The 72089-nt window shown below is 30.6% G+C and overlaps 5 protein-coding genes across 5 annotated transcripts in view; 2 read left to right on the top strand and 3 right to left on the bottom strand.

Annotated features, from left to right (window-relative positions):
* LOC125842351 (BAG-associated GRAM protein 1-like) overlaps positions 1-5001 on the top strand; it is a 274321-nt gene extending 269320 nt beyond the window's left edge. The window contains exon 18 of the mRNA XM_049521627.1: positions 4981-5001. Within this exon, the coding sequence (XP_049377584.1) occupies positions 4981-5001 (21 nt within the window). The remainder of the gene's footprint in view (positions 1-4980) is intronic.
* LOC125842356 (uncharacterized) lies at positions 4979-11891 on the bottom strand. The gene is made up of 5 exons (XM_049521636.1): positions 11546-11891; positions 7494-7636; positions 6993-7174; positions 5307-5420; positions 4979-5228 (listed from the first exon to the last, which is right to left on the bottom strand). The coding sequence occupies exons 1-5, from the start codon at positions 11831-11833 to the stop codon at positions 5089-5091; spliced, it is 867 nt and encodes a 288-aa protein (XP_049377593.1). The 5' UTR covers positions 11834-11891; the 3' UTR covers positions 4979-5088.
* A 13803-nt stretch (positions 11892-25694) lies between these two features.
* LOC125842631 (protein SHORT-ROOT-like) lies at positions 25695-27607 on the bottom strand. Its single transcript, XM_049521952.1, has one exon. It carries the CDS (start codon positions 27404-27406, stop codon positions 26147-26149), a length of 1260 nt encoding a protein of 419 aa, XP_049377909.1. The 5' UTR covers positions 27407-27607; the 3' UTR covers positions 25695-26146.
* Positions 27608-34519: 6912 nt separating this feature from the next.
* LOC125841799 (uncharacterized) lies at positions 34520-43324 on the top strand. Its single transcript, XM_049520970.1, has 3 exons — positions 34520-34695; positions 34780-34860; positions 43057-43324. Exons 1-3 carry the CDS (start codon positions 34582-34584, stop codon positions 43069-43071), a joined length of 210 nt encoding a protein of 69 aa, XP_049376927.1. The 5' UTR covers positions 34520-34581; the 3' UTR covers positions 43072-43324.
* Positions 43325-44048: 724 nt separating this feature from the next.
* LOC125842677 (uncharacterized) lies at positions 44049-52272 on the bottom strand. Its single transcript, XM_049522004.1, has 11 exons — positions 52072-52272; positions 50596-50708; positions 50014-50135; positions 49326-49531; positions 47879-48160; positions 47464-47522; positions 47260-47296; positions 46027-46098; positions 45767-45917; positions 44952-45083; positions 44049-44839 (listed from the first exon to the last, which is right to left on the bottom strand). Exons 2-11 carry the CDS (start codon positions 50696-50698, stop codon positions 44426-44428), a joined length of 1578 nt encoding a protein of 525 aa, XP_049377961.1. The 5' UTR covers positions 50699-50708; positions 52072-52272; the 3' UTR covers positions 44049-44425.
* Between the last annotated feature and the right edge of the window lie 19817 nt (positions 52273-72089).

The following is a 72089-nucleotide window of genomic DNA, read 5'->3' as shown; positions in this document are numbered from 1 at the left end:
TTGCTACTAAAATAAAAAATAAAAAAATAAAAAAACAAATGTAGAAGTTGGAGCATCTTCAAAACCATCAACAAGAAGAACAACAAAAAGTTACTTTTTTTTTAACTTTTGGACAATTTTTTTGTGTTTAAGTATTTGATGATATATAATATCATATGTTTTCTTTCAGGCAGATACCGTTTACATATGAATTACTGATTGCCTATTACAATTTCAAGATACTATTTTGAAAATATCAGTGTGTTTTCAAACTGTACATTTATTGGATGAAATCTGTATGAAATCTAATTAATATGTGTATGACTACGCTTAAATGTTTTGATTTTGAAATTTTTATGAATTGTGATATAATAATGGTATACAAATGGTATGAATTGCGTTTTAACATTAGTGTGATTGCCTATTAACTGTGTTTATGGTATAAATTATTAAATTGGTATGAAAATGGTATGATTTGTCAAACTATTGATTTTTTCTAAAAAAAATTACATTATGCTTACTTTATATTCTAAACATGTTTTTGGATGAAACGTGTATGAAATTTGATTAATACGTGTATGCCTATGAGTTTAATGTTTTATTGTTGGATATTGTATGAATTGTGATATAATATTGATAAACAAATGGTATAAATTGTGTGATTATATGAATTTATCAATTTTTATACATGTTGTTTGGATAAAACGTGTATGAAATTTTGATTAATATGTGTATGACACTAACTGAAGTTAGTGTGGGAATGAAACACTAACTGCAATTTGTTTTAAATTTATTTATAGTAGGACACTAGTTGAAAACCAAATTAATATTTATGTAAACTTACATTAAATTAAATACTCATGATACACTAATTACCTTTTATAATTATCACTAATATTTACACTATCTTATGTATTAAGCTGAAATTTATTTTTAACAGTATGCAATTTGTATGATTAATGAATGAACAGTGTATAAAGAATGAACGGTATATTAAACACTAAGTTTATAATGCACTTCAAACCAATTATGTTTCATATCAAAACAAAACATTAATCTAAACGACAAAATAAAATAAAAATTATATATAGTCTAAACAAATAAACAGTCATTAGTTTTGTACAAGATAATTTGAACACGATTCATGTTGTGGCCAATTTGACAACATCTACTGCAACTAACTCTGGACCTTTTGAATTTCACATCAGCAACCCTCTTTCATATATAATTCATTTCATTTAAAAATCAACATAATTTTCTGTTTCATTAAAAAAAATAACAATTAGTCTAACATTATACAAATCAATTAGAAATATGTTAAATAATATTAAATTTTCATTCCAAAGACAATACAAATTTCATCCATAAAAATCATTATATAACAACAAAATTATACACACTCGTCATTATTTTTTCATACAAATATCATTCAGACAGTACATTACAAAATAAATTTCATACAAAACATAATATTTCACATTTAATACTCACTTAATACACATTTCATACTCATTTAATATACATTTCATACAAAACGATTATTCATTCAAACTATATACATTTCTCGTCCCAAATAATTAATTATTGTCACCCAACTTTATACAGAAATAACAAAACTAATATAAACTCAACAATTTCATATTTAATACCAATTTAAAACACTTGTAATACACTTCGTCAATAATTCCAATTATTTTTTTTACATATTTCTTAACACACTTTTCATACATAATTCATTCTATTTATACTATCAAATTCATTATCAAATAAAATAAATTTTCATAAATTCGTCAACATTATAATTAAATTATTTTTACAGAATAATTAGCACACTTTCATACAAATTTCATTTAATTTATTCTATCAAATTTCTTCATAAAATCACATTAAATTTATAATTTCACAAAACAACAACCGTATACAAAATAAACAAATAAACAAAAAAAAAACACTAAACTTTTTACATTTCACAACAGTAAACAAAATATGACTCCACCTTCAATTAATCGATAGTTTGATCATTTTTGTTTCATTTCGCTATCATTCTAAAAGAAACGTTAAACAATAATAAACGCTAACCCGAAGGATCCCATCTTTCACCATGTTTGATTAAAACTGATACGTAGTTGTCCATCACAACAAAATCAAGAATTTTCAAAGATGAAAAAAACTTCAATTACTCGAATGTGGGATTTTTTTTGTTGAAAATTGAAGAGAGAAACATTGAACTTTTTTTGTTGCAAACTGAAGAGAGAGAAACGTTGAAAAAAGAAGAAGATAAAATCTGAATTTTTATTTGATTTTAACTGATTTGAGTGAATTAAGGATACTAAATAATCTTAATTAGTTTAAATCCCTTAATTCGTGCTATTTATTAATTATCTACAAAAAAAATGATATGATCTGATTTTTTAGTTTATCTTAACTGATTTTGAGTGAATTAAGGATAAAAAATATTGTTAATTTGTTTGAATCCCTTATTTTAATGCTAATCATTAATTATCTACAATAAATTTCAAATTAAATTACAAGCCACACTTTCAATTTTTTACTTTATTATCTATAATTCTGTTTTTTTTTTTAATTTTCGTTTATCTTTTTTTAAAAAACTTTTTTCGAATTAATAAAAACATTTCTTTTATTTGTGAATTTGTTATAACCTAAAATTTTTAATGTTATAGCTTGAAAGTCTAAATCTACTGCTATAGCCTGAAAATAGTACTATAATATATGTCATATATGAAATTTACACTTAAATCACTGATATATTGATTAAAGACTTGTTCATATATCATCAACTCGTCCCACCCCACATTGGTTTAGAAAAAAAATTATTTCAATTCGCCTTGCATGCCCCGCACCCATATAGCCTAAAATCCATCCCGCCCCGTATTCGTTTCGTCTCATTGTCATTCCTAAGGGTCAACAATGTAAACTAAAGAATTTTAACATATAATTTGTATAAGATCTGTTAGGCGAAGTCCGAGCGCTAGGTGTTGGGCTACAGTTGGGCGCTTAGGACATAAATCTTACAGAACTAAGCTTCCATACATGAGTCTCAAAGCGTTGTGCTAGAGCCTAGATCCCCGCCCGGGGCGAGTCCCAACAAAGTCTTTTAAAACACTGAACTTATTATTATATCCGGGTTTTTTTAGTTGTCATAGTTTTCTTTTTGAGAGTCGAACAATATGAATTTTGACTAACCTTTTACGATGTATTTTTCAGCATATTGATGCGGAAAAAATTGCAATTTATATTACTTTCCGTATAGATTTTGAATATCTAAAATTTTATTTTAAAATATAGAATTAATGTAATCTAATTTAACTTTGAAAATTCGTTAAATTGACTTTCGAAAATCGAAACATACAACTGAAAGGAATCGAGTGAGTATTTTATTATAGCTAAGAGCATATGATAGGAAAGATGAATTTGGTTAGAAATTTTTTGAAACCAGAAAAGTGATAATCGATAGCTAAATTTATAGCCTTATCTAAAATTGTGTGAGTGGCATGCAAACTTTTTTTCTAAAAAAAAAAAATCACTATAAATCGCTCAATAGTAAGTGAGAACGTAAAAGAAATAGATGGTCGTTTAAATCACTCAATATTGAGCGATATGTTTGTTTTGGTTAACTCCAAAAATAAGTGGTCTTTTGTGCATTTTAGAGGGGGAAAATGGTCATTTTGTCTCCGGATTCATAAATATGGCCTTTTTTAGAGTACAAGGACAAATATGATCCTAAAGTTGGATAAAAAAAGACAAGTACGTTGAAAAAGTATAACTAAAGACAAATACAACTTATTCGTGAGAGTACAATGACAAATATGTCCCTTTTCCAGTTCTTAAATGACTATAGTTGGAAATCTTGTTAAAGAGTAATTAGTATGGTGAAATTGCATTATTGGTTTTTGTACAATTCCTAATGATTAATTAGATTGGTTGTTGTAAGTAGAGGTGTCAAAAGAAAATGAAAAATCAAACAAACCTATGTCATTTTTTCAATAAATTTGTGGACTTCTATTTAAGTGTATAATCATCTTGAACCATTGGGATGGTCTTTTTAATTTATGAAAAAATCAAAAAAATTCCGAACCGAACGAAATAATCGTACATGTGTATGTAAATATTTTATTTATTAACAATATGTTAAATCTAATATATAAATATATTTTATACATTTTTCAAATATAAATATAAGCCAAGTCCTAGGCATCTGGTGATTGAACGACTTCTGGTCTTTGCTGTTTAACTAGCCTTTAATTAATAAAGTTTAAAATTTAAAAATACTATAATAGATACTCTATCAAACAATACAACAAAACATATGCAAACACTCCTATTAAATGTTTAAGATCAAACAATATGGTAACAAGATTTTACATTCTTGACTTCTTGGTGAAGATTTGAAGTGATTCTTCAAGAACATATTTGTGAAAGAATTTTTTAATAATAGTATATTTGTAGATGATATTTCAAAAGTAAAAAATATAAAATATCCGAAAAATTGGGATAGTACCAATACCGAAGAGATACCAATATGATTGAGATGGTTTTAAAAAATCTAATTTTGGTTATACATGGTAAAATATCCGAAAAATTGGGACGGTATAAATTTTTTAAAATAACCGATCGTACAGTCTCATTGAGACCCTAGTCGTAAGAATGCAATGACCCTAAAAAACCTAATGGTAGGTTAACTTGAATTCTTAGGCTTCTAGCAAGCTACTATTTTGTTAGTGTGATGGGCTCTAACAATCTACTATTTTGTTATAGTGTTCCTTCACATGATATGTCACTAATTATTCATTCCAAGCAAATATACTCCATTGTTGAGAGATTACACCTCTAATCTGCCTCTTCTGAGAAAAGTTCTGTATCAACTAGTTGTTGAAGATTATTAAACATGCATTATCCTTTTACATAACTGAAAATCGCCTAATAGTCGATGAGGAAAAACGTTTAGGATATTGGTTTATCCACAAAATGGTACACTGGATTTACAAGAAAGAAAGCCAGTAGAACACTTATAGCAAATTATATGTGAAGCACAGGCATTAATGTTGGTATCATTTTGAGAATTGAGTGTACAATGTTATGAGCGCGGACTTACAATTTTTTTTGCTTCTTCACCAGAACATATATTACCACTCGAGGACTGCAACAATCAGGATGCCACTGTGTTTGATCTACACGGCCAATAGTGAAATCCTCTGCAGCAGCTTGTAAGAAGTATTCAAGGATTGCATCTGCCACAAGAAAATCACATGAAATGTAATAACTATCTCCAGGCTATTTGAAATTTAAATAATATATAAAGTCTATACCATTCCGAAGTTCTCCAGCTAAAATAACTGTTGTCTGAGTACCAGAGAGGTCCAGAAGTGTAGCTATCAAATCCACGACAGCTCCCTCACTATATATCACGTCTGATCCAAGAACTGAAATACAAATACATATCAGAACGTGAAATACAACAACAACAACAACAACCCAGTGAAATCCCACTAGGTGGGGTATATCAGAACGTGAAATAATAAACTAAAATCATGGATAGATAAACTGGACAAGTGATCAGAGACCATCCACCTAGACTTACAAACATAGAAGAAGGGAGAGGAGGGAATGTGAGATGTCAAGCTGAGTGATTCTTTCTAGTAACCGAGAAATCTTCTAGGGCCAACTGGTTCATTTATTCAATAGTGTATAATTGGATAGTATGTCTACCCTTCTCCACTTAAATACCAGCCTTTCATCCATGACTTGGCTCAAACACTTGACGTGCACCTAACCCACAAATTACATGCTGCACTCTTACCCCGGAACCAATTCCCTGAGGGCTAGCTGATCTGTGATTAGTGCATTCAGACAATGAAATCCTAGAAAATGTTTTGGCATGTTAACGTGTATAGCATGGCATCCCAAGTTTTGTTATGGGTAGAAGGAAGCTTGAGAGGACGCAAATTGCTATAGGAAAAATACACCATTTTCTTTGTAGGATTATGCAGAACCATTGTTTCATAAATGGGTAAAATCTAATCAGACCTAAGTTAACTCTGCAGTATCTAGGACAAGTCTAAACTAAAAGTTGAACTAGTCTAAAACTTATATCATAGCCCATACATGTCCACAGCAACTTTTCAACTGAGAGAGAAGGTCAGACATACTGATTCATTCAGGACTATTATATGATATCCTCTACACTGAAGATGGATTTTCTCCACATTGCTTCTATTGACTGCATACATAGAGCTACCACCAATGGTCAACAGACACAGCTTTTAAAAGGGAAGATGTTACCTCTTTCTTAATCATTAAGGGAAGATGTTACTCCTTTATCACCTTTTAAGATTGCTTTTCAAGATTAGAGTCTTCATGGATGATTGGGGCGGCCTGACCTCTCATCAGTTACAACTATAAACCCAAAGTATGCCTCAACTGGTAGTATCAGATTTATAGACAGCAAGATCACAAGTTTTGCAAACCCTTCATGCTAAGGCTTATACTCAATAAAGGAAAATGAGAATACAGAATACATTTTCTCCGAAACATTGCTGGAAGTTTTAACTGAATTTACCACTTCTGTTATATAATTCTATTTCACATCCTCCCCAAAGAAACTAATAATAATATAAGGACACGAGAAGGAAGAAAAGAAAATTTCAATTTGAAATGCCCCATGATAAATGAAGGACGGGGATGTGTTGTAAGTACACACTACAAGTTTGAACCCTTCTGCTAGCTGAATCTTGATTTTAAGTCAGCTGAGGGTAGAAGGGCAGACTGTACTCCCTTGAGTTTTAAACCTGTGCACCAAGCCACCAACTGTGGTCAGGCCAGCTTATACACGTGATATCTTGGTTATCAGAAAGAGAGAAGAAAATATCATTTTGAAATATGCATGTGACAACATTGTGAAGGGGAATTATACAACCTCAGACAGATGCATATGGAATTCGATTATGTATTGTAAAGCAACTGCTATATGGAATGAGACCATCTCAGATTGTTACCATAATCTGGCAAAGGATTCCTCATATCATTATCCAACTCATCTCCCCATGTGAGCTCATTTACTGTTGCAGAGCCTCTTACATCTCCATATAAATTTGCTTCTACGTTTTTCTTCAGTAGCCTCAGTCTATCTGGGAGGTCAGTGAGAATAACTTGAGCACCCAAAAGAGCTGCAACACAGCTGGAAACATAGAATGAGATATTTAAGATAAATGAACAATCTTACAGCAGTAAATTTATGACATGCACGGTAAGTGGGTTCAACATTTAATGACTACTACTAGGCAAAAACATAATTTTATGAGCAAGTAATTTATTTTATGGACATGATATCCCCTGTTTTTCGTGCGCACTGAGACAAGAATCTACAATAGGAACTAATCCAACATAATTTTGTTGGAACATGCATCTATTTCAAACATCCACTAGCTTAAACCAGTAATGACAACAAATGATTTGACAAAATCAGAAATCGAAGGTGCAAAAGATAACAGTATTACCCAACTAATCCACAGCCAGAGCCCAATTCAATGACTTTCTTGCCTTGAAGATGAATTCTTTCTGATTCTACAGCGTGCTCCAAGAATTTCCCAAGGACCACTCCACTATCCCACATTACAGAACCAGTTACTCCAGGAGTGCCCTAAAGTAAATATAGCTTGATTACTAGAAATTGATGAAAGAGAGAGACAGCAACGGTGAATAATGTCAATGAGATGCTTTGTGTGTGCTAAGAGATCAAAATGTCTCCCAAACATTTCTTCTTTCAGCAGATATAAGCAACATTTCCAGAAAACAAGTAGCAACTAATCCCATTTGTCTTTGGATCATGTCATTGCCAAAGCTTATTAGTCATCTCAAAAGCCACACTATGAAGTGACTTACTAACTCAAAACTTTTCTAGTTCATAATTTTCAAGAGTTAAAGCAGAATAAACAGCTTAAATCCATGTACAGAAAGTATGATCCTGGATATAAAACATCAGTGGAGATAGCGAGTCTGATCTTTCCCTAAATCTGTTTGAGAGGTCCGTGGTAGCAAGAAGGCAAGCCAAACTACTGGGTAAAGAAGAGTCCAGGGTGTTTGAAGTAATGAGGATCTGATCCATTAGCAATTAGTAATAATACCAGTCCCTCTTATTCCCTGTATAAGGAAGATACCTCAAGGAGATGGGAAGACTATATTACTTACAACAAGATGACCTTGAAAGAAAACTGACAAGGTAAAGATAACTGTAACAGAGTTGCGTTAATATTCTGATTGATTTACCAACTAATGGTTCCAAAATGAATATATGATGATTAATGTTAAGGAGAAGACCTTGTCGACTATGAATTCTCATGCTTATTTCTGTTGATGTCCTAGTAACGAGTCTTGTGTTGAAATAGGACCATACTAATGCTAGTCATATTAATTTAAGAAGAAGACATGTAAGAAACCTTATAAAAATAAGTTGTAAAGAAAAAATTAAAAGAGCTGAAATGAGTAAGGCAGGTAAGTGTGCAGACATTTTGATAGATTGAATGATATCTATTGTACAAAAAGTAGTTGGCCATATTGTAGAATTTTAAAATGATACACAAGCTTTCCTAACTAGCTGGTCACATCCTTCTGGACTTGCTCCTCAAGTTTCTTAGAACAATTCAGCAGCTATCTCGGAAGAACAAAGAGTAGGAGCAGCTATAAAAATCCCACGCTATGAGAATCTGTCTATGACAACTATTTTGATGCCTTCCCATCAACTTTTGAGCTTCTTCTGAGAAGAAACTCATGCCATTGGGCATGCTTCAAACCCAGCTTCCGTTAAGTTTTGAAGTATGTATTGGCCACGTTGTCCGTTCAGACCACAACTTTTGTTCCAAGTAGGTAGACTTAAGGCTGGGCACCGGAACGGGTTGTACCGGTACCATTCCGGTCCGTTCCGGTCCGGTAGTATTTGGGATGGGATGGGATATATTGAACCGGTACACGGAACGGAACGGTACCATGATTTGGTACCGGTATACCGGTACCGGTTCATTCCGGTTCCGGTCCGGTCCGGTCCCGGTAAATCATTTTTAATTAAAATAAAAAATAATATTTTTGTCATTATTTACTTTTATTAGCATTTCTTTTTTGTTTATTTAATTTTTTAAAAATTACAAACTTAAGTTATTTAACTTACAAGTTATAAGTATAACTTAATAACTTATAAACTTTCAAAGATTCAAATCTTTAAAACTTATAACATAACTACATAAGCTCAAAAACTAAAAAAAAAACTTTATTAAACTTAACTTACAAACTTATATACGTAAAAATTAAAAAAAATATCTTTAAAATAAACTTAAGTAAAATTATTATAAATTTTAAAACTTAAATACTATAAACTAATATAACTTAAAAAAATAAAAAAAACATTCGTATTTTCGTAATTCAAAATAACTCAAAAAAAATAATTATTTTTTGAAATAGCTATATGTGTCGTCCCGTTTATCCCATCCCGTTCCGTTCCGGTCCATTCCGGTCCGTCCCGGTTCTATCCCGGTATATAGTGAGACGGGACGGAACTGAGCTTCCATCCCGGTAGTTCCGGTCCGGTTCATCCCGGTACCGGTCAACAACCCGGTCAAACCGTCCCGTTCCGGTCCGGTACCGGTTCGTTCCGGTCCGGTGGTCCCATTCCGGTCCGGTGCCCAGCCTTAGGTAGACTCGCCATACCAAATACAATTGAGTACCGCCACCATCTCTTTCTCATGAGTAGAATAACGATTTTCCGTAGCATTCAACTTTCAGCTCTCAAATGCAACAGGATGATCCTGCAGAATCAACTCACTATACTGCATAATATGATGCATCACTGTGTACTTCAAATGATAAATCAAAATCTGGCAACCGCAATATAAATGGCCTTCTTCAATGCATTGAAACTCGCGTCACTTGCATCTGACATTACCCATTTGACATCCTTCTTCAACAAGTTAAAAGAGCAGCCCATTTTGAATAGCCCGCTATAAACTTCCTTTTTGAATGCCTTCTCACATTTAGGACAAACTAACAACCATTTGTCAGTTTTTTTTCTGTTGAGTAGAAGTCCTAGGTGCTAACTAAGCATAAAGAAACTAACTGGTTCCTTTTTCGTGCATTTCTTTTGTGTAAGTCATAGCTCTAGAGTCGTTGTTGATATCCTTTTTTTTAATTCAACGGGAATTGCTTGAAAGCACAATTACAGGACCAAAGGGATTCAGAACACTGTTCTCCAGCTATATACGAAATTTAGTCAAGAGAGCCAATAATGCCTTCTGCATTCCTATTGTATTTCTACACACAATTGTAATCAACTACTTCAGGTTAACCCAAGCAATTTATACACTGTTCATGCTTTAGTAACTGCTATGCCAAGGCCCATCATGATACCTTACACTTGTCTTTTATTTTACGACTTTACATCTTTTCTACTTTACAATAAGTCTAGAAACAAACAACTTTACATGACTTTTGTGTTTACAAACAAACAACTTAACTATTTCTACTTTACACCTTGCAAAATGCTATTCCTACATTACACCTTGCAAAGTGCATGAAAATCTTAAGTTTTCCCTTCAGAACCTCCCAAGATATTAGGGAAAACATGAAAACTTCAGAAGTTAGTATAATTCTTCCTTGAATTTGAAAGGAAAATCACTTTGATCATTTTAAGTTTAGAAAAAGTCTAGATAAATATTTCTAAATTACAAGAGTTGAGCTGTTAGCTATTGCATAGGAGCAGGGATAACCTGTGCGCACCCAAAGGGTAGCGGTTGCGGGTTTCCCTTGTCATCAAAAAAAAAAAAAATACAAGAGTTGAGCACCAAAACTAACCAAAGAGCCATTATTTAATGCCATTGCTAACGAATATTTACTACTGAAAAAGTAGCTATTCTCAAAGTCAAAAGCATGATGGACGATTCACTCTATAAACTGCAATCAAATCAATAGAAGATAAAAAACGAAAAGAACGCCTTTCTAATCCTCATAACACAGTATTAGGACAGAAATACATTGTTTTATCGAATGTGCTCAAAGGGACTTGGACAGAAATACAATCACCAATGCAATTGTGCAGCTCCTACTTGGGTGAATGGAATTTATATTCTTTTAGTTATGAATTCTTACTTTCATCAATTTTCTAATATGAAATGAATATAGGTCATCCTGTCTATCCCGATCTTTTATCTGTTCATCTCGACAGGTATCTGAATCATACGATTCTGAGGATTCTGCTTTTCAAGTTCAAGTCACCTCGGATACCTCCCAATAAACAAAGCATCTCTTCAAAAATATAACTAATTGATTTATATAACCAAAACAATCAAACATTATTTCAAAACCCCCATAAAAACATAATATATTGATCCAAATTCATCCATTAACAACTTTGTTAAAAATACAAAAGGTTCCTCTACAATTTAATTGCATGAGTTAATTTTTAGCTTCATTAACCAAAAAAAAATGAAAATTCTTAGTTCAAATTGACCAACTCGTACTTAGGGTTAACTCAATTAGTTTTAACAAGTTCAAATTACGCACAAACCAGGTTAGAAGGAGACTGTAGAATGGAGAGAGTTCGTCCACATGCATCAACACGGAGCTGGAGAGAAGTTTGGCGTGCGAAGGCATTGGGTTTTGAAAACGTAGGCTGTTGAATTCCCCACAGTAACATTGTCTCCTCTGTTGGCTCTTCACTATTCACTAATCTCACCTTCCCTTTGTACATCCCTAGCTCTTCTAGCATCCTCTGTTCCTCTTCGTACTCGTATTCATTCTCCTCAGGTTTTCCGGCGACCTTTCTTTCATCTTTAACGACGCCGTCACCGTTCATGGCTCCGGTGTTCTTTTAACGCTTACGTTTAATCTACAATAGTACTTGGGGAATGCTATTTCAAGTAAGTTATTAACTCAATATTAATAAATCGAGGATATAATAATAAAAAATAAATTGTCTTTTTCAAAAATAACAAGTACAAAGGGACATCAAATTAGAAAATATTTGACAAATAAATAGAAAAGCAGGGAGTAATAAAATATATAGAAGTATTAAAAATACTCTTAAACTTGACACAAATTATTAGTTTCACTCTCAAATAATTGACAGTCTTAGAAACACTTATCTACTTGACTAACTAAACTTAGATATAACTTCACCCGATAAGCCACATGACATATCAAGTGGTCTCAAACTCTTATACGAGTATTAGGGATGAAGCTATAGTCAAGGTGTCCAATTCTACATTTGAAGAATATATATTTAAAGTGGGACACTCTGACAAAAAACTATGATTTTGGTTCATTGATAATGGTGTCCATTTGAATGAAGGAGTTCTAGGTTTGAACCCCAAATAGCACAATATTTTATTTTTTTTTTATTTTGACAGCCACAAATTATTATTTTTGAACTATGGTGCTCTTAATAAAAAAAAAATCATGTTTTATTTTGACAAGCAACAAATCATTATTAAGAACAATGGTGCTCTTAATAAAAAAATATATTTTATTTTGATAGCTACAAACCATTATTCTTGAACTATGATGCTCTTAATGAAAATCCAAAAAAAATATTGAAAATACATCTAAATTAAATAAATCAATAGAGATAAATATATTCATATTGATTTGTAACTAATCCTACTGAATTAAGAATTAAAATTTATCATTACTTATCACGTCCAGTGGTACAAACTATTTTTCATACTCGATTCTACAACTTGAAAAATCCAACAAAAATTAGTATATGCGTAAAGCAGAAAATTCAATATTTTTAATACTGAGAATGAATTTTATATGATAATTTTTTAACAACTATTAAATTTTTTTTGCTCATAATCCTAGAAGTGTGATAAGATCAATGACCAAAACCTTAAATATCGATGGAGAACATCAAATTAAAATCTCAACTCACTGCTAGTTATATTCTTAAGTAGTTTCAGTCTTTTTAACTTTGATAAAAATAGACACTTTTAACCTCCTTTAAATATAACTCATTCTACTTGTTATAATAACCAGGGATAAGGGTTTGAAAAATACATCAACTTTGGTCGAATTTGCTATTGCAATATTAAACTTTCATGAGGACCTATTACCTCCCTAAACTATTTAATACCGTATTTTAAACATATATATTTGTCCACGTGAACATAAAAAATAATGCAAAATTATAAATAGTAATGTGTCCACGTGGGCACATATATACCTTTAAAATACAATATTAAATAGCTCAGAAGGTAATAGATCATCATGAAAGTTTAGTATAACAACAGCAAATTCAACCAAAGTTGGAATATTTTTTAAACCCTTATCCCTAATAACTATGAATAAAGATAAAAATTTAACTAAAATATCTAGGAACTTTCATCAAATCTTGGACGATACACACAAAATAATATCACACCAATCAAACACTTCATCTTCATTTTACTAAATACTTAATTTTTCTATTATGGTAGAAGTGTGAGTTAAAAGTATGGATATCAACGTGTCTACTAGGTGTTCTTTTATTTTTGCATAAAGATATTTTAGTCTCTTTAAAATATTACTCATAATACCACTTTTTAATAATTATACCTTATGTTTAAAAAAGTTAAATCAAATAAACAAATTTCATAAATATGGTATTGAATAATTATTTTAAAATTTAAACTCCTTAATAAAAAGTATATTAACAATTCAACATCCCTCAATCTCCTCCGCCAACTATATCTCTTCCCCCACCCCATGTCCTCCATCATTTTTTTCTCTCTTCCTTCATCTTCTCAACACATAATATACATCAAAAACTATTTTGATTCATTAGCAATATATTTAGAGGCTTGTTACTATTCAACCATCATTCTTTCATTATTGTATATTAGTGTATCTATCACATATATCAAAGTTTTTTTTTTTAAATCTAGTAATTTTCCTCTCGCCCGAAGATGATCATGAAAGAGATTTTATGGTGGAGGCGTCAAAGGACAAGTCAAGTTAGATGAAGGTGAAGGACCAAAATCACTGGTAGAGAAGTGATCACATCAATGCTAGATTTCAATTACGAACTTGGTGAAATTTTGAAAGATCTATAGAGATACAGAGTTTTTTAGACGGGACTCCAAAGAAAAAAGTGAAAGAAATTATTTGAATTCCATGCGTATCTACATGTCCTATGTATCTATCATTCTTCCATGTATGTGATGTTTGTCAGACGTATCTAAATGTCTTATATATCTGCCCTTCATCTATGTATCTACCTTTCTTCTCTTTATTTTAAGTATTTATTTATTTGAGATAAATAAGTATTTATGTATTTACTATTAAGTATATATGAGTTTTTTTTTGTCATGTATCTGAGATAAAGTTCATATTGCTCTAAAGTTCGATTTTATAAACTTTTACAAATTGTATTTTACATTGTTTGCGTTTGTTGTTTCTCAACTATTTTAATGGATGACCATTCACAAAATCGGATGATTCCTATTGAGGTATATCTCGATAACAGTTCTATACCAATTCAATCTTTTTTTGTTTGTTTGTTTTTCATTAACAATTTTGCTGTGTATTTTGTCATTGCATCCGCCAACATTCAAATCGAAAATAGATCTAAGTTTAAGAATGACCTAATCAAAATGGAAAAATTATGTCAAGCTTTAATTAACAGTACATATACACAATTAAACCGTTTAAAATTGTTGGATACACGTATATCGCCTTTAATTTCAAATTAGTAACTCGTGTATCCCGGCTTTTAAAACTGATGGATATATATATCTCGTCTTTAATGATACATGTATCTTGCCTTTACTACCAAAGAAGAAACTGATAAAGAAGATGAAGTTTAGGATTACAGAATTACTTTGGTTTATGATTTCGTTATTTTAGGAAAATTTGTTAGAGTTGCTATACAAGGATCCTGTAAATCAATTTGGATTGTTAATTTGTCATCAACTAATCATTTAATTAAGGAAATAAGTTACACTCCCTTTAATTCAAATTAATAACTCATGTATTTCGGTTTTTAAAGTTGCTAAATACACATATCTCGCTTTCAATGATACATGTATCTCACGGCCAAAATATGGTATAAAAAGTAATATTACAGTGAGTCCTAGTAATTAGGATCTAAAGTAATGGAATTTATGTAGTTTGCCCTTTATAAAATTAAGAAAATTTTATTATATCTTTTTTTTCTATTTTAGTATGAAATAATTATATAAAGTAATAATAGTCAAAATAAGAATTCGTATTATTAATAAATGTAAGTTTAGAAAAAAATCATTTATAATTAAAGCTTTTTAAAAAGAGGTGTCAAGTTAATAAGGTTCATGTAATATAAAATGGAACACATAAAATATACATGTTCCATTCTTTAGTATTTAAGAGAAACATGGTATTGAAAGGCACAAAAATTGGGCATGTGCTATACACGGGCAATCTCCCTCTAGTTCATAAAATATAAATGAATATGGAATATTTGATAATTTTTAAAAAATTAATGAAAAAATAACATGACTTTATTTATTACTATATTAGACACCTTTTCGTCCTGCTTCAAGTCGAGATATTTATATATTTGTGTACTTTCTATGTCTTAGTTTATTTATCTTATTCTCTTTAGTTTATTTTATATATTTGAAAATTACTTCTAAAAAATATCATAAATTATGATAATTGACAAGTTAACATATTTAAAAGATAAGTTTATGTGCATGTCCATATTATAAGTTGATTTTTTTCATTTAAGGGAATGCCCTTAACTAAAAATAAAAAAATCAACTTACAATTAAATCATTCATGAACAAATCAAAGTAGAAATAAATTTACAATTTAATAATTAGCTTCAAATATTAATTCTCAAGTGGAACTCAAACATATTTTTATCAATGCACGTTATGTAAGGGAATCCGTCTTCATCCTTGTTTTACTCGAGAATCGTAGGCACAATATATTTAACAAAGACAAATATAGTCTTTTAGTTAGCACAATAATTATTCCAAAGCGAGACACATCATCCTTTAACATAGTATTAAATTTTTAAGTACCTTATACTTTAATTTTGTTCTCATTTTATTTTTCATTCGCACCGAAAAACTATTTTAAAAACACCAAATTAAATCGAATCGAACCAAACCAAATTAGTTTGGTTTGGTATTTAGTGCACACTTTCCTAAAACCAAATCGAAGTTTGATAAAATCAAACCGAAGAATCGAACGTCCACCTCTACCTTTAATATTGTGTCGCCATAAATACGTCTATGTGAAAAGTTAGAAGTATAGAATTACCAAAAAAAAATAAATGAGACATTATTTTTGAAACGAACTAAAAAAATAATTCAAAACAAACTGAGATTTGACTGAGGGATAAGTGTTGAAACCTATGTTTTGTGCGTTAAAGTAAGCTTCAAGGACTTAAACTAGGTTTTGTACGTTAATGTAGGCTTCAAGGATGCATCTTCAGAAGAAGGAACAATACATTTATTACATGAATGACTTTAACTATGAAAAAAATTGTTGCAGTACGAACAATTATTGCATGTATGACTTTAACACTTTGTCAAAATATACTTTCTAACTAGGAAGAATATTACATGGATAGCTTTAACTAGGAAAAAAATTGTTGCAATGTTTTAACACTTTCTCGAGATATACAAAATTTCACTAGCCTTATATGTCCTTCATAGTTCTACCAAACCTTCTTCCTTGAGACCGTTCTCTTTGACAAGAAAACGTCAAGACATATCAGAATTATAGACTTTCAAATCCATTTTGCATTACTCCTCAAGACGATCCTCACATTCACAATTCATTTTCAGTTGCTGCTGTTCTAATTCACTCAGAAAGCCATTTAGAAAAAAAAATCATATTTAGCATTGTAAACCTGGTCTTACTAAGCATAATATCATACTTAAGAAGAGGCGTAATAATAAGTTCAAATTGAGTGTCGACAGAAATGGAAACAATTTTTGGGGGAACTTGCATACCATTATGATAAATTGTTGCATCAAAAGGAGCATGTTGAAGCGGGAGTGGGACAAGTTGAGGTAGGATAGGTTGAGGAGAGACAGGTTGAGGGGTATGAAGAGGAAGATCTTGAGGGGTATGAAGAGAATCATTTATGAACTGCCCTTCCATATGATAAGTCTAAAGAGAACTCGAAACATCAATTAATAGACTATCATCTCCAACATCATAATTAACTACTTGATTGTTCACATCCCAAAAAGAGTCGAAACCTCAATATGTTTATTTGTCTTCTTCTCTTGCAAAGAAGGATCACCTAAGAGAAGACATGAAGAATATGAAAACCTATGCAGCCAGCCAAATACAAAGTCTCAAAAACTATTATTTAAAATATAATAGAGAAAAATATGTTTATCTCTTGATTCACACCTCGAAGAGGAGTCGGAACCTCAACATGTTCATCTGTCTTCTTCACTTGCAGAGAAGCAGTCGGAACCTCAATATGTTCATCTACCTTATTGACCTGCAGAAAAGGACCACTTGGGAGAAAATACATAAATATCAAAACCTATGCAGCCAAATACAAAGACTCAACAACTATCATTTAAACCAGAAACAGAAAAAAGCTGCTTACCTCCATTCAAATCTTTGACACCCTCTGCATTCACACTCATAAAAGGAGTCGAAATATCAATATGTTCATTTGTCTTCCTTTCTGGCAAAGAAGGATCACCTAAGAAAAAAAATGTGAATCAAAATCAAAGTAGCCAAATAAAAAGGACTAAATAACTATCCTTTAAAAAGAAACATGAAAACTGCTTGCCTTAATTCGAATCTTTGACCCCTCCGAATTCACACCCAAAAGAGGAGTTGAAAAATCAAGTTCGGAGCAAAAGGACCATTTTTTCCTCCAAAATACATAAAAGGACCAATTTTTATTTTTTTTTAAAAAAGGTCAATTCGCTCCCTTAGCAGCGAGATCCTTCTTGATTTTAATGGTCACTAATGGCGTAATAAATTAAGATAATCTTGCTGCTCATGTAGCGAGTTCTCCAAATTCTTTTCGAGAAAATCATTGCTTTGATAGAGAAAATGTTGTGCAACTAGTTTGTATATTTTTTATTTATTTTTCAAAACGTAAATTGTTGCGAGTTTTTTTAAAAAAAATTGGTTGAAAAATGCAGCATAGTTTAGTGTTTTTTTTTTCAATTTATCAGCATTCACTATATTATCATTATGTTTTTATAACTTATCTAAACAGAATAAGGACAATACAATATTGTTTTAGCTTTTTTCATGTCTATTAAAAAAAACAATGATCTGTTTGACATTTCTCGATGTCAAAGCAGTGATTTGTTTGAAATATTTTTTGGTAAACTCGCTAGGTAGCGAAATTGTTTTAATTTCTTACACTGTTAACAACAATTAAAATCAAGAAGAATCTTGCTACTGAAGGAGTGAATTGTCCCTTTTATTTTTTATTTTCAAAGAGTAAGGGCCCTTTAAGCATTTTGAGAGAAAAAAATGATTTCTTTACTCCAAATTTTTCAAATATCAATATGTTTCTACATTTTTGTCTTGCAAAAGAAGGATTATCTGGGAGGAAACACATGAATATCAAAACCTATGCACCCACATACAAAGACTCAACAACTATCCATTAAAATAGAAATATGAAAAAGTTGTTACCTCCATTCAAATCTTTTGACCCCCTCTAGATTCACATCTGGAAGAGGAGTTGGAACATCAATATGTTTACATGTCTTCCTGTCTTGCACACAAGGATCACTTGGGAGAATCTATGAATGAACTCAACATATATTCTCTTAAAATAGCTCTAAAACATAAACGATAAAAGAAAGGAGTAAAAGAACAGAAACAAAAAGTATGAAAGAAATTTGTAAAGAAATTTCAATTTCCTTTCTTGCAGAGAAGGATAACCTGGAAAAGATATAATGGACTCAACATCTATTCTCTGAAACATAAAGGAAAGAAAGAAGCAAAGGAATAGAAACAGAAACAAAAGTAGGAAAGTAATCAATAAAGAAATTCAATCAAGAATCTCTGAAGGGATTGTATGATATTGATTGTCCATAATCCAGAAAATAAGCAGAGCAAAGTAGACTAAAGATTCAAAAAATGAGCCACAAGTGAGCAAATGAATTGAGCCACACAGAAAAAAGCAAAGTAGATTAGAAGATTTGTTACTTTGCGAAATCAAGAATTTGTTGTAAATTTGATCTTTGATGTCAAAGCGGGAAAAGCTATATAAGTGTATAATAGGCGGAAAAAGATATATAGAGAGAATTTGGTGACACACTATCAATTTGCCAATTAGTAAAGTAATATTTTATGTTCAACTAAAAGAAACTCATTTTAATCTAAACATAATAATATCAAATCCTATTTTAATTAAGTAAAGCTTAAATTTGAACTCAAAAGAAAATTTAACAAATAATTTGAAATTCGTACCAAGTGGTTTTATGAATAAACTGACATAGGATTTAATATTCAATGCAATGTTAATTATCAATAGCATATTAATACATTTCGTGAGTAACTATCAATATTAATCAGAAATTAAATGAAAAATCGACGGACCTTTGAGAGCTCTGAGACATCTTCATCACAGATCTACACTCTAACTAGAGCTCTGGGGCATCTTCATTGCAGATTTACACTCTAACTTAAGCTCTAACATTCTCATAGTAGATCTACACTCAAGTTAAGCTCGAAAGATTCATAATAACAAGATTTAAGGGACAATAAGACATCTTCATCACATATCTACACTCTAACTAGAGCTCTGGGACATCTTCATTGCAGATTTACACTCTATCTTAAGCTCCAAAACATTCTCATCGTAGATCTACACTTAAGTTGAGCTCGAAAGATTCATAATAACAAGCTTTAAGGGACAAAAATGGACATATTGTATTTATAGGGGTAACCTCTAATATTATGTTAGAGTTCCACATGTTCTAGTCGTTTGAAATTTCAAAATAAAATAAAAACTCAGAGTTGATGATTCTCCCTTATAGATAGGGATTTAAAAAATGTTGGCAAATCCAAATTAGACCATTGAATCTTTTCAGAACAAAATGAAGGAGTTTTCGCTAGAAGAAGAAAAGGGAGAAGAAGAGAAAAAAATGGTTGTTCATCAAAAGGAGAAAGAGAATAAGAGTTCCAAATCCTAACTTACTAGAAACATATTCGGGTCAGGTCATTTTTAGTGGCTCTTTTTGGACTAAATTATTTGAGTTACTCTAATTTTTTGGGAGTTTTCCCTTATTCTTTTTTGTCACAATCCAAAAATGGACGTGATAACTCCTGTCTTTTTCACTAAGACAAGTCAGCCTCAACCCAACAAAAACAAAAGAAAAGCGAAAAACAGTAAAAATAAGAACAAGATAATGTGGAAATTTATTCTTCAATTAAAACCCCCAAAATTTGGCTCACGTGTACAAGCCACTATTTACATAAGTGCAGAATTAAGAAATAAATACATGTCTCAATCTTTGTTTCTCAAATAGAACAAAGTATAAGAAAAGGAAAAAGAGGGTCCGCACAATGACAAGCAACTACCTCTTCAAGTCCTTTACGAGCCTCGAGATCAGGAGAAGGAGAAAGAAATCACACGGGTCCGATCTCGGGACCTACGCACGTGTAAAAGCAACGGATGAGTGCCAATAACACGGTACCCAACAAGCAACCTATTAAACAAAGCAACTAGCTAGAAAACAAATACCCCTTAGACTCCAATAGAATCTCCTTCAACTACAACCTGCACAGAAACCAGTCTAACCTAGCAATTCCACAATACACGGCTCACAGGCCCAACATTCACAATTCAATAATCAAACAAATGAAATAAGTTAATCTCAATGACAAGTAGTTCAGTAACACATAACAAGTATATCAATAACATTCCATAAGTAAGTCACGCATAAGCATCAAGTGCATTAAGTCGCAATGATCATCACTAGTCGGAACCATTTCCCATCGATTTTATAACACTCTCCAGTGAAGACCTCGGCATAATAACACTCACCAGCAAAGACCTCGACATAATAATACTCACCGACAATGACCTCGACATAATAACTCATCGCATGTCTTATTACAACGTTCACAATCAATGCAAACAAGCAAATATCACACCACATGGAAGAAGCAACAAAATCATACAATTTAAGTCCACAATCATGCTTTCAAGCATTTCATCAATCAATCATCAAGGGTCACAATAAGACAAGTCACATTATCATGTTCATCACATAGCCTTTTCATTTCAATTCTTTTTTATTCATTTAGATATAACAAGTGGACAGTTTAAACCCTTCACCTCATTCCCATTACTTTCAATATGCATCAACAAAGGAAGCATACAAATTCAACTAGAGTACAAGGTTTAGGAAGCCACTTGCCTTAAATCAATCAACAATCACTCCAATAGTTGAGTCTTCCCCTTCTGGATCACTTTCAATGCCACACAATCTATGCACAAACAAGTATTCACAATAAATTTTTGGAAACAACAATACTTTCATCAATTTATCTTGAAAAGTGAGCCAGTCAACATAAACACAATTCCAAAAATAAGGTTTGAATTCGAAAATTAATACTTAAACACATTACTCAAGGTTTTAGGAACTCATTAAAGAAAATCATTTCAAAAAGGGACTTAAAATCAGTTCACAAACTCCATTTTAGTAAATTTTTGGGTTCTTGAAGAAAATTACCAAATTTCTCATTTCAAAAGCTTGATTAGAACACAAAAATTCAGCAATAATAATAGTTAATTGAAGATTTAGAGTTAAGAATCGTTACCCAAAAGATTTTACTCAAAACCTGGTCCAAATCACCTCCCAAAGCTCCCAAAACTCAAAATTGATCAAATGGGGTTGAAACCCTGACTTTAGAAAACATTCTGTCGATGTCACATAAGCTCATCGTGATCGCGACCCAGGATCACGTGATGAGTAAGGCAATCAACTCATTAAAATTGATCATTGAGATCGCGACAAGACCCGCGCGATCGTGATGCACTCCAAGATGATACTACATGATCGCGATGACCAAGATGGTCATGCACCAGAACCAGAAACCAACCAAACTCAAAATCATCGAAATTACCCTCGGGATTCGTTCGGAACTCCATACACACAAATCAGATATGCAAATCAATCAAACTCGACGTTCCGGACTCAATGAAATCGTCAAAAAACGAATATGAGATTTTCTTGACTCGACATCCGTGAAAACCACAAGAAACTAACTCAAGTCTAACAAGGTTAAAACGCTCTCGGGCCTCTCAAAAATCAACCAAGACCTTAAATAAGCCTAAAATCATCCCTGAATCTAACAGAACTCTCAAAATTCTGATCCAAGCATCCGAACCCCAAATGTTGACCAAAGTCAACCCAAATGCTAAAATTCCACAATTCCATAACTTAGGACCTCAAATCCTCAAAAAGACTCGAAAACTGAAACCGACAACTCTCACGAATCAGGTTTCACATTTCTGGATGGAATCGACGAAATTCCATTCTGACACTCAAAACTTCAAAAGACACCGAAAATCACTTTCTTAACAACTTAGCTTTTTAAACTCAAAACTTGCCAAAAATCCGAACTTTTAACTCAAAGTTCAAAACCAACTTTATAAATTTAATCATGAAAAACTCGGGGTCACTATCGAGAGGGCAAAATGGTAATTTTCATGGAAAAATAAAAAATGATCGACCGGGTCAATACATTTTCTTCCTTTAATTATCAATGATTTAGCATAAATATTGATATAACGTATCAAATTATGATTAATTTAATTTATATAAAAGTTGAAATATAATTATTTAAAAAATGACACTTTAGTAATAATAGTGAAATGAGGTAATAGATCTATTATTAGTATAGAAGTTCAGTGATGAATATCAACATACTCTAATTTTACAGGTTCAATACTCGAGGTCAGATCTCAGGTTCCGGATTGAAAATCGAACCAAGATCTGAATCTTTTGAACTTATTGATCATTTTCTAATCCCCCCCGCCTCCGATCTCTTTGAGATATATGTCTTTCACTTATGTTGATACATAATTTTTCGTTTTAGCTTTTTAAAATGTTATTATTTGAGTTTTGGTTTCAAATTTATTATGAATGTGATTATTTACTTCTGTGATGTGTGATCTTGTTGATTTTAATATTTTATATGACTAAAATAGAATAACATCCTTCACTTTATTAACTTTTGAAAAAGTCAATTAACAAGGTCGATACAATTACATATATCACGAAAGAGAATGATTTCTTGCCTTTGTTATAGATTTTTAATCCATGCTCAAATTAAAACTCTACGAATAATAGAAATTAACTATGACTTTTTCAATATGTAATTAAATTTATTTTATTATTATTTAAATAGAATTAGCTACGTACTTTCATTCTGTCTCTATATTTTTCCCTTTATTTAATTACTTTTTCGGTTTTTTATCAATCGATTTTCTTCATTGTAACATTTTTTTTATAAGAAAGTTTAGCTAAATGTCAAATCTAAAAAGTGAGTCATTAAAAGGTGTTATTAACCCAAAGATTATATTAATTTTGTGTTATTAACTTAAGATTACTTATTCTTTACCTATTTTTTCTTAACATTCAAAGGAAAAGACTCAACAAGAATAGGATTGAGTAAACAAGAAAAGGACTTGACGCGACACGAGTCAAAATTTGCTTTTATAATAAAAAATGCTACATAAAAATTTTATCTTCACCCAAAACTTATATTAATTTAGCCTTATTAACTTAAGAAATTATTTAACATTAACCCATTTTTCTTTAACATTAGAAAAAAAAAAAAAAAAAAACTCAACAAGAGTGAACAGAAAGTAGAAAAACAAATTAAGCTCAACAGACAAATAATTTTGAGTTGATAACATAGTGTGAAACCATTTTATTTAAAGATTTAAATGATTAAATTTTTATTTATTTATTTATTTAATCATGTCTTCGACAAAATGATTTACTGGAAGAAACTAGCATTGAAAATTTATATTCACGGCTAAACAATAAAAAAAAATTTGATGGACAGAAAATCAACGAACAAGGGACGTCGGTCCAAAAAATCAAGGGAATACCCATCCTATCCATTTAATAGAAAACCAACGAACTTAATTAAAGAAAATTGACACAAGTCTTTTTGATTTTTAAATTATTTTTTTACAAAAATAGACAGACGTGATCGATTTTTGAAATGCAAAAAATTAAAGTTGAAGACTAAAAACAAAGGATGAAAATATTTTTATTAAAGAGCATGCGTGGCCAAGTGATAGAATTGTCCACAATCATAGAAAATATATGAGTTCGATTTCAAATAGCTACAAAATATTTATGTATATTTCTGAAAAAATGATTGTATTCATTTGTACTATCCCTCGATTTTAACTAACAATGTATGTCAATTTCTCGAGAGCAATGAAAACTAAATCAACTATATTTTATCCGCAATTTGGAAAATCGACCTTATCCATTGATTTTGATCCTTTTTTTTTAGTATGATTACTAACTTAACTAGCTCCGAATCGAGACATAGTAGGAGAGATGGAGGAAAAAAAAGTAAAGGGTAAAATGAATAAAAATGAGCAAAGTTAAGTATCAGTCTTATCTAAATCAAAATAAAAGTGGTTTGCCACTAACTGATGTTGGCATGAGGCTATTGTACGTAATGTGAAAAAACAATCAAATTTATGCTATTCATATCAATAGACATAAAGGCAATTATGGGATCAAGTTGGTATGTTTATGCTTGCCACCAATTTCACCTCATGCCTCATGGGTCCTTTTCTATTTTCCTCTTTTTATGTCCTCCTTTATTCACTATCTTCTTCTTTATCTTTATCTTTATCTTAAACTTATATGATATTTATTTTCCTTTAATTAAAAAATGCAAAAAAAATAATAAAAAATCAATAGGTAGATCTTCCTAGAAAAACCATTCATTGAGGTTTGCATACATCTTCTCTTTTTTCTTTGTGGGGTAGGTCAGTTGACTGACTATCTGAAATTTCATATTGTTAGTGAGGATTCGATCCTCCATCTTGTAGTATCTATCTGTCCCTATTTTCCCTCCCTCTACCCCCATTTTTTTTTAAAAAAAGAAAAACATATTTATTTTTCCAATTTATTAGAATTTATAAGTTCAAGTGTATGATTTTTGGCTTATAAGTCATAAGTTAGAAATTATAATTAATGACTTTAGCATATTTTTATTATTATTAGATTAAAATTAAGTGCTTATAAGCATTTCTTTAATTTAACCAAATAATACAAGGTATTTAAAAACTATTTTAACTTAAAAACGTACGCTTAAAATAAGTCAATCCAAACGGGCTCTCATGATCTTTGAAAAAAGGAGGAATAGTTAGATTTTTTTTCTTCTTCTTGTTTCCATCTAATATATTCTAGTCTTAAAAAGGGGAATCTAAATCTATTTTGTAATAACAAGTAGTGCCAATAAGAAAAGGGAAAAACAACATCCAATTTTATTACTATATTAATAGTGGGAGAGGTCCCCCACCAAGGCTAATTGTAAAGGATTGGTATGCAAAATGGCAAACACTTTTTTCTAATTAGCAAAAAGATCCAGAGAAAAAAGAAACTCATAATTTGAAAAAGTGTACACATGCAAACACTTTCAAACAATTAGAAGAAATTGAGAAAAAAAAAAACAATACAAACTCCCAAACACAAAGCATTATAAATGCAAATTAAATTAACAATATAATCTAGTAATACTAGTCCTATATGTTTGCAAGATCCACTAGAAAAGAAAACTTGAAAAGGAAAAAAAAAACAAATTAAAGCAAAAAAAAGATCAACCTCTTGCTTATCTATGGTGTTGGCTCCAAAATACAGAAAAAAAAACTAAATGCTATCAAGCTTTAGGTTGTTGTAAGCTAAATAAAGCATATGACAATATATGATTACTATGCTTTAATCCCATGCACGTCCAGATCATCTATATGAATCTTCATTGATCATCACACATGTTCAGTCCAACTATATGAATCTTCAGTAATCATCACACACGTTCAGTTCAGCTATATGAATCTTCAGTAATATAATCATCACACACGTCCAGTTCAACTATATGAATCTTCAGTAATATAATCATCACACACGTCCAATTCAGCTATATGAATCTTCGTTGATCATGTCTCTACCTCCATTGATTTTTCCTGGGGTTTCCATGAGGAAGCCCATACCACTTGTTCTTCTCTCCATGTCAAGTAAATTCCAGGTGACTCTTGATTTGCTTGTGGTAGCACAAGTGACCATCCAGCTTTATACCTCTTAAGCAAAGCCTTAACATCATCAACAGCATCATCATTTAGTGTAAACGGGGTAAAACATTCCTTAAGTCTTGTACACCATTGGTTTCCTCTTTCTCTTCTTTCACTATCTCCTTGATCATCACCAATCTCATTATTATCACAAGCCAGAACCTTAACTATGCATTTAGAACATTCCCTTTCGATCACTAGCCTTTCGTTGCTTGTTGTTGGAAAGCTTTCATCAAGCATCTCAAAATACAATGTGTAGAACCTAAGACATTCTTCAAAGCACTTAACAAAGTCATTCCTTGTGCTAGAAAAATCAGCCTCATGTTCTACTATTGTCACAACTTTAGGGTTAAGTGATTGAAGCATTGTTATAAAAGCTCCCCTTTCATCTACTTCAACTCTTCTCAATGCTCCAATGCAATTCACAGCCAATGCTTCCTCTTCTTGTATATTCAAACTCTCTTTTGTGAGTTCTTTCAAATGGTTCAATCCACTTATAACATTAAACTCAAAAGGCACTCCCATTAACCTAGCAAATTTCTCCATCCTTTGTGCTACTTCTTTCATAACATGAGACTTCACTAGGGTGCTCTCCATGACCACAACCGTGAGCTTAAGATGTGGCGTTTCATCGTTTCGTGTAGCTAAAGCTTCAAGCAAAGTAGGCCATTGAGTACAAAAAGTGTTACTTATATCAATTATATGAAGCTTATTCTCTCCATCTAATGCTTCTAATATTGCACCATTTGATGCAACATGACCAAAAGTTGTCCATGGACTTACCTCTTGAAACTTTAAGATCAATTTCCTAGATGAATCAAATGATTTGCTTTTTTCAGCTGCTGAAGTTAGGGTTTTGTAACACCTCAAGCCAGTATCCGTGGCCTTACAAAAAAGTGCTTGTAAGAAATAAAATGCCAATTTTTGATTGCAATCACCATAGGGAGAAGCAAGTTCATTCAACATCCATAACAAGTGATGGATCTTTGTTGAATCCTTATTAGAAATCGCGGTAGCACACTCACGGAGAAGCCTAGGAGCCCACTTGGAATTGGAAACAGCCTCAACATCTTCCGGTGATTGACTTCTTGATGATGATGAGTTATCATGATGATTAGGGTTTTGCATGTTTATCAAATGAATATGATGATGAACATACTTGTTTGCTATGAAATAATTTTTATAATTTGTAGGTTTGGAAAAAAAAAAAAAGACTTTTCTCCATGTGTTATGGAGCCCTCTTGGTAGAGGCTCTAAGAAAGCACTTTTGCAGGTTTAAAGCTAAAGCCATAAGAAATAATCAAAGTAGAAAGAAACTTTTACAAGGCCTTAATATATAAACTTCTACAAACATAATTGGTCATATATATCCTCACAATATATATGGCCTTAATTATTGTTTGATTTTATTAAACTCAAATCACTATATATATGTATACTCTACTTTAAGAAAAGCTATGGTCATCAAACTATATTGACAAATGTAGGTGTATACTCTATAAAAGCATAAATAAATTTAAAAAAAATTGTAAGTATGTGATAAAAGGAAATGATCTCTTATAACCACATAGTTACAAATTGAATAAAAGAAAATGATATTCTCAGATCTGTTATATAAAAAAATGAAATTCTTTTATAAAAAAAAAAAACTAAAAGAACATGTGAAGAATTATATATAAAATCAAATTCCTTGAAAAAAACTCGATAAACTCTTTATATCTCTATTGACAAATCAAAATAACAAAAAAAACATGGGGTGGGGGGTGGGTGAGGGGGGAATGCATGACTATGATCTCTTCTAAATGCAGCCGGTTGAGGGGTTCATGTCAACATTATAGGAAAACAAGAATTTAGAAGCAAAGTTGGAGGGTCCAGGTCAGCATTATTATTTTTATTATTATAAAACAGTTTTTCCTAGGAATTAATAAACTATATATTAAAAAAGTGATCTCCATTAATTAATTGCAGACCGTCTATGTGTGTATATATAGAGATATTTGCCCTTGTTAATAAGAACAAATAGATGATGATAAAAGCAAGGTATATAACGACAGGTTAATTATGACTTACTAAATTCTCAACAAAAGAAAACGGAATAGAATAGAATAGAAATTAATGGAAATTTCTACTTGACCATGTGAATTATTATTTTTTTGCAAAAAATCTACAAATTAAAATGATTGAGAAAATTGTTAACGAAATGCAAACTAATTAATCTCTACAAAAAAAAACATCTTCTGTTTTTCTCAAGTTCTGTTGATCAAAAAAGATTTAAAAAATATTTCCTCCAAAAAAACAAAATGAGAAAAATGACTTTTCAGTCACATTCACTATCGATTATATCCGCTCACTCCATTGTATTTATCTAAATTATGTACTAATACGGTTAGAATAATATTTTTTTGCTTATGAATACAAAAAAAAAATTGACTTATTTTTCAAAAGAATATTTTCCACCGTAAATATTTAATTTCGTACCGAACACACCCTCTATATGAGACTAGTAACACGGAAGTTAGAACATCACATCTAGGAAAAAATATAATAATATTTATAATACAAATTCCTGAGTTGATTTGATTTATTTTAATTTTTGGTCATGCTTTTTAGTTAAAACAATTATTATTTATTAGCAAATAAAAGATTAATTAGATAATATCAACTTCAATGACTGGTAATAATAGTTTTAATATTAGATTTCCAGTCAGCTTTATTTCTTTTCGGTTTGAATTTCTTAAATATTAAGAAGAAGAGGGCAACAAATTGTCTTTATTCTTGTCTTGATATTCAGAAGTTGTAGCACTATAACAAATAAATGATTTTGCAGTAATTATTTAGCGAGAATAATAAATATAGTAGTATTTATAGTTATCACTTTGTATAATATCGCCAAATAAAGAATTTAGCTATTCTAAATATAATAACATTAATTCAATTGTTGGTAAATATTTTTGCGATAGTAAATAGTGTCGCTATATAAAAAATATATTGTTACTAAATGTTTTATTTTATTTTATTTAAAGTAAGAGTACATCAAATCAAAATTCACAGTAACTAGGAACTAGTCTGTAAAACGAATAGTTTTTGTGCAGGCCTTTTTTTTTCTTTTCTTCTTAAAAGTACCTTAAAATAATAGGAACACCTCCTTGGAGAAAACATTATTGTTTACCTAGATTGTTCAGTCTGAAAAGATAGTTAAGATCTAGAGCAAGACATTGCATAAGAATAAGGTATTGTCTGCGCTCTAGGTCTATGTCCGTACAAATTTGTTCCTTGAGTTTTAATCTAAAATACGTCTTAATAGTTGATTTTGAATTCATTCTTATAAGATTTCTAACTTTTTTTCTCATGTCTGCTTAAATTTGTCCCTTAAATTTTTATTTAGACAACGTCTCAACAATTGATTTAAAACTCATTCTTATTAGGTCCCTAACTTTTTTCTCTCTAATTCCAATGTGGATTTCCACTTATGATTTGATTTATATTTGGAGTGAGCATTTTTTTATTAGCGTAGACCAGTAATTTGTATGGTTAAAATTAATAAATATGGGATTTACATGGACTTGTTGTACCAATTATACATATGATGTAGTTATTATTGAAATGTGAACTTTGTTTTGGAAGAAGATAGAGTTTTAATTTGTGTGATACACAAATTTTTGTTAGTTTTAATGTATTTAGAATTTAATGAAAGCATATATGTATTTGAGAAAAAAGAGGAATGAGTAAAATGAAATGATGATACATATACTAAACTAGGTATACGGCTATACGCTAGGATAATCTTATATATGTTTAGGTATTATAGTCCTTTTCGATAAGTCAAAATGTAAGTCAAGTTGATAGAAATTCACTTGTTTTTAAAGAGAATCGTTGATTAAAAAATATAAATAAAATGAAGTAAAGAAAAATCATTTCCTTCATTTGTCTTCCTGAGAGAAAAAAAGTGATTTGAAAGTATTTATTGTGTTCCTTTGTACCCACCCCTTGTACATGGGTAATGTCTTTACATAAATAAATCATTTCAAGTAACAATAACAGTGAGATAAAACTAATCGAAACAGCCAAATACTATTTTTATTAACTATATATGGAAGCAAAAAGTATAATATTATATATTAGTATTAGAACTTAAAAGGCATGTGATGTTAGGTGCATCCATTTGTCAAAAAAGAGTGTATCATTTATATTAGCCCAATCACTAGGAAATAATTGGTAGGAAAAGAAGAAAGGATCTAAATATTAAAGGTATAAAGATTTTGCTTTTGCAATTTTGTCAATGCTTAAAGGAAAAGCACTTTTATTTTTTAAGTGTACAACAACATTGACAGCTTTTTTTAATATTTATAATTGTAGTATATTATTATCAGCTTTTTGACTCAAGTTAAGTGGAACCATCCATTAGGCCATTTTAAACATGCATAATGAAATTAGAACTCAAGTAGGAAGAAAAATCCCTCTTGAGAAAACCATTAATTTACTAACCAAGTAAGATGAATACATAATGGCTTTTGAAGAAGAGTTGTCTAATTACCCTTCTTTAATAGCTTAGCTCAGGTATGTTCTTACCGTTCAAAAATTAAATTATTTATATTCAGATTTTTAGAAATTAATGATTTTTTAGCTTTGGTTATTACACAAATACAAGTAAAAAAGAAATGTTAAATACGTTCTTTTAACATTAAACTATCAATGAAGGACATATTTACTCAATTTATATACTTTAAAGGCTTACTTAGTCCTTTTCACTTATTAATTAAATTAGCTTAATTGATTGCTCCTGTTAAATTAAGGACATATTAGCTAAATTCATAACGAAGGACAAATTTATTCAATTTCATATACTTTATATAAAGACAACATATTTGACCTTTTTCATTTTTCAAAATAAAGAGGTCCAAATTTTTTTCATTTTTCTTTAATATAGATTGCAATATGCTATAAGAATCTTTAGACAAGATGGACACTCAAAATCTTAACAACATGGACATTAATTGAATGTGTCACATATCTTGTTAAGTCATACTGTTGATCAAAGCTGATTCTTAAGGGAAATATTGCACATGGGTACTTAAACATGAGATTGTTATCATTTTGCAATGGGTTTGTCATTATCAAAAGTTAGGGGGATTTGTTGAGCTAGGTTAAATGTGCAGTTTTGATGATCGATAAATATAATAAAGTAGTAAACCTTATATAAAAATAAGTTTTTAAGTATATATGTCTTAAATAAGGAGTTGATAGTGTTCATGACATATAAACAATTGCTCAATAGGCTCTTATTATGTCTTTTTAGAAGGTCAAAATACTTATGAAAATCAAGTCCAATTGTGATTAATTTTCTTCACCAAATTCTAATGGATTTCGGAGCATGAAATTATAACTAGAGGATTTCGATCATAACCTCTCATATTTTACCTACCCTATATAAAACACCATTGTAATTCCTTGAAGATAAATGTTATTCACTCAAACAAGATTTATACAATTTGCAACTAGGAAGAGTGAAGTATTGTAAGAAGTAATTAGTCCCTTTAATTATATACAATTTTAACCTAAAATTGTTTGAGTTTTAGAAGAGATTTGAAGCAAATCCCTAGGAGAGTAGGTCATGTTTTTTTTACTATTGAGCAAGAAGTTCTTCGTGATAAAAATTTTTGTGTTGATTATAATCCATACTTTACTTCTTGATTAGCTTATTGAAGAACCTGATTCCACTAGCAGGGTCAACTCGACTATAATATCACTAAAACAACTGTCTCAATTTTTTTTCTTAAGATGTATTACGCGCGCGCACACAATTTTAGAAATGAAATAAGTTTTAGGTAATTGTAGTATTCTTTTTTATGTGACTATCTATTTTGTTGCCTCATCTATATCTTGATGATTTACCTAAAACCACATTATTATTTTATGTTTATCCTTTTTATTCCCCTTTCACTATTTTTATTCTCTTATTATTAAATATTCTACTGTCTCCCAAGCGGTCAAACCTTCAACATATTTGCAAAATCTATTTGTATGTTTAGAAAAATATCAAATTCTTTTTTAATGTTTTCTTCAAATTTCAAGCACTACAAAAAGTCAACACTATTTCAATATCATTATATCAATTTTTCAAGTGTAGTGCAACATTATTTCGATATAATTATATCAACTTCTCAAATTCTTGAACCAAATTTTATTATTCTAACTTTATATTATATCTTTCCATTGAAAAATTGCACTATTTACATTCTTACTTTATAAGGTTGTGTGCATCCAACCCTCTTCAGACTTGACTTGTAGGAATACACTGAGTATTCATTTATATATGTCAACTGAAAAAATTTGAAGCTCCTTATGATGAAGTTTGACTTTAGGTCTCCAATCTTGTTGAGATGACCTCGTCTACTAGCTCAACCAAAAAATAATTTCAGAAAATGAGAGGAATAAGTCAATACATTCGATGGAGAAATTAGTTTACAATAAATATAGCTATGTTTTGATTTACACAAAAAATAGCCAAAAATCATAAAAAGTATACATACACTATACATTATGATACACTTAAAAAGTTGAATATAACTTACATATACATGAATTATACACTAACTATACATTATGATACAATCAAAAACTGAATATAACTCAACTATCTATACACTAATCAATCCCGACCAATTCAAAATCACCTCTAAACAGTCTCAAATTTTAGATATAAAATTCTTTCGATATTTTAAGTCTTTTAATATATAATTCACTCGAAATAATATACTTTTGTAGTATATCGATTTTTTTTTATAAAAAAAATGGAAGCAACAAGGAGGACGATGAAGAAGAAAAAAAATGACAAAAAAAGGACAAAGAAGACGCAAAAGAAGAAAGAAAGGTCACGTCAGCCATTTTTAATAAATAATATGGTCGAATAACCATTTTTTCTATGGACAAATTTTAGGAATAGCAAATATAAAAATCATATTAACACTCTATAACTATATTTTTGCTATTTGCGTGCATCTGATTTGTATAAATCACATGATCTGATTTGCAGACATCTGATTTGTATAAAATCGAGTGATTGTATATGTATATCAATTAGATAATTGTATATATGTAACTATTATGTATATATATCAATGTTTGTGTTTGTATATCTGCATAAAATTTGAATTTGTATACAATGAATCGAATTAAAAATTTTGTATTTGTATATCAAATCTCTCTCTCGCTTTATACAAATACAAATTATACATTGTATTTTGTATAATTTGTATTTGTATAAGACGAGAAAGAGAGAAAGACAAAAGAGAACTGAACAGAAGAAAATTTGTATTTGTATAATTATAAGTGTATATGACGAAGAGATATGTATTTGTATTTGTATATGCATTTCTCTCTTGCGTTATACAAACGACAAGCACAATTAATACAATTGTGTTTGTATAAAGTGAGAGAGGCGAGCAGTAGGGGTGTGCATTATTTGGATTAAACCGAAAAACCAAACCAAACCAAATTGAATTCTAATTTGGATTTATTTTTTGGATTTTTGGTTTGGTTTTGGATTTATAATTTACTTTGTTTGGTTTTTTGGTTTGGTTTCGGATTTAGAAAAATGAAAATCGAAAAACCGAAAAAACTGAATTATATTATGTATATATATATGTTTAGAATTAAGTTGGAGTTAACGTAACCACTTTTGTCCCTTTTTAGTTATTTTCATTATGATTTAGTTTATTTTTTATGTTTGGACATCTATAATTGATATACTTTTAACTATTGTGATTTACGTTTTACGTGTGATTTATATTAAAAAGTATATTTAAGAAATTTAATATTATATATATATAATTTTTTTCAAATTGCAAATATTACTTTGTTATGTTTCTAATTATTGACATAACCGATTAACTGAACCGAAAAAACCTAAACCAAACCAAATTTATTTTGGTTCGGATTGGGTTACACTTCTTCAAAATCAAAAATCAAAAAACTCAAACTGAATAATATAAAATCAAACCGAAAAATCAAATGCACACCCCTAACTAGCAGAGAGAGGCGAGCGAGATTAAGGGAAGAGAGGCGAATAACAAAATATTTGCTACGAATTAAAATTAAATAAAACTGTGATTATAACATTTATTTTGAATTGATAGATTGCTATGATAAACAATTTTCCCTTTTTCTGTGATAAGTAAAATTTATGAGCTCACATTTTACATAATTATCCCAAAATGAAAAAATAAATAAATCAAAGCTACTAAATTGAAAGGGCAAATCTATATTTTAAAAAACTCATATTGTAGAAGAATCGAAGGAGGAAGATGATGCGAATAAGATTGGTATGGTTTACACTAGGTTTCACTTCAGCTTCAGCTGCAATGTCTCAATTCATAATCAGAGATCTATGGGCTCATCAGCTCTCTCTTTCTTCCCAAGTATTTTTCTCTACCTTTATTATTATTATTATTGTGAAAAAATTAATGTTGATTTAGGTTTTCAATTTTTCTTCATTTTTTTAGTTGGAGGAGAAATTCGGCGTATTGGGGACTAGGGTTTCAAATCTTGAATTAGCGCTTCATGATACTCCCAATACTCAGCAGGTAAGCTAATTTTTGGGTATTATATAGAAATAATGGAAATCGTTGTTAATTTATGTTTTAAGTATGGTTGGTTATTGATTTGATAAGCACATTTCACTGGAATTAAGCTTTGTTTAGTTCTAGTCATAGAGGAAAAGACGGGCGAAAAGAATGCTCTGCAAAATAAAAATGAATTGATCTTTCTGAGAAGGATATTGACAGTTTGTGCACACCAAAACATTGAACTTGAATGTGTATAGTGAAATGTATTTTTCTGATATCAGCATACTCATATCTAGAGATATTTGGATTATGATTGTGGTGTGACCTCTTGCTAGAATTTTCCAATGTTGGCTTGCTCCAATGTTATCCTCGTTTAGTTGAGGTATGTGTAAGTTGACCAAAATACCACCACCACCACCAATAACAATTACGCCTCAGTATCAAACAAGTTGGGCCAACTATATGAATCCTCACTTCTTCATTGAAGATTGTTTCACATCATCACAATACAAAATAAATAAAAGTGAAAAATAAGTTAATTATATAAACAACAACAATACATACCCAGTGTAATTCCATGAAGTGGGGTCTGGACAGGGTTGAACTTACACACACTTTACCCCTAACTTGCGGCTAGAGAGACTATTTCCGATAGACAGTCAAGAGAAAAATAGTCCAAAGCAGTATGTAGAAGGAAATAGCGGAAGGGAAGAAGTCGGTAAAATACTATATAAAGCATGACAAATCATTTAGTACATTATTAAAAACTAAATAATACGATAAATGAAGTACAAGGTACAACAAATAGTAACATAAGTTATATATCTAATATTAGTAATAGTGTAATACTATATCAAAAATAACAATAATAATAATAATAATAATAATATTAGAAATTCTCATACAAGTCTAAAATTCACACCTTCACTTACCATAGTTTCACACCTAATGATCAGTGCATCAGTAGGTCGACACAGAACATGTCCAAACCATCTCAAGCGACCTTCTCACATTCTACTTGCATCTTCTAGCGAATGTGGTCATTTTTAATGTTATGTAATCTGGTAAGACCACACATGCATCATAACATCCATATTTCTGCAACATTTTATGGATATGCTGGATCTTAGTAGCCAATCATTCACACCATATAACATTATCGGTCTTATAGATGCTCTATAGAATTTACCTTCCTCTTTGATAGGCATCCTTTTATCACATAACACCCCAAAATCACATTTCCATTTCAACCATCCGGTGTTGATCCCATGAGCAACATCTTTATCTATCATTTCATTCTCTTAAAATAATGAGCTTAGATATCTAAATTGCTTACATTTTGGCACCACAACCCCGTCCAGTCTGACCTCTACTTTCTCTTTTCATGTGATTAAAGTTGCTCTACAAGTATTAAGTCTTACTTTTACTTATCCTAAAACCCTTACTCTCTTAAAGTATTTCCTCATTAGTTCAAGCTTTTGGTTGGCACCCTCGCTAGTTTCGTTTGTTAACACAATATCATCAGCAAATAGCATACACCATGTGACCTTATCTTATATTGTGTTGGTTAGCTCGTCCATAACTAGGGTAAACAAGTAGGGGCTCAATGTCATCCCTAGTGTAAAACCCTGATATGCTTTTAGTCAAACGTAACGGTTCGTGATTTTCATACCTCTATTACGCTAAGATATAAATTTTCTATCACTGAGGTGCAAAATTATGGACAATATTCTTGCCTAAAGAAAGAAACGTGAAAGCTTGCAGTTTCATAGTTGGAACCACTGATGCAGTTTTCTTGTGAAATAAAAGCCCTCTAATGGCTGATGTTTTCACAAACTTAGCCATCATTTCTCTTAGATGATATAAGATTGTATTTTATGGCCTATATAAGAATTGACCTAACAGTAGCTGTGGCCTAAGTTCTGTAAGAACTCAAAAAGGTTTAGCTGAAAATCGAAGAATGAATATACCAGTTGGTCACATGGTTAAAGCTTTTGGGAGTTGAAATTTAAAAGTTCTAAGGGGTCATTTGGTTGAGGGATAAAAATAAATAGTGACGGGATAAAATTTTTGTATCTTGTTTGGTTGCCATCTCTTGGAAACAGCCTCTCTACCTCCACGAGATAGTGGCAAGGTCTGCGTACTATTTACCCTCCCCAGACCCCACCTAGTGGGATTTCACTGGGTTGTTGTTGTTGTTGTTGTTGTTTGGTTGCCATGTTTGGGATAACTTATCCCACCATTTATATCATAGTGGCGGGATAAGTTATCCCATATACATGGTGGGATAAGTTATCCCAGGATAACTAATCGTGGGATAACTTGTTCCCAACCAAACGACCCCTAATGGTTTTGAGCTTTTAAGATATTAAAGTGCAAACCTTGTGGCCTTTACAATTGATATGTCTGTATGACCATGTGAGAGCTACATGGATAATACATGGTTGTTGTAAGTTAAAACCATACCATTTTTTAGTTCACTTAAATATTGAACATACATTGCCCACACATTGGTAAAATGTTTATTTTTGTCTTCTCTTCTCAATAACTAAATCCAATTCTAGTTCTCTCTCTCGATGTTTACCTCCTCCCCTTTTTAAGTCTGTACAGGCAATGGAATGGGTTAGAGATTCTACCCGTTCACTCTTGTTGAAAACCATATAGGTTACAAACTTCGCTGACAATTGAGTATTGACAATAATCAACCATGAGCCCTTGTACAAACTATAATTTGAAGGTGAGGCTTTCAACAATTTTTTTTTTGTGCTCTCCATAGTAATAAGATAATGTAGTAGGTATATATAATACACTCTCTGTATATACATGCGCACACACATCTGTCTAGTTGGGTTGCAAACGATGAACTCACATTTTATTTGTTCAAGGTCCATTGGATGTCATCTTATCCTATAGTTTCAAATTTTACATGGTGTTCCATGATTAAAAAAAGGAGCCAATGAGATTGTGCCATTTGTGTATATATATACACATATCCATCTAGTTGGGTTGCAAATGACTAACCCACTTTATTTTTCAAGGTCCATTGGAATCTTATCCTAGAGTCCCAAATTTGTGTCATGTGCCAAGTGATATGGCACGCTAAGATAAATAAAGGAACCAATGAGATCGTGCCAAGTGTACAAGTAACATGTTCCGACATGCCAATACGAACATGTCAAGTGTTCAAGTAACATGTTCTGACCAGACAAATGTGATTTTATCATTGCTTTAATTTGATCGGTAGGTGAGTCGAGTCAACCAATCAAGTGAAAGCAATGGAGTTTGTCCTCACCACAATAAGAACATGCCAAGTACACTAGTGAAATGTTCTGACCAAGCACATATGAACATTGCTTTAGCCTGATTGGTTGATGACTAAAGTCAATCAATCAAATCAAGCAGATGTGTTTGTCCGCACCATAACTCCTCTTTTTTATGACAATAGATAGGGGTACTCCCTACGCCAAAAGGGGGGGGGGGGGAGTATCAAGGAGCTACAAGAGTGTTGTGAAGAACAAGCACTTAAACAAGTCAATTCCAAAGATCTTAGTTTCATCTCAAGAATGAAGTACAATTTTAAGATTGAACGTGTTTGAACTCAAATTTTCTGTTTGTGCCAATTGAATTCAAGATCATTGTTTGTGCCTTGTGGTGATCATTGAAGTTCCGCATCAACCATAAAAATTCAAGATCAAAATTCCATAGACCTTGACTCAAGCTCAAGATTGTAATCAAGATGTTAAATGATATTTGAAGAGAAGATTAGAGGATACATTTGAATTTTAGTAATTGTAATCTCCGCTAACGGTAAACAGTCCAATTATTTAATAATCAGGTTTGTCACATCCTCTAGACCAATAAATATTTGTCTCCAATGAGCGGTGGACCTATCACTTCCATGTCTGTAATTGTAATGTAAGTGGAGAAGTCATTCATTAGATTTAGGGATGGCAATTGGGGTAGGGCAAAGGCATAACAAGGCAGGACAGTGCAATACTTAAATGAAACAGGGCAGGGAAGGACGGGTTAAAATTTATATTTTTTAGTATATTAAATGCGGCAGGGCAGGGGGCACCTGTTTTGGACCTTTGGCCCATTCTTTTTTCTGAACTTTGTTGGTAGCTTACTGAGTACATAATCATACAAGTTCACGAAGGAGTTGGTCAGTTCTGTGAGTTTCAAGGGTGTAGTGAACTTGTTAATACTAATTTATTTCAGTGGGATTCATCCATATATTTAACAACATACCCAGTGAAAGTAGGCAAAAAGAAAATGAACAATATTTTCTTTTCTTCCAAGGTAACTAGAAGGGTCAATTTGGTTCACTCAAAATATAAATAGAAATTGGAAAACCCATAAAATAATAGTATGAAAACAAAAATATTAGTGATGAATACTTTATATTTAATGTGCATATATAGAATGACATACATATTAGATATAAGTTTTAAAAAGGAGCTGGTCTCCAGCATATCCTTAATGCTGATGATTACAACATTATCTTTATCAAAAAAAAAAAAAAAGTTTTAAAAAGGAGTACAGGTGCAACTAAAAAAACTGTTAACTTCAAAAAAGGAGTACAGATGCAACTAGGACGTGAGTATTAATTGGTTGTTCTCATTGCGAGCAACTAAAACCATTATTATTTTCTATCCCAAATGTTGTTTGGCCTGTAAACTCACTTGAAAAGCCTTGTGAAATTAGTTGACCTATAAAAATAGTAAGATTGGAACAAGTTCTTCCTTCTTTTCTTTGTCTGATGTCTATTTCACCTTTGCTATTTGACTCTACTCAATCGATGACATGTTTTTGCAAATTCTTTTAGCTAATTCAGCAATCCATCATTCAATTTTGTATCTTGGAGAAATAAAATCAGTGTTCCATTACTTACTGAGAACTTTCGCACTGTAAGTTCTCCCTGTCCGTCGAACTTCTTATATTCCATCTAATGGTTTTTACTTTTATTTTACAACTACAAACAACTTGTGTGTGAGTGAAGAATAATATTAATTGGCAATTCAAACCATTCGTTTCCTTGCTTCTTCGGGATCTTTCCCCATAAGAATCCCAAAATTTAATTCTTTGAACTCTCTGACCCTTCTGTTTTGAGCTTTCTACACTTTTCATTCTGTTCCTGGGACTAGAGTGTCTTTTTTCTCGTTTACTTTGTTTCTCATGTTTAAAGCTTGAGCTTCCTCTTCAGAATTTTCGAACTCACTTCAAGTTTGGCCAGATCCATGATCCAGCCTTTCTAGTCCATGAGGAGGAGGAGGTACTTGATTTCATATTCTCTCTCTTCCTCTACCTTTGGCTGATTCTACATTCTCTCTTGCCTAAATCCTTGGCTGATTCTGGCATTCTCTCTTTCGTATATCCTTGATGTTGTTATTCATGGATGAAGCAACATCAGCTACTTCAAGTTCAGCTAGATCTGTGATCCATTCAGCCTTTTCTGGGAGGATGGTTGGTTGGGGGGGAGCGGGGGGAGAGAGAGAAGAGGTACTTGATTTTGCACTCTCTCTTCCTCTATACTTGGCTTCTACCTCCATTGACTGTTGTCATTTATGGACATAGATTCTGTCTTTTGAAGTGGCAGTAGCTACTTTATGTTTTTTTTTTTTTGAACATTGGTAAAGTTGTATTCTTCAGCATTAAGGACATGCTGGCCACCTTCAAAATTTACAGCCCTAAGCGAAATTACAAGCTCCCTATTAATTCTATAATTTGATCTACATCTTCTATGCAAAGTTGTTTACACCAAAAAAGTAAAGCTACCAAACAATACCATTTTACTTTGTGAATGACATTAGATCTATCTTCAAAACATTTCCCATTTCTTTCCTTCCACACTGACCACCATATGCATGATGGTATTAGCTTCCACCACTTCTTTTGAGTCTTGCTACCCCCCCTTCTGATCCAACATTTAAAAAGATCAGAGGTGTGTTCTGGCATAGTCCAGCTATAGCATGTGATGTTGAGAAACAGCTCCCTGATCTGTGCAGTGAATTTGCAATGTAAAGATAGGTGATTGTTTGTTTCCCCAGTCAAATTGCATAGGAAACACCTAGGGACTAGTTGCTTTCCTTTCTTCTGCAGCACTTCTTGAGTTAAACAGGCTCTTTTGATGACTAACCAGCTACTTTATGTGTCTAGACCTTGGGGAAGAGGTACTTGATTGTGTGGTCTTTCTCTTCCTCTATCCTTGGCTGATTCTGCATTCTCCCTCTTCCTTCATTCATGGATTTGACCTACATTGCTTGTCGCCATTTATGGAGAGATTTTATCTTTTGAAGTGACAACAACTACTTCAAGTTCAGGCAAATTCATGACCTCCAGCCTTTCTAGACCCTGGGCCTTTTTTTTATGAAGTAAATGTTTCATTAAAGGCATCAAGAAGATGCAAATTAGTTACAGAAGTAGAAGCAAAAATAGTTGGGAATCTACCGTGCACATACTGACCCAATTGTACAGACAGATGAGGCATCCAGTGAGAGAATGTAAAGGAATTGATACACCATCAAAACATCTTCTATTCCTTTCCCTCCAAATACTCCAAAAACTTTCTACAGGTATCATCTTCCAAGTCTGTTTGATGGTGCTGTCAACTTTCCAGCACATGTATGAATTTGATGAAGTATTACTTCTAGGAGTGTCACAAACTGTACAGCTTTCTGGCTCATGGGATTTATTTGGCACTCATAAATTATCCGCTTTTCCTATCTGCTAATGGTGGTGCGAACTCAAAGCTCTTTTGATGACGAGTCTTGGCTTGTCCTGTAACTGTTCTGCTCCAGCCCTGGTTGTTTTTTTTTTGTTTTGAGAAAGGTAACATTTACTTCTATATATCCACAAGTATACTACACCAAAGTGTAGCCCACCTCCAAAAAGTTTTACTTACATCATTTCTAAGATCTTTGATAACTTACTGTAGAAATTGGTTCATTTATCCGATTTAAATTTGAAATCAATCTGTCCTCGTGTATGTGCCCATGTGGTCCATCAACATGACCACCATTACCATTCTGCACTTAGCGTATGAATTCCTTCTCCTGTCCTTGTTGGGAATTAGATCTTCTCAAGCAAAAATTGTTTGAGGTTTCTGCGTCCTCCTTTCTCTAGCATGCTAGCTCTAATACTGTTCTTTATTGAATATATTGCTTCCATCGATGCACTAATGGCAGATATCTTTTTACATGGGAAAGCAAATTTGTTAAGAATTGTTGTTGCAGGGGGGGGGGGGNTATATTTACTCCATTAAGCAGGTGAAAGTGTGTTGAGCGACTAATGTTTGCGTCACAGTCACTAAATAGATGAACAGTATTTTTCCAAATGGACCAGAAGAATTCGTTGTGTCCCCGCCTTCCCTTTCCTTTTACTTGTTTCATGAAAACTAATGAATGCAGCCATTTGTAAAATGGGGGTGTTTTTACACGCCAAGGATTAGGGTAAGGGGCAAAGTGATGCGTGAAAAAAAATTGAAGCAGCTCTGTGGCACTTCACTTGGTCCTTCTCTCTTTTATTCCACCCACCAATTTCACATATTCAAAATGTCTTTTTTGTTTCACCAAGTGTTTCTTGTACTTGAAGTACTTTGCTGTTACAATTGACGTGGCAATTATAGTTCTGGTTGTTACTGTATTGCTAACTCATTTAGACCCATGGGCAGAGGAGGGACAATGATGAAAAAGATATCACGCACTGATACTATTAGCATAGCTTCTTTCTTGGTGTATGTCGCTCTGTTGTTTTCAAGGCATCACATTTGGAACAGTTTGGTCATCATTGTTGGCAGGATACGTACAATGCTCCATTCTTTGGGTTTGTGCCTGAAGGCACTAAATGGGGACCGAGGCTTGGTTGATTTATTGCTTGATTGACTTTGCTGCTGAAAGCACCATATCACCTTTTTAGAACCAAAAAGAAAAGGAAGAATCTTTCACATTGCTTGAGGATGAGTTGTTATCTCAATTTGTAGGCAAGTTAGCTTTGGGGTCAAGTTAGACCCAAGGTCCCTTTATAACATATAGTCCAATTTAGAGTATGGATTTGTTTTGGATGAGAGCATCAAATCTGATGGTTTTTCGCTCTTGATTTGAGATCATCGTCGTCCATTGCTGCTCTTTTACTTGGTGTTATGCTCAGCTTTACTAAGTTTTGCTTAGATTGTTATACTTAATGATCTTACAGCTCTTCTGCCTTTTTCTTATGTAGGATGAAGGAAACTGAAGTGTAGCACCATCATCAGATCGTGTTCTTCAGCATGGGTGGATACTGTTTCTTGATTATGTATCTTGGTGATCTCTGATATGAACGGACAATATGCAAATAAGGAAATTAATTTTTTTATATTTTCCTTTGGTGGTGCAAATTTATAACCCAGTTGTGATTGGGGGTTCTCCCTTAAGTTTAAACAAGATTGTTATACATTTTTATTTGGATGTCTGTGGTTTTCAACATGATATTTTCTGACAATGCAACATTGTTCTGACCTCATACTCACTTCGTGTGGATCGTCTCATCTGGTTTAAGTTGTCTCGTAAACACCTCAACTTTGAAAATGCACATAAAAAATGTCTCTTTAAAGGTGTCTCGATGTGCATTTTCAAAGTTAAAAGTGTTTGCGAGACGCACCTGTGCCAAGTTGAAGTGTCTAGATTGTCTCAATAAAAAGTAGGGTGCTCAATTGCTAATGGATGTCGATTTAAAGTGTGTATACTTGTTAAAAAATACACTGAGGATTGATCCCTCTCCACAAAAACACAAGCCAGAACATCACATAGTAGAACTTATATAAACATTCTGGGGAAACCCCTCATCCAACATAGCTTTCTATCAATATCTTTTGTAAATTGTGTTTAGGTTATCACACTATTTTATGATTGTTGCTATTCTCTTATTAGTTGTTATCTTTCTTCATTGTTGTTTACCTTCTTCATACCTACTTTGATTTGTTGTACTCAAGTTGAAGATCTTTCGAAAACAACCTTTCTTTACCTCCACAACGTAGGATTAAGGTACGTATACTCTACTCTCCCCAAATTTCACTTGTAGGATTTTGCTGCTACATGTTATTATTAATGTAATAACTATTGTATTTACTCCTCTCCCCTACCCGGAACTTTATTAGCGGTTAGTTATACCGTTGTACCACTACCATACTGATGCATACTAAGTTTTACTAATATAATATTTTTTGTTTACCAAACAAAAAAAACCATATAGTATATACCCAGACAGAATAACCATGATGAAATTTACCAAGCAGACCTTTTCTTGCTTTATAAAATTTAATACATGCCACTTGAGGGGTTCATCCCCATAGCTGGCTTCTTTAACTTTATGAAGAAACAACAATTTTCTATACAGTATATATGGTCCTATAACTCTACCACATTTTCTTCCACAAGGAGAAAAAAAGGGCATTATTTGGTCCCCTAAAAGAATGAAAGGCCGCTTTGTGTTGGATGCTCTCTAACCTCGTGACAGTGATGACACTGTTGTCTGGGAGAGCGTTGAATCTTTGCTTCTTCTAATAAAATGCCTATGTTCTTTCCTATTACCTAACTAAATATTGTATTATTTACATGTCTGAAGCAGAATTTGTGCCAGTATTGGTTTCTTTCCGCGTACCTAATTCCATCATATCTGCTTCTACAGAATGAGGCTTGATAGAACTATCTAAGTTGTTATGATTCTCTTCATGGTGTGCTTCAAATGACCACACGAGGACCAACGTTACCATTACTACCGAGAGGAAAACAAGTCCTCCCCATACCAAATGCGCGCTTTTCTTCAATGGTTTGCAGTGATTGTCAATGATATCGTCAAATGCATTAAACACCGTGTCACATTGAGTTAGATTCTCCATTCCAGGGTACACATCGAGGATTTTCTGGACCGCGGTTGTGTAAGCATCGACTGTGTTGAAATCTCGAGGAGAGATCATGACTCCTCCAGTGCAAGTTGGATCAGTGCAGGTTAACATCTTGAATATCTTCATGACAAGAAAATAGAGGTTTCAGATCAAACACACTACTACTACTGTTTGTCACATTAAAGTAACTGAACGTTAATGATGACCATACGTGAAATTAACTCCTACTTACCCGAGGAAGGTCTCCTACGCGAATCGTTGTAGAGGAACAGTTCCCTGGCTCGTAGTTATATTGTGGTGGACCAGAGAAAGGATTACAAATTTGTGCAACATTTCCATATTCTGTAGATAACTTTTGGTTCACCTGCACTTTTCAAATCTTACTTGAGTCATAAGAAATTCCAAAAGATTACTTGTGAGAAATCCGAAAAAAAATCATTTTTTCCTGTTCAAAGATTATAAGTGGTCATAGGAAATCATTTCATCGTAAATAGCGGAGGAAGGGAATGGTAATCAAAGGTAGTTAGTAATTAGTTCTTCATATTTCATGTATGTTTTATTTGGTGACCTTCACAGCTATAAACAAAAGGGTTTTTCTATCGCGAATCAATGAGAAATTTGTGTTATAAAACACGAGTTTTCATGGAACTGGCTTACTAGGAAAATATATTCTTACAGAAAGGGTGAGAAATTTTCTGTTTATTCCGTATAAAAAAATTACTATTTTATTTCTCATTGATTCAATCAAAATATCTATAGTTAAAATAGTCATTGTACATTTTTATTGAGAAATTACTTTGGGAAAATAGTATTTTTTTAGTAGTGACTTGGACAAGGTACATTAGCCTCTTTAGATAAATTTAAGTGTTATATGTATTGATTTTTGTCATCATGATATAGGAAATATGGTACGAAATAGATTCTTTATTCTTTTCTCAGTATTCTTTTCTCAGTAATTCAATCAAATTAACTGTGGAAATAGTTACTAAGCTTTTTTCGGTGAAAAATTTCTAACGAAAAATAGTGATTTTTTAATAGTGAGCTTACCTCGTTGACTATTTGATGTACCCCTTGACTGACATCAAGAAGGACTGATTCAGCTGAAACCAATTCATCACAGGGAAGAATTGAACTCAAACTGCTATTATAGGGATCTGATTGAAAACTTTCTAGTGCAGTGCATGTATCTCCAGCAAAACTGCAAAAATTATATGCCACAATTATATTATTATTATTATTATTAGAATCTAAAGTATATTATAAAGTTTTGAAATAAGAAATTATTTGAGAATGTTTAGTTTTCATACTTGTCTAAGAAAAAATAAATTCCAAAAAGGAACCAGCACAGAGCTGTAAAGATCCAGCATAATGCAATGAACCTGCATTCAATTAAAAAAAAAGTGAATGTGTTAGAAGCTTGATCAATGTAATTTAATTAATCGTACGTTTTGTTCTTCAAATAGACCAGTCTTTAATTAGTTTTTGCGCCTAGAAATCAAAGGGCACGAAACATAACTTGTGGAATATTATGATGCAATTTACGCCATGCGAAAAACTTATTTGTTGAGGTAAAAGAAAATTAAAGACCAACACAAAATAGAGACACAAGTGCAAATGACCCATTTATTAATTGTAATTTTAATGGACTATATATGGCCATATTAAATAGGGAAAATTATGCGGTTAAGCAAACTTATACTACTTAATTACTCATCATAGCTATAGTTTGCTATAATTACCACTTGCGCTAACATTATACATTAATTACGTGGGTTGACTTCGATTTTATATAATTAGCCACGTTTGTATATGTATAATAGGCCAGAATATACAAATACATATGTATAATATACAATTATCTAACCGATATACATATACAATTCACCTCTCTCCCACTCTCTGCCCTCTCTCGCTCACCTCTCTCCTCCCTCTCCCAATCTCGCTCTCCTTTCTCCTCCTTCTCCCAATCTCGCTCTCCTTTCTCCTCCTTCTCCCAACCTCGTTTGCCATATATACAAATGCATATGTATAATATACAATTATCTAACCGATATACATATACAATTCACCTCTCTGCCTCTCTCGCTCACCTCTCTCCCCCCTCTCCCAATATCACTTGCCTTTCTCCTCCCTCTCCCAATCTTTCTTTCCATATATTCAAATGCATATGTATAATATACAATTATCTAACCGATATACATATACAATTCACCACTCTCCCACTCTCTGCCCTCTCTCGCTCGCCTCTCTCCTCCCTCTCCCAATCTCGCTGCCATATATACAATTACATATGTATAATATACAATTATCTAACCGATATACATATACAATTCACCTTTCTCCCACTCTTTACCCTTTCTCTCCCAGTCTTGCTCTCCTCTCTATAACATGTAGCTACGAATTGTAATTATCAAACTATAGCTATGGAGAGTAATTAGGCTATTTTTGATTGGCTATATGTGAAAGTTCCTCATAAATTAATATAAAGTGTTTAGTTATTCTCAGATTAATTGTGACATATATAATAAATATATACTTACAATTTAAGGGTTCTTCTAAATTTGAGTATCCCAAATACTGCAATTAAAAAGATTACACTGTTAGACAATGTATTACATCTAAGTTTGTAATTTTTATTGGACATCTATAGTTAGACAAGATTAATTATAACTAAACATTATAGTAAATTAATATGGATTTGGTCTAAGCAAAAACATAAATAAAAAATAGATAGTGTGTTTTACCTGATAGAGCAATTACAGCAACCAAGTTAAGAGAAATAATCACTATAGTCACTATGTACCTGTAAATAGAAACACATATCTTTAATTTAACGTAACATAATTTGATTTGACATGAAATTTAAAAATTAACTTTTGTTTTCTTAAAATTGTGATTATAAATATGTCATAACATTTATATAGTTATACAACTTTTAAAACATATTGTGATCATAAGCATACAGATAAAATGAAAAGTATAAAATCAATTATTTTTAAATTTAGAAGCGTACGTAGTGCTTCTTTTTTAAAAATGAACTGAAAAAAATAAGTGTGTCATGTAAACTCAACAAGAGGAATCATGAAAAAATCAGAGAAAATAAAAAATCGCATATCTACATCAGTCGAAGCGCGAAGAGTGAGTGAGAGAGAGACTTACACTATGTTGAGGAGTTTCTCAATTAATCTCCTATTTTTTCTGGCTTCTCTACTTATGTCATCAGCTTGTGTATCAAGTCTTCTAGAAGTTGGAATTAAGAAATTAGAAGCTTCTTGACCTATATCAGTCCCTTCTAATCCACTATTCATTTCTCTCATGGCTTTAGTTGTAGTGTAAATTGTCTCTGATGCTCCATCTGCTGTATCAATTATTATATCCACTACTTTATCTGTTCTTGAATAGAAATTCCCATTCCCTCCTAGAACCAATCCTGTTGCAGTTCTGCAAAAATATTGTCAAAGTCATGTTTGATCAGAGGCGAATCTAGAATCTAAAGTTAGTATGTTCAGAATGTATGTGTATGGTTTCAACAATTATGTTGTTCAATCTTTATGAGTGTGGATATTTGATACTACGTGTGGATCTAGAGGTTGAATTTTAGGATTTATGGGTATAACTCCGAGTAAGAATACATGTATTGCGATACAACTAATAAATGAATATACAACATATAAAACACTCTAGTATAGGTGCTAATTATTCAATGCATCCATATTTCAATAATTACGTATTTTGTTCGAGTTGTCTTTAAATACATTATATATATTTGCATCTAGATACAGTACTGTATCTAGAGAATGTATCTCGTCCCTCTACTTCTCTATATTTGTGTTTCAGAATGTATATATGTTTCACATTTTCACGTATTTGTGTATCAAGTATCACATATGCACAGATGTATTCAATGTATCTCTGTATAGCAGTTTCATCTAGTGTATCGAGTATTATATTCTAGTATAAAAAAATGAATTGATATTGTATCTAGTGTATCTGTGCAGAGTTACAGATTGGTATCGAGAGGCACTAATCTATTTGTGTATTTGTGCATAAATACAATATCGACTTGTGATGTATCTAGTGTACGTGCATAGATACATACTTGGAAAAACATGAAGATGAAGATATAGTTATCCAAATACATATATATGTGCATAGATACATGTATCTAGTGTATTTACGTCTTAACTACATACTTAGAAAAGACAAAGACGAAGATATCATTATTTAGATGCATGCATCTATGCATACTGCTAATCTATCAAGAATCTTTTCATATCTAAAATTCGAAAAAAACATTTTCATATATACATTATACAACTATATACCCAATTTTAATTTATATGTCTCGATCATACAAGTAGTCAAAGCACCCTAGATTATAAGTTAACCAAATCTAGTGTGGATCTCATATCCACACTTACACACACGTATCGCGTCGATATAAATGTGACAATAATTTTGAAGAGTCTGAACAATTTCAGTTAGCAATTGATTTAATTGAACCTATAGAATCCATCCTAAATCCGCCTCTGATTCGAATAGGATGACTATATGCACATGTCTTTTAACTTTTGATGCAAACAAGTTTGTGAAGTAAGTAACTCACATTGCTAAAATTGTCAAGAAAATGGCTGAGAAAATAATCCAGAGATAGCAATCATGTTTATTATAACAAGTTGATCTCTTTTTGAGCTTTCTGTTGTTTCTTTTGCAGCAAAAAGTTGAAGCAACAAGAAATAATCCATATCCTAAGCCACATAAAAGCCATATCACACCTATGGCATAGCCATATATACCTGTAAAAATAGTGGACTGCACCAAATATTAAAATTTAGTTTTTCAAATTAATATTTTTTTATATGAATCAACAAACATTTATAAGTATCTAGCATGCATCTTGAAATCTCACAAATGTTATATACATTTTCCTTTTTTTCCATTAATTATCACCTAGACTTTCGCCTTCTGCGATATTAGGAGGTTTGACATAGACGTCTACCTTAGCTTGTAAATTAAAAAAATCAGACAAATTAAAATCCTATTTGATTTAACCATAGGAATACATGTATATACGAAGTAATAATAATTCAAGTATAAGTAGATAATACGCGGTACTACTACTTATATATATGATAGGCAAAACAATTTTCTCAAAAATAGAAATAATTGGTGTAATTGTCATAATAGGTGGTAGTAGCGGTATGGAAAATAAAATATATACTATGCTATAGTGGATTAAATCGCATCGACAATGTAAAAAATATTTTTTAACAAGATGAGAGATGATAACTTACGCTCCAATAATGTTTTTCTGTGATATCAAATCCTCCTCTGTATTTTTTGAAATTCTTCAAAGGATCAATCCTCACAGTGTCATCTGATCCTGACTGTTTTTCTATTTCAACTAATTTTCTTTCTGCCAAATGAATTAAATTATTTTGCAGAAAGATTGAGAAAAAAGAAAATATAAAAGTCAAGAATAACTAAAAAAAATCCAAATCTAATCATTTTAAATATGTTTACTTTGTTGAAAAATTGCATATATTATATGTAAAGATAGTTTTAACTTAAAATTTAATAAACCAAATAAATTAATATTTACCTTTAATTAATTATTACAAACTACAAAGTATCAAATGTGTAGAGGAGAGTGTTAGAAGTGAAAAATTAGGATGTCAACTAAGCAGATTAAAATGAATCGAATTATAAATTTGAATTTTTGATTAAATCCGAACGTTAATTAGCTAAAATAGTTTAGGATGAAATTATCAAAATCACGATTTGAGTCTATATATATGAAAGACAAGAAATACCACATGTATTTATTGATATAATAAATATTGAACGTGAATAAATTTTAAATTTTGACTTCTCACCTGGTCCAATTAGTCCCCCATCAAGACTAGTGATATTCAAGGCAATGAGAATAACAACAAGTAGTAAAGATATTGTCACTTGCCTTCTTTGAATCCACTCCATATATATTCAACTGCCAGTTTAGTCATCAATAACTTGTTAATTAAGTTAGTCATATATAATTAACTTGTAATTAACTGCGACAATGACAAATTTGACTTAGTTTATTCAAAAGAGAATGTTCTAGAATATAAATAATATTTAAACTATACTTTTCACACATACAAACACAAAAAAAAAAAAAATGATTAAAAGAAAAGAAAAAAGAGGTCTTTTTTGTGTGTGTCACTTGAGTTACTATCTTCGTTTTAATTTGTTTATTTCGTTTTGATTTAATATCAAATTTTTAAAAAGTAAACAAAGGAAAATAAATTGCTTGAGCATTAAATTCATCAATTTATTTCTTCTACCTAGCTAGTTGCTCATATAGGACCTTCACCAAATTCACCCAAATTCATACGCCAACCCAAATAAAGGGCCGGCTATGTAGACTATGAAACAATAATATAATTGTGTGCCTCTTTTCCAAATAAGTTAGGATTAATTATACATATATAAAGTAACGGAAATAATAGGATTCAATTGAAGTCTCTTTGCCGAAAACCATACTCTACAAATAAATAGTGTAAAAGTAATTCTTTGAAACCCCTTTATATATATATATATATATATATATTTGGCTTCGTCACTCATTAATTAACACTCTTTATCGTGCGCTCTAAATGAAACAAGTGTGTATGAGTGTTTAATTTGCTTATATCACCAATTTCAAGTTCAGATAAAGGAGAGAAGTTGAACTAACAAATAAAAAAGAAGTTACGATAATTGTTAAGCGATAATAATATGATTATTGTTATATCATTTTAACAACTATAAAAGATATGGATATTTATAATTAGTACTCTGTATAAATACTGTTAAAGACTTTAGCAACTATGAATATTGTAAATTAACTTAATCGCCGTATTTTTTTTTTTACGATAATAGTAAAAGGTAGTGCCGTTATAAATGCCTCGTTTATTGTAGTGCTAAAGATTTATGATCTAACCAAAGAAGAAGAAGAGAAAAGTTTATCGTTCACTAGAAGTAGAAATTCTGGCTTAAAAGAAGGTGGCCTCTTTCGAAAAAGATGACTCAATTTCTCTTCTTACTTATTTGATTTCAACACGTTTGTAATAAATTTATTAAATCATCATGAAGCTATATGTTTATAAATTGACTAAGAACTCACCAATTCTTGAGTAATCTTGATGTCCAACCACACTTTTAAAAAAAACTAAAATTATCTATAAATTTCATCACTAAACAACTCATAACTAACAACTTTCCACTTACCAATCACTAAATTGAATTATAATGACATAATTTTGCTATTTAGCTACAAAATTTATCGGACGAAAGCATACACACAATGGAATAATTTAATTAATTGTCACCTGATAGTATAAACAAAACTTGTATCTGGTTTTCTTCTTCAGCTAGCACAACTCAAAGAGAGAGCCTTCTTGTTTCTATAAGTTGAGAAGAAAAATTATATATATTTAAAATAAACTTGGAGTAATTGGAAAATTCTCCATATCCATTATTTTGGTCCAAGTATATTATGGAAAGATTTTTCTAGATAGCTTTTTGTAGAGAAAAGGGAAAGTTCAATTTCACATTAAGAAAAAAGATCAAATATGTCTTTTGCTTTTATTTATTTATTAAAATAACAGCAGCCATCCACTTTTGTGTACTTTGAAATAACAAAGCATATTGAGAACTTTCAAAGTAATTTCCCTCTTTTGAAGCTCCAAAAATAGGTTTAAGAAAAGTTGCTGAAATTTTTGTCAAAAAGAGTTAGCAATATAAACATATACTTTTAGTTTTAAAATAAAACAAAATAAACATGGTTAAAACATCCATATATTTTTGTGGAACAAGATTAAAAATGTCCTTAAATTATGTGAAATAAATAAAAATACCCTTCGTTTATAGAGCAGTTAATACTTTGATCTAAAAATATCCTTACCATTGAGGCATTGATCCAGAATGCCCCTTGTTGTCAATACATTTCTATATTTATATATATGAAAACTATATAATTCTAACATTTTTATTTTATAACCATAACAATTTCTTTTAAATATGAAACAAATTCTGGTGATTCTTTGGATATGTTATGTACATATATAGCTTATTTGTGAATGAGTTTTTACCTACATGTGTCCTATGAAAATAGATATAAAGTTTGTATATATTATATTCTTTTCATATCTCATTGAATATGTTATTGCTTGTTATTAAATAGATTTTTCTTTCTTTCTTAAGATTATATATGATAAAATAAAAGTAGAGATTTTGAAAGACTATTCTTTTTTCATATGGTGAAATAAAAGTGGAGTTTTTGAAAGACTATTCTATCTTTATGTTTTTCATTTTAAAAATTAAATGGATATGAGCACCAAATAAAGGATGGGTTGGTAGGGGTTGGGGGTACAGTGAGAAATGCATTTAGTTATACCTAAAGTTCAATTCATTCAATTAGTCAAAAAGAAATAAAAGTCTTTTCATGGTCAAGGCAATGACCTTTTGGACATGGGCTCTATATATTGGTTATTATTTTAGTAAATATTTAATTAATGATTATATTTTAAAAAATTATGTGTTATTACGTTAAAAATGACTTGTATATCATTAGTGAATAAAACTTAAAAATCTTATTTATTTGATATGAAATTTAATTTAATTTTTTTAATTTTTAATTTATTTTGTGTTTTTCTTGGGCTTTGAAAACGTGTAGAAACTGGTATTGCGATGTATCAAAAAGGTTTACGAACTCAAGTACATCAGCAAGTTAGATAATATTTTCCTAAAATAACAACTAAGAAATATCAATAAATTATCTATCTATGTTATTTAAAGCTCGAAAATCCTTCAAAATGTTGATTAATTTTTTTTTATTACAAAACTTTAATTTTTTTTTTGTTCATTAAAAAACTTTATAATAGATAAAAAAAATTGTTTACTATTTTTTTCAAATCATTATTTTATTATTTTTATAATATTTATAATTAAGAACTCCTAAAATATATCAAAAGCGAAAAATATATCCTAAACAAGATGCATCACAAAAGAAGAAAAATAAAATCACATTAGAAAAAATTAGGAATTTTGTCATCCTAACGTGGCCAAAAATTTGGCATAAAAGAGCCCACATTCTATTTTTTGGTATATAATAACTTGACTAATTTTTTTTAAAAATTTTGTGATAATAATATAACATCATAACATGAACAAAAATTCGGTACAAAATAGGTCATAATTCATTTTTGGTGTCTAATAGCTCAAAATATATATTGTCAAATATTGAGATCCATTATGTTATTGTTACAAATAAAAAAATGATTATTTAACCTGATAATTTCTATTAGCTTGTACTAATATATTTTCATGCTCATAATTAGATATTATCATTTTTTTTTCTCATTTGCTTTATTCATTGTTTTAATGTGTAAATAATTAACAATAATTTTGTATCTAAATTACGAAATTTGTTTCATCCTTATTTTAATAAGTTTGTGACTTATGTCTTCTAAGTCTACATACACATGTAATGCACGAACATTAAGTTATGAAATTTTAACTTATTTGTAAGGTAAGAACTCTTAATATTTAGTACTTTAAAATTGATTTTTTAAAAAAATTTGAACTATATTAAAAATACTAATATTTAAGATTTTAAAATTAATATTTTATTTTATATAAATCTTATTTAAAATATAATAAATAAAAAATATTAAAGAAAAATATTTATATTTTATTAAATAACTTTTAAACATTCGTATGTAAACTTCTTATCAATTAAATAGACAATAATAATTGTTTTAAAATAATTTTATTGATTGAAATAAGACGTATATATATATATACACACTAAACTATCTAAACTATAGTTTAATAAAAAAGAACAAGAGAAAGAAAGTCTTGAGGCACTTTTTGAGAACTATTTTCGTCAAATAAAAGTCAAAGTCAGAGAAATACAACGACCCATTTGTGTGGGTTTCTTAAAGTGATCCCACATATTAAATATGAAGTAATTTTTTTCAAACATATATATGAAAAACATTCCCCTTATTTTTTTCTCTTTTTCCTTTTCAAGATAGTGGTAATTTAGAGGGTTCATTATTGGATAAATTACTTATATACATCTTTATTTATTTTTTATAATTTCCATTATTTCCTATCATTTCAAAATATTTTCAAAATCCCTTATTTTTCCCAATTTTCAAGTCAATGTAAATGGCCAAAAACATCCTTTAAGTATACCTTAAACTCAAACTACATCCTTAATTATATTATTATTGTGAACAAAAAATATCCCTGAACTATTTTGAAAGTTACAAGTTACATCCCTCCTTAATTTTCTATCAAAAATCTAACGACCATCTCCTAATGAAAAGAGATTTTGTCCCCTCACCGTCTTCTTAAACATAGAACAAACATTGTCTTTGCTAAAAGGATTTGTGAATGAAGTTGAAATGTCATTTGTGGAACTTTTTTTCCTACGTCGATTAGACAAGTCATTTTTTTTATATTTTAAGAATTTGTTTTCTTAGATAAAATATTTTTCAAAAACTTTGGCCAATTAAATATGAAAAATTGAAAATATATTTTTAAAAATTATTTTTCCCAGCACCAAAATACACACTAATTAAGAGTTCAAATCCTTCTATTTTAGTATCACATAATTTATTTTTTTATGTCCAAAAACAAATCTGCAAGGTTTACATCTGATTTTTATGTTTAAAGTTTTCATTTAATTAGTTGAGAGTATTGGAAATTTGATGAATGTTGTTGGAGGAGTAACGTACTAATTAAAAAATGAAAAAATAAAGCAAACTCGAAATAGCATGGGATCAATAAGATTCTTGATAGAAAAGCTAACAACATAATAACAAGCTCAGTAAAATTAAAAAAAGGGACAAACCAAAGTTGAACAAGTCCTAGGTTATAAATCTTTAAGCCTTAATTAATTAATATTCCTACAATAATGCTAGTCATAGGATACCTTTTAATGTGATTACTAGTTTACTACTTGATAGAGAAGATCAGTGAGTGGGCAAAATTGCTTGCCTTTATTGGAATGTTGTGTGCTTCTACTTAAAGTGGTTAGTTTCTTGATAGAAAGTTAACAGAAGGATGTAACTTGCAGTTTTTTAGATAGTTGAAGGATGTTTTTTGTTCAATGTAATGATACAAGGATGTAGTTTGAGTTTGAGGTATAGTTAAGGGATGTTTTTAGCCATTTACTCCAAACATATACCAGCCTTAACTCACGTTTCCCCTTCCTTTTTTCAATCCTTTAGTCTCTCTAATTTCATTCCACAATCTTAGCAGTTACAATTTTCATACCAATTTGATTTTCAAAAGGATTATCTCTCCAATCAAATTCAAACTACTCAATAGGTACAGTGCGTCTCCTCCATAGTCGTCTTTTTTAATTTTATTTTTTTCTTCTTTATTTCCTGATACATATGGATCAGGATCCTTCTTTTAGTATTGGTATTACTCAACTAAACTCTTCTAATACTAGACGAAAATATGATTATGATGATGATAAATGGGCTGAAAACAGATCTAAACTTTTGCATGACCCATTAGCAATGAAGAATCAAAGTATTGACAAGGCGAATAAGGAGGTTCTTTTCATCTTCAAAAGCCAATGTTGAAAAAAAAAATCCCATAAAGGGGAAGAAAGGCAGCACCGGCAATTTCCCGACCTATATTACCTACAATATGTGTTCTTCATCTATTTCCGACTTTTTTTATGTTTGATATGGTCTATAGTGTGTTAGGTCGAAATAAGCCAATACATTATTTTTATCATGTGGTATGGTATATGATTTGTTGGGGAAAAAATGATACATTGTTGTTGATACATTGTCATATTGTTTTGTAGCTTGTTTTAAGTCTTCCGAAATTATACATAAAATTCTAATTTTGATTTTTTTTGTTTTTCGATATATTGCCATTAATGTATCAAATTTTATATAGTACAAATTATTTTGATGGGATGTAATTTGCCGAACAGTGTATCATATTATAAAATAGTTTTAAAATGACACTTAAATAACATATAATGAATATATGATGTTTCATTTTGTATCAGATACAACTATCATCAAGTGGTATTGAGTACCAGTTACTATTTTTATCATTATGTATCAACTAAACAGTAAGATACTTTGTAGTTATTATAATGTATCATGTAATTAACATTTTTATTCACCTTTTAGTTCAAATTTAATTCATTTTTATTATGTATCTACGGATTGTTTGTAGTGACTGCGAAATATTTGTAGCTGTCTTTGCCGAATTCCTTAGCGATGAAGTCAACATCCCATCTAATGATTTCTGTGTTGACTATCTTCGCACAAGATATGCAACATTGTTATGTAAGTAGGTCTCGACAAAGCCAAGGCGGGATATGTTAGCGATAAAGATGATCCACCAAAGCCAAGAGCTATTTCAATCCACCACAACAAGATGACTTGGTTCATGTAGATTAGTGATTATGTACCAATTCACATACAACTTTTGATATTTTATTGTTTTTAAGATACATTAACTAATGTTTTGAAAGGTTTATTATTTCTGAAGATACACTTTCTCAAGTTTTACCCTTTTTCTGTAATTTTTTTTTTGTGTATTTTGAATGTAATTTTCAATATTTTTAGTACCTTGTTACAGTTTGTCTATTATAAATAAATAACACATCATAACACTTGATACTTTCAAATATTTTTTTGCAACAAATTTTCTATAGCGATAGAGAAACCACCTTGTTTTCTCAGACGACTAAACCATTAGATCTTCCAATTTTTTTGTATATTCAACGCCAAGTAAGGTTTCTTTGAAGGAAACTTCATGTTTTGAACTATGAGAAAGTATATAATTGATTTGTATATCATATAATTGATATTTTGAAACGATTTTTGTTTGTTTTGTTGATTCGAATGGTTCATAAAAAAATTTATTTTGTTTATAAATCGTATATTAACAATTCTAATCTTATATTTTTGTTCAAAAAATTGAATGTCACAATTTGTATATATTAACCGTATATGATTCGACAAAAAGATGTGTGCTTTAATTTGATAAAAAAAATCTCTTTGTAAATTTTACTGTATATACATTTATACGATTTGTATATTGTTTACTTGATAATATTGTATGAAAGTAATTAATCGTATAAATTTCTAATACAATGTATATGTGTAATTAATTGTATAAAATTAGTATGTCAATGTATATATGAATCGTGTATGATTCGACAAAAAGGGTGTGTTGTAATTTGTTAATTTTTGGTGTAATCTGTTTGTATATACAATTGTGACAAGTTTGTGTATTGTTTAATGTTTCATACAATTGTATATAAATGTGACAGGAATTGAGTGAAATGAACTGTATATAAATGCATTGTATATAATTGGTAACTTTGTATATAAATTTTATTTGTATATGAGCGTATGTAAAGGCGTAGATCCAATTGTATAGATTTTGCCATAGACCCTGCATTAACTTCAAAATCTTGAATTAAACCGATTGAAAACGAAGGTGGATTGTCAACAACTTGGACATGCAATGGCGTACCTCTCGTAATTCTCTTAGATGGAGTCGAATCATCCATTTTGTTTTGAAAAAAACGGATAATCTGATAAATAATGAGAGAATTTTCTTTAAAAAAAATATCATAAAACTAACAAGCATAATACATATGTAAACAAATGTTGAAAAACGAAAAGAAAAAAAGATTCACCCAAGATTTTGACAGTTTCTTGCGAAAATTGAAAACACGATTAGAGGAAGAAGGTGGAATTTGAATTTTCCCAATTTCAAATTGGAAGTGGAAGAGTGATTTTAGGAGAAAAATAGGGAATAGAGACAGGAGAGATAAAATTGATTTTGTATGAAATCATATACAAAATCTGATTAATGCTACTTTGATTCGGTATACAAAGATGTGGTGGGTCCCATTATTAATAGCAAAAAACTGAAATTGTATTTACTGACAATAAATAAATTAAACTATACCCTAATTGACTAATAACCTAGGTATGTTTGCCAACTCGCGTAATTTTTCCTTTTTTTTATTATAAAACCATTAAAAGTTGTTAATCCAATAACCCAATAACAATAAATCAATTACACTTTTTTCGGTTTGATTTATCGGTCGATTTGGTTTTTGCACACCCCCTATGGTCCACCAAGGGGTGAAAAGTTTGGAAAGAAATTCAAAATAACAATTTAATGAAATCTAGAAACTTTGATATACACTTGATACACATGATATACAGTAATTTACATGGTCTACGAATCCTTTTATGGCCCGTAAAATGATCTACGGATCGTGGATCGAATCCGTGGAATTCAGTTGCAAAGTTTGAGTCTTTGATCTCAAACTTGTAACGACCCGAGCCTACACCCTAGAAGTTACACGGCGTACAAGACTGCGAAAAGCCTCATAACATTCATAACATAAGATAATCGAAATAGTGCGGAATTAAAACCTTTATTTAAATCCATACAATCAAAAAATTTCATTCAAAACAACAGAAGTCTATAGTCTCACATGGCCATCTAAAAACATTCTTGAAACAAAAGTAGGGTCACGGCCCTTTACAGTAGAAAGTTTAAAAATGTCTATTACATGAAAGAAAGGAACATCAATAAAGCATGTGTCCTCGAATGTATGAGGGCATAACAATAGCCTTGGAAGAACTCAATCCAAGCCCTTGAACTAGACGGATAGCAACTCACATGCCGGAATCTACACTTGTAGTAAAATAAAAGAAATATGGGTTAGCACACAAAAATGTACTAAGTATGATGACCATGCAAAAATCATGCTTAAAAAGGACATTTTGGTGAAAACCATGCATTATGCCAATTTCTTTTGAAACATCAAATACAATAGTATAAGAAGCATAAAATACAAGTATAATCATCATACTAGTTATAATCATCATATTAAAACATAATCAACATATAAGTCATTTCATCACATTAAGCTTCCACCTTAGGTAGCCCTCAAGCTATACTTTGTGCAATGTATGAATAGTGTCCCATACCACCATCCACACTAAGTACCACATTAAGGTCACCAAAAGTGAACTTACCATTCTTCCTTTTCACCTTTAGACAGTAGTCATTCATAAGGAACATAAGTCATGACAAGGACAATAACTCATAATACAATCCAATTGACATGCATCATCACATTAGACATTTAAGTCAACATTCTTCATTAGCTTCATTAAGAGCACTTTCATTCATTAATCATTAAGACATTAGAGAACTCACTATAGGCCTCCAAAGCCTACTCGTGCAATGCATGAATGTCATCCCATACCACCTCCCACACTTCATAGAACTTCTCAAGAAACCATAATGCACATCTCACATGATGGGAATAAGTGTTTAACCGACATAGACCATGAGAGCTAAATCATGAAATCCGGTGTCATATAACCTTACACCGAAGGAAGGTGTTCTACTTGCCTACGGTAGAACTAAGTACATTTTAGCTTAGGTGGATCCACTAGTTATACCTATGTGGACACATAGTTAATGGATAAGAAAGATGTTCATTGAAACCTGGCCTAAACATGGGGAGAGCTTCAATCTTACCAAATCATCTCAGTGCTTAGCCTACATTCCCATAGAGTAATTAATTACTTTAACATTTTTACACATGAGAGGGTGCCATTGGCCTACCGACCCATAGTACATTTATTAATCACATGAAAGGGTGCCATGAGCCTACCGATTCAAGGTACATTAGGAAAGGTCATTGGATCCTCATGAAAGGGTGCCATAAGCCTACCGATTCAAGGTTCATCATTAACATTCATGGAAGAGTGCCATAAGCCTACCGATCCCAAAGTTCATTAACATCATTTATGGAAGGGTGCCATAAGCCTACCGATTCCAAGGTACATTATTATTATGCATGGAAGGGTGTCATTAGCCTACCGATCCAAGATTCAACAATCAACAATACATTCATTTATACAAGAAAAGGATGCATGAAGCCTACCAATTCAAGATACAACATTACATTGAAGAACCCTTAATCATATTTCAATTCTTCATAATTTCCCCTTCAAGGACATGAATCACAAGTCACCAACACATAAATAATTTTCCACAATTTAGGCATGGAGAATGATATAATTCAATAACCTAAAGCAATTTAGACATATTCTATTCACATACTTTCATAATCAACAAACCCACTTCATAAAGGTACAATTTAGGAATTGAGGAAATTCATGGGTTCTTAGAGTATTTTCATCATAAATCATCAATTAAACACTAATTCAATCATAATTTGTCATTAATAAACCATTGAAAACGTTTGAAGAAGGAACCCATGATTTAGAGTAAAACCCTAGGTTTTTGAGAAACTTGAAAACTTTGAAATCTAACTTTGAATGGACTCTAGGGGTGAAAGCTACCCCTAGATGAAGGATCACCATACCTTAGTGGAGTTTTCCTTTAAATTTGAGAAGAAGTACTTTGAATCTTCAAGCCCTAGCTCCCTACTTCTTCTTCTCATTCTTTGGGAACTTCTAGAGAGAGAATTTTTTAGAGAAAGAGCTCTTTTGATTTGATTTGGATTTTGGAGAATAAAAGAGTAAATGAAGTGTTTTATGACTTAAAACTATTTATATAAGTGATATAAAACAATTAAAAATGACCCCACACAATAATTAAGTAAAAGGAAATTACTTAAAAACCCCCAACTTAGGCAGCCCCCGTCAGGGACCACACCCACTTGGACGGCTCGTCTAGGGGACCACGACTCGTGGTGGTGCCTGTGGTCCCTTGGGCAGTAGCTCCCTCAACTTGCCATGCCTCCCATGAGGCCAAGGCATGACCACGAGACCTCCCATGATCTGTGGTCATGACCACGAGTCGTGGTGAAGGTCGTGGTCTTGAGGCAGTGTCAAGGCTTCCCAAGCCTTGCCTCCAAGCGCCTAAGTGATCTTCACGATCCCCCTCTATGGCTCGTCAAGGGCACCACGGCCCATGGTAGTGCCCATGGTCCCTTGACCAGTAGCACCCTCAACATGACATTTCTCCCAAGAGGCCAAGGCAACCCCACGAGCCGTGAAGTGGCTCTTGAAGGGGAGCCTTAGCTTGACACCATTTTTGGGCACACTGTCTCACCAACCACGGGTGGCACCACCACGGGTCGTGAAGACCCTCGTGGTCATGGTAGGCAGTGGCTAGGCCTAGTTTTAGGCATCCTTGGTCCCCTAACCATGGCCTTCATCCAAAACCCTTAGCCCTTGCCCTTAACCCTTTACGGTAACTCACACGTTTAGGCTCTAGTTCACTTACTAATTTTCCGGGTTGTTACAAAACCACGAGCTGAATTTACAACCCGTAATTTCAATTTGTAGTTCTTGAAGTAGAAATCTCAGATAGAAGTGTATGTAGTAAAACAGTCATAACTTTTCATTCTGAACCAAGATTAAGGAAAGTTTGGTGGTGTCGGAAATAAGACTCATAGGTCTTTTATTTGGTTGGTTATGAGCCACATAATTACTCGTATTCTAAGAGATATGATCATTTGAAGTTGATCCTGATATGATTTCATGAAAAAACTTAACAAGTTAGAAAGGCTTTGAACTTGGCTTAGTGCTAGGGGTCCCTAATGACCCTAAATCACTTCTGATACACTTACTACACTTGGTAATGAACCTTAACATACATAAACAACTAGGAACCATTCATACGTACGATTCCGATTTTATCTTAAAAATTTCTTTTAGGGTGTTACAAATAACTTTAGTGAAAGTATAATGGATACATCATTTGGTGGAGGAAGTCAGTTGGGAGACCAAGTTAGACAAGTGCAACAAATATCTCTATTTTTCGACGGTTCATGTACTTTCTTTATCATTACGTTCGAGGATGAATAAGTATTTTAGTGATTGATGATGTAACGACCCTCGTGGTCACTTTGTGTTTTTTGCATGTTTTTTCATGTTTTATCATTTTTAATAGTTTCGATATGTCATTTGAAATCTGCAGCGATGGGTGACACAATTTTCGAAATGATTAGATGGATAATGAGGGAGTTTTTCAATTTTAAAGGTTTTTTTTAGTAATTAAAGAGAACTTTTATTAATTACCACTGAACTTTATTATCCAAGGGCAAACTAAATAATTTAGTTTCTTCTAAGTATCCTACTTTACCAGAAATATACTCAAATATTAGATTATAGACATTATACCTACATTCTGTTAAGACATAATTCTCAAAGGGAGAAAATATAACTTAATAGATGGTGGATATGTCATATTAGCTAAATTTCATATGCTTAGATTGAGAAGTTTAAACTCCTTGCACATTTAAGTATACAAATTTTAACTCAAGCCACCATGACATTTTTTTTTGTAACACCTAACCGTAGATAGTCCTACATATAGCCTCAATTAATTATGAAGGTTGGAAAATCGAAAAGTTTGATCAATCAATATTTAGATAAATGAGATCGAAATCAAATTATAACAGTTGTTTTAGATCTGAAAGGTGATTTTTGACTTGATTGGATAGTTAGTTTGGATCTTGAGGATTTTGAGAATGTTTTGGGTCTTGGATAAATTTACACTTAGTTTCTAATTTACCCTTATCATTAATTATAGTCATTTCACTGTTACATTTTTCAAGACATTGTATTTATTAGGGAAAATTACGCAGTTAAACAAACTTATATTATTTAATTACTCACCATAGCTATAGTTTGTTATAATTACCATTCGCGACTAAAATTAACCATTAATTATGTGGGCTGACTTCAAGTTGTATAATTAGTTACGTTTGTATATGTATAATTTGCCACATTTGTATAATTCGTAACTAACAATTCTTTCGTAACTAACAATTCTTTGTTTGATATTTACTTGTATACAGTGGTTTGTATTTGTATATGATGATGATTTCATTTGGTTTTTCAGTTTTGCATCATATATATTCTATTTTTTTTGTTTATTATAACTTTTTAAAGTTTGTATAAACGTGTAGTTTTTGGATTTTGTATAATATAATTTATATAATGTAATTTGTATAATATATTTTGTATAATTGTTCAAAGTTCATATGTTTATGTTTGAATCAATTCGCTATTTCGAGTTTTATTATATTTGTATAATTTCAGACTTATATTACTCAATTATACAAAAACACGTGAATTATACAAACGTACCTGCGAATTATACAAACGATATGTGAATTATACAAATTATTGTCCTCTCTCGCTCGCCTCTCTCCTCCCTCTCCCAATCTCCCTCGCCTCTCTCCTCCATCTCACAATCTCTCGCCATAATATACAATTATCTAACCGATATACATATACAATTCACCTCTCTCCCAATCTTTGCCTTCTCTCGCTCGCTTCTCTCCTCCCTCTCCCAATCTCGCTCGCCACTCTCCTCCCTATAACATGTAGATACGAATTGTAATTAGGAAACTATAGCTAAGGAGTATAATTAGGCTATTTTTGAGTGGCTATATGCAAAAGTTCCTCTATTTATTACTCCCTCTGTCCAATAATAGTTGTCCACTATTGACTTGGTACACCCCTTAAGAAACTATAAATAGAAGGATAATTTTACTATATCGCCCTTTGAATATAATAAATACAATGTCTTGAAGAATGTAATAGGGAAATGATTATAATTAATGATAAAGGTAAATTAGGAACTAAGTGTAAAATTATCCATTGATTTTATAAAGTGGACAAGTTATAAAGTGGACAAGTATTGTTGGACATCTATTTTTAGTATAGTGGACAAGTATCGTTGGACGGTTAGAGTATAATCAAATGGTTATATAGTAAAATTACCCTTTTATTTATAATTTTTTACAAAGTGTGTAAAGTCAATCGTGAACAAGTGTTATTAGATAGAGGAAATAATAAAAGGTTAGACATTCCTTGTATAAATTATGTTATCTTTTCCTACACTTCTGTTCCATATATTTTCATTGAATTCTAGATATTCTACATCTACTAAGTCCACTAACAAAGAGGCCATAAATATATCCAAATTCCTATGTATATTTAGGAGCTTAAGCCCACTCGGAATTTTATGTTTTCAATTGTATAGCCATTATTTTATAGGAGAAATTTCACAAATAACCACTAAAATAACTTAATTAGGCTTTATAGTTATAGTTTGCTAATTATGATTCGTAGCTACATGTTAGAGGGAGGAGAAAGACGAGCGAAATTGGGAGAAGGAGGAGAGAGGCGAGCAAGAGAGGTGAATTGTATTTGTATATTTGTCAAATTGTATATGTATATCTGTCAGATAATTGTATATATGTAACTGGTATACATATGTATTTGTATATCTGACGAGCAAGATTGGGAGAGGGAGTATAGACGAGATGAGCAAGATAGGACTGAGAGTGGAAAAAGACGAATCATATTTGTATATGTATAAGAGAGTAGAGAGAGAGAAAAGGAGAGAGAGGAAGAGAGGAGAGATGCACACATAATTATAGCTAAAAATAAGCTGAGAGTGATAATTAATTCAAACTATAGTTATGTTAGCTGATTAACTAGTATATGTTTGCTTATCTGCACAATTTCTCCTATTTTTTAATAGAGATGTTTTAAAATTTTGGTATACAACATTAGATATCGATATATATAATAATAATATACGCAAAACTTTGAATTTGTTTCACTCTAATGTTTAAAAACTTGATATACAGTACTCTCTCCGTCTCTTTTACTTGTCGAATTTTGACTTGGCACTTACTAAGAAAATAACGATTGGTATAGTGAGTTTACCATTTTACTTCATATTAATTGATAAAGTCTTAAACATAGGCCAAACACATATACAACCCCTCTAACTTGTCCACATTTTTCATTTTGACACTTTATCTTAGTCTTGTTCTATTTTAACCCTTAAACTCCATTTTTTATGTACCATTTTAACACGAAATACTATTTTTATGATTTCTTTATTTTTATATATATTCTTCAATTGCAACTTCTTATTTTAAATCGACATGTGTCAATTAATTTTAGTTAAAAAATTAAAATTTAACAAAAAATAATTCTTTTTAAAAAATAATAATTTCTTTTTAAGAGTGTTATGTATTTTTGTGTGAAAAATAACCGACAAAATTGTGTTGGTTTTCTTTCTTTAAAATCACCGACAACCTAACAAAGTCAGTCGAGTTTTAACATTGGTTAGTAGTGTTATTAACAAAGTCAATCGAGCCTTTTTGAAGATGGGTTTTTTTATTTGTATTAATTTATATTAAAAATTATTTGCGTTAAATTTAGATAGCTTAGATGATAAGAAAAAATAAATAAGTAGTGTTATTTAATTTAATTGAATGTTTAAGAAAGAAAATCAAAGAACTTTCGTCAATTTATTTTCATGCAAAAATACAGAGAAATATCAAAAATTAATATTATTGTTTGAAAGTTTTTATGTTCGTTCGCAAATATTTAATTTTTTCACGAAAATTAATAGGCACACGCCTATTTTTTTAAAATAAGAAATTGTTATTGAAGAACATAGATAAAAACAAATCATAAAAATTAGTATAAGTGTTTAAATGGTACAGAAAAAATGGAGTTTAAGGGTTAAAATGGGACAAGGCTAAGTTGGAGTGCCAAAATGAAAATTGAGGACAAGTTTGAGGGGTTGTGTATGTGTTTGGCCTTAAACATATTTACTCACTACATTTTTCAAAGACATTAACTCAATGTTAATAAACTGAAGGTCTAATAAGAAGAAAAAAATTGTCATTTCTTGATTTGTCAAAAATGACAAGTAACAAGGGAAATCAAATTAGAAAATATTTGGCAAGTAAATAGGGATGAAGGGGGTACAATACACCCAATATACAATATTATATAAAATTATAAGATGTATTATACACTAATATATAAATTTTTATTTTAACTCTTTGTACCCAATTAAACAAACTCCCTTTTTATTTTTAACTCTTCGTACCCAATTAAACGATGTAAATTTTTGAATAATTAATTTACTTGTCCCTTTAAAATAATTTTTTTCCCCTTTTTCTATTTTAAAAGGCCAGGAGGTTTTTTTTTTTTTTTTACTTTCTTCTGATATTAGTCTTTCCATTAAATATTACATAAAGTACTAACAATCAAATTTAAATTTTCAAAATATTGTTAATGTGAATAATTCAATAAAACAAATTCTTAACAACTGAGTAATTTCTTAAAGAAAGTATTAAGTCAATAACGGACTAGTAAAAGTAATTAAACGGAGTAAGAAAAAAATTAAAAAATCTTAGAGGTCTAAAATGTTGTTGATGGTTCTTTCGTTGTTACTCACAAGTAAAGGTACTTAATGATTATATGCATTTTTTTGGTCTTAAATTTAGTGTTCGGAATTTATATTGGATTTATATTATAAATCCGATTATTTTGAATATACGCGTCATAGGGCCTCATTTGGATGAAAACGCTCTCTATCAAGAATTTTTCCATATCAAAATCTCAAAGTCGAGACCACTAATTAAGGAAGGAATAGCCCCATTCGATCATCTGTTGCATCACATCCATCAATGGTGGTAATATATGTATTCATGTGTTAAGCTTAAGTGATTTTCTACTTTTTAAATGATAAAAGGATCATAGTTGTCATTTTACTATAAAAAATAAATTAATATTTATCATTCGTTATGTTTTTTTTTTTTTTTTTNTTTTTTTTTTTTTTTTGCAAAAATATACTCCTACAATTATATTTAAAGCTACATTTACCAACTTATTAAAACTAGTTATATTTATTGTTATGTGAGATGAAGTTAAAGTTTTGTTTAGACATGCAATTTGAAATTTTAAGTTGTATGTTTTACTCATAAATATAGAAAATTCATAAGTTGTGAAAAGTATCAAAATTGTTCCAATTTTTATACTCCCTCCGTTCCATTTTATTTGTCACATTTTTACTTTGTACTCTCATTAAGAAATGATGAACTTTACCCTTCTAGCCCTTTTTTTTTTGGAACTCAAGTTTTCAATCAATGAATATGAATTAATTTATTTTGATTAATTAATTTAATCAATGAACATGAATCATTTACTTAGTTTTTCTAAGTTGGTCAAATGTATATTTTCAAGGCTAATAACTCACAAGGGTAAAAAAGGAACGATATGGTAATTTATGCATTGATTTTATGAAATGACAAGTATTATGAACCAACTATTTATAGAAAGGGATGACATATAAAATGGGACAGAGGGAGTACAATCTTACCAAATAAGCAAAAGTTCAAAATAAAAGTATAATGCATTGTAAAAAGTTATTCTAAAACTATGTAACGTTTATTGATCAAACTTTAATTCATTAAAAAGATAAAATTGAACATGTGTTGTAGTATATTACTCTTTAATAAAATGGAACATAAATTATAGTGTACTACTCTTTTATAAAAATGAATATGAATAATATCATTAGTAACTATATCATCATGTTCATATTCTGCTTATGTTTCATCACTCCTTTGGTTATATTCTCGCAAAAAAATTATGTAGATAAAAAATAATAATTTTTTTCTTTACAAAATATAAATTTGCGGGTCAACTTTTGTATTTGAAAAATGTGAAGTCATGATATGAAATTTTCAAATTAAACTATTTGGAGAATTCAGGATTTCATCTCATGAATTTGAAATCATGAGATGGAAAAATCACATGTCAAAACGCTGATTTCATCTCATGATTTCAAATCATCAGATGAAATCGTATGTTCAAATGCCTAACTAAGTTTAAAAAGAATGGGAAGTGTCATATTTGTCCTTATACTCTTACAAAAAAAATTATATTTACATTCAGTTATACTTTTTTTAATACATATTTATCCGTATCATCCAACTTTGAGTTCATATTTGCCATTGGATTGTCAAGTCCTATGTGTCAACTTTTATTATCCTACGTGATACCTACATAAATATATTTTTATCACAATTAAAACTTGATTCCAATATAATTATTATACCCACACATCTAACCCATTAAATCCATTCCTAATACCATATTTGCCTAGTCACTTTTCCATAGAAAAACGTAAGCATCAATAAAAATGTATTTATGTTGGTGTCACGTAGGATAATAGGAGTAAAAAAAAATTAAATTTAATTGTTCAAACACAAATAAGAACTCAATCTTGAATGATAAGAATAAATATATCAAAAAAGTACGATAAGATAAATATAAACTTTTTTTCCAAAGTACATGCACAAATATGACTTTTTTAAAAAAGAAATAAAACCTCTCTTCTTCAACTTCTTTGACTATATTAATTTCTTTTGTCATTTTTTTTAATTTTTAATTTTTAATTTTTAATTTTTATTATTATTATTATTATGATCATTTTACTTTTGTCATAACCTGACAAAAAGATTGAAACTCTTTAAAAACAGGTTGGTAAAGAGCATTAATTTTTCTATACCTACAATTTGATCCACTATCTATGACCCCTCAATAATTCCATAAGTGTTCCTTTTTTTTTTTTAATAAAATATTTAGAAAGAAACTCACAAGTTAAATTATTCAAATGTTAATAAAATATGTATAAAATCAATAGCATCTTTGGCTTCTATTTCATCACACTGATTGGTTAATAAAATATGTATAAATTCCAAATCATACCAACGTCAATTATTAAAGGGATTCAAAGCTCAAGTTGATAAATTAATTTATCGCAAATAAATTTTATTTTTGAGTAGGTGATATCTCTCGAATATAAAATTTGGGGCTATTTATAGATAAGATTTGAGCTAATTTTGAATTAAATTTTAGTCTTAGTTTATTGAAGTTTGAAGTTACATTAGTATTTATATCAAAAGTATCTTAAAATTTACAATGAATGGTATGAAAAATGTATTTATGTTAAAAGTTTAGTTATGTTAAATTTTCAGAAACTAACATGAAATTTATACAAATTTTTATGCTTATAAACAGATTTCATATCTGAGTTATGTGTGAGATTTGGGGTGTGTGTGTTTTTTTCAAAAAATTAATATGAACTTTATAAAATACAATTGTAATACATAAAATTGTGAATTTTTTTTTCAAAATGTTGGGCGATTTCACACAAATTTTATACAGTTTTCATACCTGAAAAAAGTTAGCAAATTTAAAGAAATTTTTTTGCCTTGAGTGAATTTTTTAAACCTCAGAATGAAATTTTGTATTTATTTGTTATTTTTTTTACTTGGCGCACATATTAAAAAAAAATAATTGACTTAATTTACTATTTTACGTCTATTAGTTGATAGAATTTCAAAATCAATTACTCATTAAAGAGGTTCTACCTTATTCAAAACATTAACTCTCTAAATAAATTGAGGATATAAGAATTAAAATATATTTTTTTTATTTTAATTTATCAAAAATAACAAATAAAAAGTTAAAATTAAATAAATAAAAAGAGACACGGAGAGTATATTTATAAATTCAGTCAAACCGACTATTAGATGCATGCTTTTATTTCGTGGTGAAACTGATGATACTATTAATACAACTATCCATTATTCCATTTAATACAAATTAAATTACCCTCTCCGTCCTCGTTTAAATATTTTATTTCTTTTAGTCTTTTCAAATTGAACTAAAGTCATATTTCAAGCAAATATCTCAAACTTTTAATAAAGTAGTTCACTTAAATATTTTTTATTCAAATTTTGAAGAAAAAAAAATATTTTTATTTTTCTATTAAATAGTTAAGTTAACTAAATAAAAATAATAATTTAAGTGTACGTATCAATCTCAAGAAAAAATGTAGGTTGAAATTAGGGGTGACAAAATCAATCTTAGACAACCGAACTCATTTAAATTTGGACGGATTATTGAACAACCTATTTATTAGCTCAACTCATTAAAAATTGGACTGATGTGTAGCCCAAATAAACTAATGAGTAATTGTGTCAAATAATATCGATTTTCAAAATTTAAAATTAAATCTAACCTAATCAAACCACACCAAATGTCGATTTTTTAAATCGATTTTGTTTAAATTGTGGCTCGATTTGATTTTTTAACCATACTCATGAATAATCTAGCCATAATAAAGAGAAATAATAATTTTATTAGGTACTAAAATCTTATAAACAAATAAATAAAATAATAAAAACTTAGTAAAAATTGAATAATTGATTTTGATCTGAACCATTTTAATCCAAACAAATTTTAATTGAAATGAATCTCAACTGATTTATTGTCTTGATCCATTTTAACCTTTTCAAATATAACTTAACCCATTCAATTATCACCCCTAATTAATACTCCCTCTATTTCATATTAATTGAATTGAGACATTTTTCATTTTTCAAATTAACTTAATTATTCAATTTTTAAGAATATTTTTAGAATGTTTTTTCAATTTTATCCTTCATTAGTTGTTATTGAAATTAGTTATTAATTAATGTTTAGTTATTGTAATCATAATTTTGATAATAATTAATAAGGGTAAAATTAAAAAGTTATGCTTAATTTATATCTTAATCTTCTTTTTTAAAGGGTGTGAAATATTTTAATAATTCAATTAATATGAAATGAAGGAAGTACGAAAGTAATAATTGCATAAACAATTGGGATTTCTATTTTATAATGTGTATAGTCTGAATTTTAGATATGTAGCATGAAAATGACTCGTTTGGCGTGTTTTTCAAGAAGCATAGGTCTATTGGAAGAAGTAGGTAATGTATGGCTTCATTATTGACTTTATAATATGTGCTGCCATTGTTTGTGTTCAAGGTCCACCTACTATTCAAACCATACCTCTAAAAATCATTTTTCATATTTCAATATCATCTGAATCATATCCTTCATTTATCACACATTTTAAACTCGATCATTATGAGAATAAGGAGAAGGAGTGGAAGGTTATAAAAGAAAAGGTTGAGCAAAGCATCAGAGAGGAAGTTATGAATGCAATGAAGGACAATAGAGTCATATGATTTTCATCCTAGCCGCAAATTCATCCGTAGACACTTCTATCTCTAACCTTCTTATAATCTCAAGTTCCATAAGTAATTATCTGTTTATTCTCGAGAATCAACAAAATAGTAAGCATAAGATTAAGAGAACGTAAACACTACTAAAAATAATGAAAAAAGAAAATTGTCTGACAGAAGATCGACGGATAGGTTCGATCCAGAAAATTGAGAAAGTAGAACAAGTATATATAATATAAACTTTTATATATATATTGATCAAGTTTTACATTAAAATTATTTCAAATCATACTTTTTGTAGATTCTAGAATTTTTAATTATGATCTCAAATCATACGTCAAAATACTGATTTTGAGGGTACCGTACAAATCGTATCGCATGGTATATATAATAATTTTGCTAAAACGCTTGCAAATTAAATTTCTCTCAATATGCATGGAC

This window comes from Solanum stenotomum, chromosome 10 (assembly GCF_019186545.1).
Source record: "Solanum stenotomum isolate F172 chromosome 10, ASM1918654v1, whole genome shotgun sequence".
NCBI lineage: Eukaryota > Viridiplantae > Streptophyta > Magnoliopsida > Solanales > Solanaceae > Solanum > Solanum stenotomum.
This window is presented reverse-complemented; position numbering and strand designations above follow the sequence as displayed.

Excerpts from the sequence above, each read along its gene's own strand:
- LOC125842356 (XM_049521636.1), bottom strand. The coding sequence starts at position 11,833 with ATGAACGGTGACGGCGTCGTTAAAGATGAAAGAAAGGTCGCCGGAAAA. Across the intron at positions 7,175-7,493 it reads TCTGGCTGTGGATTAGTTGG|CTGTGTTGCAGCTCTTTTGG; the intron begins GTAATACTGTTA and ends CTATGTTTCCAG. Across the intron at positions 5,229-5,306 it reads AGCTGGAGAACTTCGGAATG|ATGCAATCCTTGAATACTTC; the intron begins GTATAGACTTTA and ends TTCTTGTGGCAG.
- LOC125842631 (XM_049521952.1), bottom strand. The coding sequence starts at position 27,406 with ATGCAAAACCCTAATCATCATGATAACTCATCATCATCAAGAAGTCAA.
- LOC125841799 (XM_049520970.1), top strand. The coding sequence starts at position 34,582 with ATGATGCGAATAAGATTGGTATGGTTTACACTAGGTTTCACTTCAGCT. Across the intron at positions 34,696-34,779 it reads AGCTCTCTCTTTCTTCCCAA|TTGGAGGAGAAATTCGGCGT; the intron begins GTATTTTTCTCT and ends TCATTTTTTTAG.
- LOC125842677 (XM_049522004.1), bottom strand. The coding sequence starts at position 50,698 with ATGGAGTGGATTCAAAGAAGGCAAGTGACAATATCTTTACTACTTGTT. Across the intron at positions 50,136-50,595 it reads TGGGGGACTAATTGGACCAG|AAAGAAAATTAGTTGAAATA; the intron begins GTGAGAAGTCAA and ends TTCATTTGGCAG. Across the intron at positions 44,840-44,951 it reads GCGTAGGAGACCTTCCTCGG|ATATTCAAGATGTTAACCTG; the intron begins GTAAGTAGGAGT and ends CTTGTCATGAAG.